The following is a 72,089-nucleotide window of genomic DNA, read 5'->3' on the forward strand; positions in this document are numbered from 1 at the left end:
TGGCTACGCGCCAAACTTAAGGGTTGGGGACCCTCATAATATCCCATACGGCTCCGCGCCATAGGCTGGGAATCCTCACAATTTCCCATACGGCTCCGCGCCATAGGCTGGGAATCCTCACAATTTCCCATACGGCTCCGCGCCATACTTAAAGGTTGGGAATCCTCAATTTCCCATACGGCTCCCCGCCATACTTGAAGGTTGGGAATCCTCATAAACCCGTCGGCCACGCGCCAGCTTTTATTATCATTACTTTCATTGCCCGTAAGACGCCCCGCGCGCAGGTTTCCATTATTATTACAGCCCGTAAGACGCCCCGCGCGCAGGTTTACATTATTATTACAGCCCGTAAGACGCTTCGCGCGCAGGCTACTATTATTATTAACAGCCCGTAAGACGCCCCGCGCGCAGGTTTACATTATTATTACAGCCGTAAGACGCTTCGCGCGCAGGCTACTGTTATTATTACAGCTTGTAAGTCGCCTCACGCGCCAGCTCAGTTATTACTACAGCTCGTAAGTCGCCTCACGCGCCAGCTCAGTTATTACTCTTAGCTCGTAAGACGCCTCTCGCGCGCAGGATTTATTATTTTCAGCTCGTAAGACGCCTCTCGCGCGCAGGCTTTATTATTTTCAGCTCGTAAGACGCCTCTCGCGCGCAGGCTTTATTATTTTCAGCTCGTAAGACGCCTCTCGCGCGCAGGCTTTATTATTTTTAGCTCGTAAGACGCCTCTCGCGCGCAGGCTTTATTATTCTCATCTCGTAAGACGCCTCTCGCGCGCAGGCTTCATTGCTCAGCTTGTAAGACGCCTCTCGCGCGCATGCTTCATTACCCAGCTTGTAAGACGCCTCTCGCGCGCAGGCTTTATTTCTCAGCTCGTAAGACGCCTCTCGCGCGCAAGCTTTATTATCCTTATAACTCGACACCACCATTATCTTAAGGATCACAACGCGTCACCATCATGGAGAAAATCTCCCAGACTCAAGACAATAAAGATAAGGCCGAATAAAAGGGAAAAAACCGCCCTAACACCTTATAAAGTCCAACGCTCCACCTAAGCGCTTGCGCGCCCAGGAGCAACGCTGGACTTGGGGGGGCTTGTAGGGGTATGGTATTAAACCCGGTTTACAATCCTAAATTTATTATATTTGGTTTGTTTTATTATATGGGCTAATACATTTGTTATTGGGCTGAGGAGGTTTGTGGAGGTAGCCCTAATTGGGCTAGGCCCATTAGGGTATCATGATGGTGGCCATGAGACTCTATATAAGGAGGTCTTCACCTCCTTATCATGGGGTCATGCTCAGTAGGTGCCACCACCAGTTTTTGTGTCTGTGAACAAGAGATCTTCAAGATCATCTTAGCGGTCACCTCCACACCCCCAAAACGCCACTGCAGATCGCGAGCAGCCGGAGGAGAGGATCAGCAGACCAGGATGCGGTTCATTCATCTCGAAATCCGTGGAAGCTCCGTCATGGGTCAGGTCAGATTCCATTTCGTGCTTCGACATAAGTCTTTCTTCTATATTTCAAACATGTTTAAACTTGATTTGATATATTTTAAATTGTTATACATAGCTACTATAGACGAGTAGAAAATACTATATAACAAGAAGGTTTTATTTAAAGCTAAAAAACAACACAATTTTGCAACTAAACTGAAACCAAAACCAAAACCAATTAAACTTAAACTGAAAAGAAACTACAACTGAACCAAAACAAAACCTAAAAAAACGGAACCGAACTGAAGCCAATAACCAAAACCGTACTAAAACTGAAAAAACTGAAACAAAACTATTGAACATGAACAATAAACGAACGGTTTTTTTCTATCTTTGTTTGTTCGTTAAGAGAATGATTATGTTCGTTTAACTTCATTCATTAAAAGTACAAATGAACAATTCACACCCGCATCAAACGTTGCCTCTTATTCAATTTACTTTGTTTTGTTAGGTAGCAGTATGGACTGCTCACTGCCTTTTGTTAGCAAGTTCCCTGTTTTCTTTTGTTGTATGCCTTCTTTATTAGTTAGAATTCTCTTTTTTTTGTTTTTCTTAGTACATGGGTAACATCTAGGTGTATAGAGGTATAATAAGGTTTTTTCCACCGTGCTTAATAGTTAGGTAGGTTAGTTACTTTTTTTTTTACTATAACCTATATTCATTTCAAAATGACTTTATTGTTATTATTTTACATAATCATGGCAAAGTATTATGGATGAGACAAAGTTATGCTACAAAAAGTTTGGAACTGCATATAATATTTTGGCATTTGCTCTTATATATTGCTACATATGTTAAGTGAATAGTTGTTTGTAGACCTACATTATTTATCCAGATTTTTAATATGAAATTTTAAGTTTATTTCTTATTTAATTGAATTTTTTTAATGCTTTGCTTGGGAGCTTGTGATGTTGATGGTAGAAGAAACAGGGTTGGTATGAAGATGACTTCAATATTTCTGTGAATCAAGCTGTAGAACGATCAAGAAACGCCTAAAGTAAGGTTTTCATAAGTTTCATAGATATGCTTTTTTCTCTCGTTTTTATGTCCATATAATATTTACTAATGTAATATTATTGCAGCAAGCTGTCTTATTGCAGTTAATGGGAAATGAGCGGTTGTAGGAGACAATGGTAAAAGTGACATTTTGTTTAGAAAATATGAAATTTTTGTAAACAATTAAGAGCTAAATCTTGCCGTCCTACTTTGGCATTTTTCTTCTTTTCAATAGTTACTCGAGTTATATGAATCGAAATCAAGTCGTAATTAAAAATTATGAAATCTTAGTGTTGCAGTTGGGTAGAATATTTTGTACATTTCTTGATGTTTATAGTTGCTTTGTAGCACATTAATAGTGAACAAAATTTAAATGTACACGTGAAAAACCCTGCCGCAACACGCGATTTTAAACATAAACGAGAATCGTGTTGTAACTTGTCGCCTCCGCCGCATCGCGCAGGTATTTACTAGTATGTGTGTGTGTGTGTGTATATATATATATAAGGAAATGATACTTTCAAAACTAGGTAAGTTTTAAGAACGTTGAGAACCAATTTACGACCACACATTTGTGCTCTGAGTCATTATGTTGATTCAGATTCAGGATCACTACAAAAGTTTTTCAAGGGGGTTATGTTGACATAGGTTTGCCTTTGGCCTAGATTAACTTAAGTGAAATGAAGTCTCTATTGTTCTACTTAAAAAACAAATATGAAACTTCATACACCTTAAAGTTCATAGGACGAAACTAGAATTTTTTAGGCCCTTGATTGATTTTGTGTGGTTGTAATTAAACAAGAATTTTAAATTGGAAGATGAGAGATAAAAAATGATATTTAATGACAAAAGAGTATTCAAGTAAAATGCTAGTTTCACCTTTTTCAAATTGCAATAAAACAAAATCATTTATCTCAAAATCATGTCTTTATTTATAAAAACTAAATTAATATTTTTATATGATAAAAATAAACATATTATTTTTATACATCTTTTTTTATTTTCTACAGGCATGTAGGAAATTACATTCACAAACCTACCAAAAACTACACAAATTACATAAGTTACTCAAATTACAAAACTATACAAATTACAGAATTTACCCCAAATACACAAATTACTACACATTACATAAATGATATAAATTACCCAAATTACATATTATCAATTACACAAATTACCCAAATTATATTAATTACCCAAACCACCAAAATACACTAAATTTTATAAATTACCAACACCACCATGTACATAAATTACACAACACAAAATACACATTTATATAAAATACACAAATTACCAAGTTTCATTAATTACACAAATTACTCACATTTACATAAAAAAAATACTCAAGTTTCATAAATTTCAACTTGTAATGCCATATTACTTTCAGAGATGAAGTAAGTATCAAGAATTACAACAACATTAATGGTAAATTCCTTTTATGCGGTAAGCATATATGAAGTTTGCAAATTATAATAGGCTATGAAAACTTCTCTATGGAGAAAAAATAAATTTATAAAAAAAATATTTTAAAGAAAATTAAATAAACAAAGAAAAAGTGTCGTTCAAAAGCAATAAAATATAAAGAAAAAGATAGATAAATATAAAACTTTGGATTATCAAATATAATGAGACATCGTATTATTTGCATTCCGTTCAAAAATATAAAAAGTAAAATAGTTCAAAAAAAAATCTTAAAAACAAAATGATATATGCATCCCTAAGCCAACATGTTTCTAGAAAATCCTAAATCACAGATATTTTAAAAAACTAAATTGTAACTTATGCTATAACTTTTCTATAAAATTAATTTTTTAACAAACTAGTGAGAATCTTACATCCGTCATCAGGCTGGTATTTCACATAAGAAAATATCAAACCATTGCCATTATCTTCATCAAATACGTTTTTCTCATATTGATGTGGTGTTTTCTTATAACTGGATTATGTTCTTAATTGAAATCATACACACACAAATATATATATATATATATATATATAAAACTTTTTTTATCTTCTCTAGTGACACACCACGTTGTCATAAAAACAACATCTCAACAACATCCCTCTTATTGCTTTGTGATTGTTTTCTGGAATGTTGTGAAGTTTGAAGATTTTCAAAAGGCGCGGGGGGGGGGGGGGGGGGGCTTGACTTGGAGTTGAAACAAATGATGAGTTCACGTAAAACTGATAGAAGAATAATCTTCAATTTTCCAAGATTTAAGTAAAAGTTTAAAAACGAAGGGTCCATGGTAGAAAATATGAAAACAAAATAGATTATAGATAAGAGAATCATGAGTGAATATCAATGTATATCAATATTATACTATGTAAGATGAGAGATATAGGTGTTGGGGTTTGTTTAAAGCATTAAAAAACATATGGAAGTGAGACACCACTTAAAACCTTTACATTGAGCCTCATTTTCGAGTGTTAAGGAACCAGACCTCATATTGTGTGACACTCATCAATTTCATGTTAACTCCGTTAATCCGAACTCTGTTAATTCAAAATTAAGATCACACGAACTGTAACGCATATCTCATTACATTTAAATTAGGGTTTTAATGACGCTTGACAATCACTACACAAGTAGTCTTTCGTAATTTCACCGAAACACACACGAGTTGACTCAAACCATTGGTGAACAAACGATAAATATTATAAACAAGTACTTGGTATAATTGCGTGTTACGTTTATATGTGTAAATTTGTGCTTGTATGTATAACATCATATTATGGATGTAATTGACTAGTTATGCTAGAATTAAACTAAACTAGAAGTTTAGGGTGCAATGTGTAACTTGTAATATAATTAATTAATATATAAACAAACTAATCAACAAACCCTAACCCTCCCTCTCCTCTCCCTCTCCCCTGCGACGGCAGCCCCTCCCTACCCTTGGATCGGCCGAAACTCACACACACACATACAATACTTCTACAAGCTTGTTTGAAAGGTTAAGGCATTAACTAGAGCACTAGTGAGGATTTTCTGTGATGCACACATCTCTTGGATCCTTTTTGTTATCTTCGCAAACAGTGAGTTTCACGGCCCCTTTTACTGTAACATCCCAAATATCATAACAAACAAAGTTGCGTCGAGTTGTCGTGAGATAAAAACTAATTAATATTAATAAAGAAAAGATCATGGACTTAGATTAATTAAGGTGGATTAAAGGGTAATGAGCCTTAGGTCCATGGGCTTTAAGGGATATAAATACCCCCTTAAACCATCCTAAAACCCTAACTCCTCATTCCATCTTTTCCATAAACTCTACACACTCAAAAACACACACACACCTCTTTGTTAATCATGGCCGAGAGAGGAAAGGGAGGAACGAGATCGTGCGAGCGTGAGTATTAATATATCTTCCATATACAATATATACGCAAGATCTAGAGTTCATAGCCGAACTAACATCGACCAAACGAATCCGACAAGGTATGTTTTTAAGCATAAAGTTTATGTTTTTATGAACGGTTAGCATCAAAACTTAAAGGTAGAGTAGATCGGGTAGGAATGAACCATAAATTTGTAAACTTGATGATAAAACGAACTTAATGGACCTGCAAACATGTGCGGCTCGTCTAAAATGAACCCTAGATCTAGTATTAAACGTTAGCCTTAAAGGTTCATACTTTATATTACAAACGGGTCAAGTTTGGGCTGCAATCGGACTAGGGAATGGCTGGGATTAAAGCCGAACTATAAACGATCGGATTAAGGGATGTAAACGCGTGTATTGGTTGATAAAACGAACCCGAACAGCAGCAACTCGCTGCAGCAAGCTTGTTGTACAAGTTCGCTGCCCTATAAGTTCGCTGTTAGTTAAGTTCGCTTAAGTTAAGTTCGCTTACACGTATGTTCGCTTACATTTATGACCGCTTGCGAATACAGGAGAGTTAAAATAATAATTTAAAATCCTAATGGAAAATACGTTAAGACAGTTAACGAAAATAAATTTTTTCCAAACTGACCTGGCAACTTAACCCCAGCCAGGGGCTCTGCCCCTTGGACCCCGCTAGGGGCTGCCGCCCCTAGAACCCCCGCTGCCAGGGGCGCTGGCCCCGGACCCCCGTTCGTTGTGGGTGATAAATGAACTAGGAAGACGATATGGGAAGTGACAGTTAATTGATACGTGTAATTGTTATACAGTTAGTCGTGCACAACTTAAGAAAGGGATTACCATAAACGGTGAACGTAACCGCATTCAGGTGAGTTTCTAGCCTCATTCCTTGTTATGTTTTTCGGGGCTGTGTGCATACTCGATGTGTTTGTTAATACATTTATCCTAAGTGATAAGTGTATGCCATATGTGATATATGTGATAGATATGAATGATTGCTTGTCGGTACGCGAACGATCTTCGGATATTGCGTGTACTGTTAGGTTATAAATAAAGGTATGAATATTATATATGGAAGACGTATGAACATTACAAATGAACACTTGTCGGTGCGTGAACGATCTTCGGATATTGCATATATCGACAAAAGGTATGGTTGTAAAGAATGATGTAAAGAACACCTAGAGTGTTCTTATGCTATAAATTGTATATGTGGAGTATGTGTGTGCAGGTACAGGAATGGTATGGGAGTTCTACGTCCGACGCAACAAGTTAGGATGACGAATCCCTCTAACTTCTGTTGGACAAAGACTTGGCAGGTGATGGCGTAGTTAAGGACTGTGGGCCTTATACGTGATATAAATGATAAATGTAAACGTAGATAGGGACAGTGGGCCTTATACGTGTTATAGGTATAGACGTTAACGTAGTTAAGGATTGTGGACCTTATATGTATTATAGATAGGCATCAGCATAGGAAAGGACTGCGGACCTTATACGTGCTGTAATTGTATTGTGGTAGCATAGGGGAGGACTGTGGACCTCGTACGTGCTATGAATTAGGTTGCAACATAGGGAAGGAATGTGGACCTTGTACGTGTTATTAATATAGGATGGTATAGGGAAGGACTGCGGACCTTGCACGTACCATAACTGGTGAACGTAGGTAAGGACTGCGGACCTTGTACGTGTTCACGACCTTGAGTACAGGTATAGACGGCGGACTATGAACGTACTCTCGGTAGACTGATTGTAGATATGTATGTATGGTAGTAGGGTAACGGATTAAGTATGGATATGTATCTTCGGATATGTATGTATGTATGATATACGTATGTATTATACGTCGCCTGATTAACTAGAACTCACTCATCGTAGCTGACTTTTAGTATGCACGCAGGTGATCAGGCTGAAGAGTTCGCATGACGATGGCATGTGGCATTGATTGAACGACTGGCATCTGAAGATGAAAGAAATGTTGTTTTAACTATATTGTTTTATATTATGGTTTTAAAGAAAAGATTAACGTTTTGTACCGAATGATTAAAGTTAACGTTTCTGCGAAAGTTTTGAATTAACTCTGATTTGAAAGAACTGTGTTTATGAGTAAACCCAACGTTAAAGTAGGGCTACCGGGTTCGGGGCCTTACATTTACTCTTTTTAAACGCTTTTATTAGGGGGAGATAACATACTCCACGCTTTAGATTTTGTTATTCTTTATATATCACTTGTAAGACTAAGTGGCAAAGAAACCAACCAAAGTCCTTCATAACATCGAACCGGTTAATATTTGGATAATAGCGAGTCACTGTTGAGTAGTGCTACTGGGTTTGACAAACCCCACCCAACTCTAAACTAGATTGTAGGTCGAGTGGGTGTAATCTTGGCTAACACATTACCATGGTCGTGGTTGACATGGTGGCAAGGCAATTGATTAACAGTCAGCTTCGGTATCGAACACTTAGTAATGCATGCTTGATAGGTTAGCTACCTATTGATATATAATTGATTTAACACTATCTGGAAACGCTAAAACGCAAACGCTTTATTTGTATAAACTTGTGAACTCACCAACCCTGTGTTGACACTTTTAGTATGTTATTCTCAGGTAGCTGAGGCGGGCGCGCGATATAGGACATGCATTCGCTAAACACCATTGCTTTAAAAACTTCTTTTATTTTTTATCTTGATAACTTGGGTTTTAAGTCGTCCTGTGTAGCGCAACTTTTTGGTTTATAATTTACGCTTCCGCATTTCATTTAAGACTTGATGTCTTGTTGGTTTTTGCAAACTTTAAACATGGTGTTTGATTATGACTAATGATTCCGATCCTGTTAGTTCACACCCTCTGACGGTAAAACTCCGTTAGTGGATTCTTGAGGGTGTGACATATTGAGCTTCATTTCGAGTTAATTCACAGTAAGCAAGATGAAAGTGATAAGTATACAATCGAAATTATTTAAGTTTTTTTTAAGGGTTTCATTGTTAATGAATTTGGATTATGCAGATGGATTTTCAAATGCCATAATGTGAAAGCGTCTATTCAAGATCTAAGCAAGGTGAATATAATTTCTTTCACTCTCACTTATAGGGTTACTCTTCTAACTTCTCAATGTATGCGAATTGCTTGTATCTAAGATTGAAATTTTTCAAAAGGGCTTAGGTCAAAAAGGTAAACAGAAAGATGATATACTTGTTAGCTTTTGAAGAAGGAGTATCACCTTAAAACCAAAACTCTTATGTTACATCAAATGAATTCTATCTCCTAGATTATAGTAATGATGATGTAGATTTACATGCTCAATAAATATTTGACAAGAACTCAAATAGAATCACCGAAAGCTAGAACATAGATAACATGAGGTTTAAATAAATGTAATCACAATTTTCATGACTTCTCATAACCATGACATAAGTAATGAAACGTCATCCAGTCACAAAACAAACAACCAACAAACATGAACTTTTTTCACCGACGCCGTCACAGTTGTAACTCTGATAACATAATAACTTTCTCCCCACTTACCATTTTGATACATATCTTTATCCGAATTTCATAATATACACCAGACTGATCATCACGAATACACTATTAATGTTCCAATTTCAAACACTTACCTACACTTATCTCCTTACATACATACCTAGCATATTTCACTCATAATCAAACACTTCCATCAAATATCATCACATAACAATGTTTTTTAGGAGATATAGTTACAAAATTTACCATGGTTAAAATGTGATAATGGTAGGTCGGTGAAATAGTTTTATATAAACAAATCAATCAATCAATCAATCAATCCTCTATGCTTCCTTTCTTTTCTTGTTTCTAAATAAATCGTTGGTTGTTCCTAAAACTACAATAACAATAGCTTGTTGCTTGAGTAATTCTCTTCGCTTTGCTTTGCTTTGCTTTGTTCTTCCCTCTTTTCTCTCAAAATAATAATCACCCAAACCCTAATTCCCAATCAATTCCGTAAAAACCCTTCCGAAAACCCTCGATTGGGGATTGATTATTTCAATCTCGATTCGATCCTCCGTCATTTCGATTAGACCTAGCCGCTAATCGTACGATCAACGATTCGATCAATGCTATTTGTCACCCTGATTTCAATATGAAGTTGCGTAGAAGGAGGCAAACAGAAGTGGTTAGTTACTTTTACTTATTTAATAACATATTATTATTATTATACTGTAGTTGTGTAATTGAGTGTGGAAAGTTAGGGTTTATTTGTTGATGAATTTGAGTGAGAGTTTGGTTTATTGATTGTTTGGATTGATTGTGATGTTGTTAGTGTGTTAATGGACAGTTAGTATTGGATGCATGAGGTTCTGATGATGGATTGTGATTGGTGTGTATAGTTGAAACTGCATGTTGATGATTTAGTTTGGATAGGAACTGATAAAGTGATGATCTACCTCTTTTGATATTTGAATAGGAAATTGTGTGAATTTTTTATAAAGTTAAGATATGTGTGTAGAGTATGTGTGTTTACACGTTGTTTTTCTGTTATGATATGATTTGGTATGCATGCGTAAAATTGCATGCTGACAATTGAGTTTGGATAGAAACTGAGGAAGTGATGATATCCCTTTTTGGATATTTGTTTATGAAATTGTGTAATTTTTTTAAGTTAAGTTATGTGTGTAGAGTCTGCGTGATTACGCGTTGTTTCAGTGTTATAATATGATTTGGTATACATACGTAAAATTGCATGTTGACGATTGAGTTTGGATAGAAACTGAAGAAGTAATGATCTACCTTTTTGGATATTTGTTTATTTAACCGTGTAAATTTTCTTAAAAGTTAAGTTATGTATGTAGAGTCTGCTGCATGATTAAGTATTGTTTCAGTGTTATGATATGATTCAATATACATACTTCAGATTGCGTGTTGACAATTTAGTTTGGGTAGAAACTGATGATTTAGGATCTAACTTTTTGGATATTTACGTTCATCCAAATGTGTAATTTTTTTTTAAAGTTAAGTTATGTAAAGTATGCATGATTACCTACTATTTCAATTGTCTATGTTATGATTTGCCTTATTTTATTGTGCATCATCCTCCCAAAATTAATGTTATGATTTGTTTTATTTATTGTGCATCAGCCTCCCAAAATTAAGTCTTTCATCAATGGTGTACTTGCTGTCCCACTTGAAAATATTGGAGAACCCTTGAAAAGCTTCATTTGGGACTATGAGAAGGTGAGTTTAGAAACCTATTTGATTGTTATGTAACTTTTGCTTATATCTTAGTTGATTGTAACTATTGACATTTATTTTTGTTAATACAGGGAGACTTCAATCATTGGGTTGATTTGTTTAACCAATTTGATGCCTTTTTTGAGAAATACATAAAACCGAGGAAAGATTTGCATGTTGAGGATGATTATTTGGAGTCCGACCCTCCTTTCCCAAAGGAGGCTGTTCTGCATATTTTGCGTGTTATAAGAACAATTTTGGACAACTGCACAAATAAGCACTTTTATGGCTCTTACGAGGTAAGTTCTGTTTATAACTTCTTGATTTATGTAGCTTGCGTGAAATATGTTAAGCGTGTTCTTATTGCGTATCAGTTGAGGTCTGTTGATTTGATTCTGAAGCGTTAATAATCTTCTTTAACGCTTTGATAATCAATAAATTGTTGTATCAAGTATCCAATCAAGCAGAAGAGATGAATCTACCTTTTTTAGACTTGTCTTCAATGATCATTTTTTTCTTGATTTGGAGGGAATTTAAACGATTAATGACCACTAATATTGCATGCTGATGTGCGTGCATGAACAAACAGCTAGAAATGAACTATATGACTAACATTGCATGAACGCTCAAGAGAGAATGAGAGATTTGTCTGCAATGCCTCATTTTCATTTTCAAGTAATCTTAACGTTATTCAAAGTTGTCTGATTGCCACTTTAATGCTTTACTTCATTATTTTAAGAGCAACTTAATAACTAAGGTTCTTAAGTGTCTCACTAAAGCCACTGAAGTTTTATTTTTGTATTATATATAACCTTTAATTTAAGTTAAATGAGACAAATGAACATATATGAATCTTGTTTTTGCTATTTCGTGATTATATTTTACCAATTTGACTTAAATTGAACAATTACAGAGCTAGATATTGTCTATTGCTTATTTATTTTATATATATATATTGTTTTTTACTTTCATCTTATAGTTCAAGTTAATTTGGGAAAAAAAAAATATTAAGTTAGTTTGAAAAAAATTATAACTAAACAGTGACCAAGATTCATATATGTTTCACTTGACTCAATTTTTGAAGTGTTTTGACATTTTATAAAAGGTTTTAACATTTATAAAAAATTATACAAGATTGGAACACCTGATAAAAGTTGAGTGATTTAGAGTAACAAGAATATCTTTAAGTTACTTTAGTAGAACACTTCGAAAATTTAGTTAGTTACCATGTTAAAAATTTTCCATTTTTTATGTGAATTTTGCGTCTTGGTTTTTTTCTCTCTATATGTATCTACGCTATATTTTGTATTTATTAACTCCAGTTTTATTTTTTTTTCTCCATCTGTATCTACATTATATTGTGTATTTATTTATTCAATTTTATGTGAATTTGTGCATCCTGTTATTTTCTCTCTATCTGTATCAACATTATATTGTATATTTTATTTGTTAATTTATTATTATTATTATTATTATTATTATTATTATCATGCAGCATCATCTGTCTTCTCTACTGGCTTCAACGGATGCAGATATTGTTGAATCCTGTCTGCGAACTCTGTCATCTTTCTTCAGGAAATCAATCGGGAAACACATAATAAGAGACACGTGTCTCAATTCAAAGCTGTTTGCTTTAGCTCAAGGTTGGGGCGGGAAAGATGAAGGTCTAGGATTGGTTGCATGTGCTCTAGAAAATGTAACCGACCCGGTAGCTCATGAGTTGGGTAGCACCCTCCATTTTGAGTTTTATCAAAACTCTGCTGCAGAAAAGTCAACCCAAGGGTTACAAATAATCCATTTGCCTAAAGTCGACACTTACGAGAAATCTAATCTTGAACTTTTTCACAAGTTAGTCGAGGAGTATAAAGTACCGAGTGGTTTAAGATTCTCACTTTTGACAAGATTGCGGTTTTCACGAGCTTTTAGCTCTTATAACTCCCGCCAACAGTATATGTGTATTCGGTTACATTCGTTTATAGTTCTTGTTCAAGCATCTGGTGATATTGATGATTTGGTTTCCTTTTTTAACACCGAGCCTGAGTTTATTAACGAACTGGTCACGCTTTTGAGTTTAGAAGATGCGATCCCTGAAAAGATTCGAATTTTAAGTCTGTTTGCATTGGCTGCTCTTAGTCAAGATCGTTCTCGCCAGCCGGCTGTCTTGACAGCTGTCACATCTGGTGGACACCGTGGCATTTTATCAAGTCTTATGCAGAAGGCTGTTGACACTGTGATTACTAAACCCACCAAACCATCTGTTCTGTTTGCTGAAGCTCTACTCTCGTTGATCACGGTTTTAGTTTCTTCTTCTTCGGGGTGTTCTGCTATGCGTGAAGCAGGGTTTATACCTACCCTTTTGCCTCTTTTGAAAGACACAGATCCTCATCATTTGCATCTAGTCAGCAGTGCTGTACATGTTTTAGAAGCTTTTATGGATTACAGTAATCCAGCTGCTGCTTTGTTTCGCGACCTCGGTGGGTTAGATGATACGATTTCTAGATTGAAGATAGAAGTTTCTCATGTTGAAAATAGCACTTCGGTTCAGATGGACAGTTGTTATACTCCTTCATCTGACCCTCATGCTTCTCCAGCTATGATGTCGTATCACAGGCGGTCGTTAATGAAAGCTTTGCTTCGTGCTATATCACTTGGAACGTACGCGCCCGGAACCACTGCTCGTGTTTACGGGTCTGAAGAAAGCTTGTTACCGCAATGTTTACTTGTGATTTTCAAAAAAGCTAAAGAATTTGGTGGCGGGATGTTTTCATTGTCGGCGGTTGTGATGAGTGATTTGATTCATAAAGACCCGACTTGTTATTCAATTTTGGAACAAGCTGGTCTTCCATCTGCATTTCTAGACACTATAATGGATGGCGTGATTTGCTCGGCTGAAGCTATAACGTGTATACCTCAGTGTTTGGATGCATTATGTTTGAGTAACAATGGGCTTCAGGCTGTTGAAGATCGTAATGCTTTAAGGTGCTTTGTAAAGATATTTACCTCGCGGAATTACCTTCGTGCTCTTGTGGGTGATACTCCAAGCTCATTGTCTAGTGGGCTTGATGAACTTATGAGACACGCGTCTTCATTACGTGTGTATGGTGTTGATATGCTGATTGAGATTTTGAAAGTCATTGAACAGCTCGGTTCTGGACCTAAAGCCCCTTCAACCACCTTCGAAGCTTCTTCTGTTCCAATGGAAACTGATGGTGAATCTAGCAAGAGTGAAAATTCTGAGAATGTTGAGTCTTTTCTACCTGAATTTGTTAATAATGCTGCTCGTTTGCTTGAAACAATTCTTCAAAATTCAGACACATGTCGGATATTTGTTGAGAAAAAGGGAATCGAAGCTGTTTTGCGATTATTTAACTTACCTTTAATGCCCGCCTCTGTTTCTATGGGACAAAGCACATCGACCGCATTTAAAAACTTTTCGCCACATCATTCTGCATCTCTTGCGCGAGCGTTATGTTTGTTTTTGAAAGATCATTTGAAATTGACAAACGAGTTACTGATTTCTCTTGGAGGCATGCAGCTTGCACAGGTGGAAGATTCCAAAAGAACAAAGGTATCTAGATGTCTTTCTAGTCTTGAAGGAATCTTGTCTCTTTCTAATTCTTTGTCAAAAGGGACGACTAATCTCGTGTCTGAACTCGGGACTTCTGATGCGGACGTGTTAAGAGATCTTGGAATCGCTTACAGGGAAATACTCTGGCAAGTTTCAATTGGCTTTGATTCTAAACCAGATGAAAAACCTAGTAATGAAACAGATACCGAACCTGTTAACGTTAATAATGCCGATACTGCAATTGTTGCAAGTGATGATGATACAATGCCCGTGGTGAGGTACATGAACCCGGTTTCGGTTCGTAACAGTTCACACCCGCATTGGGGTTTAGAACGTGACTTTGTTTCAGTGGTTCGGTCCGGTGAAGGGTTTAGTCGGCGCAGCCGACACGGCTTAGCCCGTATACGAGGAGGAAGAACTAGTAGACATCTAGAAGCTTTACACATTGATCCAGAAGCTTCCATGGGTAACATTGAGTCAAGTTCTTCACATGATATAAAGAAGAAAAGTCCCGAAGTTCTTGTTATCGAAAATCTTAACAAACTTGCTTCGACTATACGTTCTTTTTTCACCACCCTAGTAAAAGGGTTTCCGTCATCTAACCGTCGAAGGGCGGAAACGGGATCACTAAGTACTGCTTCAAAAAATATTGGGACTGCGTTAGCTAAGATTTATCTTGAGGCGCTTGGTTTTGCCGGGTACACGACGGGTTCGGGTCTTGATATGTTGTCGGTTAAGGGTTATTATCTTGGGAAAGTGGTGGATCACATGGTGGCGTTAACGTTTGATAGCAGGCGACGCATTTGTTATACGGTTATGATAAATAACTTCTATGTTCAAGGGACGTTTAAGGAGTTACTTAACACTTTTGAAGCTACAAGTCAATTGTTATGGGCGTTGCCTTTTTCTGCTTCAACATCGGGTAATGAAAATAATGATGGAAGTAAATTGTCACATAGTAAATGGTTACTTGATACGTTACAGAGTTACTGTCGGCTTTTAGGTTTTTTTGTTAACTCTAGTTTTCTATTGCCATTAAACTCTGCATCTCAAGCTCAGTTGCTTGTACAACCAGTGGCTGTCGGGTTATCAATCGGGTTATTTCCTGTTCCGAGAGATCCAGATGCTTTTGTTCGTATGTTGCAATCGCAGGTTCTTGATGTAATACTTCCTGTTTGGAATCATCCTATGTTTCCAAGTTGTAATCCCGGGTTCATCACAACAATAGTGACACTTGTCACTCATATATACAGCGGTGTCAGTGATGGAAAACAGACTACTGGCAATGGGTCTGGTGGCGGTAGCCAGCGGTTCTTGCCGCCACTTGACGAAGCTACTATTGCCACCATTGTGGAGATGGGTTTTACTAGGGCAAGAGCAGAGGATGCGTTAAGGCGGGTTCAAACGAATAGTGTTGAGATGGCAATGGAGTGGTTGTTTACTCATGCTGATGATCCTGTACAGGAGGATGATGAGCTGGCAAGAGCACTTGCTTTATCTTTAGGAAACTCATCTGAAGCTCCCAAAGCTGATTCCAACACAGAAAAGTCAACAGATGGTCAAACAGAAGTGACAGAAGCCAAGACACCAGCACCGTCTATTGATGACATACTTGCAGCGACTATGAAGTTGTTTCAAAGTAGTGAGTCTTTAGCTTTTCCCTTAACGGATTTGCTTGTCACGTTTTGTAATCGAAATAAAGGTGAAGATCGCCCGAAAGTGATGTCATATCTCATCCAACAGCTAAAACTTTGCCCACTGGAAACTGCGAAGGAAAACAGTACATTATGTATGATATCACACACGTTGGCATTATTTCTTGCTGAAGATGTAACCGCTAGAGAAATTGCTGTGAAAAGCGGTATTGTGTCTATATCGATAGATATTTTATCAAAGTTTTTAGCAGAAACCGAGTCACATAATGAGCTTATGGTACCGAAATGCATCAGTGCTCTTCTTCTGATATTAGATAATTTATTGCAGTCCAAACCCAAAATATCATCTGAAAAGTCAACTGATGGTCAAACAGAAGATGAAGAGAAATCGACTCCTGTTGATGTTTACGAGGAAAAAGTCAATAAGTTTGAGAAGATATTTGGGAAATCTACTGGTTATCTTACTGTTGAAGAGGGTAGTAAAGTGGTTAATGTTGCGTGTGACTTAATCAAAAGACATGCGCCTGCTATTGTAATGCAAGCTGTTTTATTATTATGTGCGCGTTTGACAAAGACTCACACTCTGGCTTTACAGTTTCTTGAAAAAGGAGGTATGATTGATCTGTTTAATATACCAAAGACGTGCTTTTTCCCTGGATATGATACAGTGGCATCTGCTATCATCCGTCACCTAATCGAAGATCCTCAAACATTACAAACCGCAATGGAGTTGGAGGTAAGACAGGCCTTGAGTGGCAGCCGTCATGGTGGTCGTGTACCGCCACTCGCGTTTTTAACATCTATGGCACCTCTTATTTCCCGAGACCCTGAGGTCTTTATGAAAGCAACGACAGCTGTATGTCAGCTGGACACGACAGGTGGCAGAACTGTAGTAGTATTATCCAAAGAAAAAGAGAAAGAGAAGGATAAACCAAAATCTCAAGGTGTTGAAATCAGCCCTGAAAATAAATCTCAAGATGGGCCTGTAAAATGTGGCAAAGCCCAGAAAAAGATTCCCGCTAATCTTACACAGGTTGTTGATCACCTGCTTGAAATTGTAATGAAATACCCTTCACTCGAGGAAGAGTGTGGTAGATCTGATAATCCCATGGAGGTAGATGGTAATGCTGTAAATAAGGGCAAAATGAAGGTTGATGATACGCCGAAAGAAGTCGATAACCCGTCTGAAAAAACAGCTGACGGGTTAGCTAAGGTGACTTTTGTTTTGAAGCTGTTGAGTGATATTCTGCTTATGTATGTACACGCGGTTGGAATAATATTAAAACGTGATCTGGAAATGCACGGTGGGATTGTGCATCATGTTATGCATCAAGTTTTACATCCATTAGATAAGTCATCAGGATCCGATGAGTGGAGAGGGAAGTTATCTGAAAAGGCTTCATGGTTTTTGGTGGTTTTGTGTGGTTGGTCTGGTGAAGGGCGTAGGCGTGTCATAAATGTACTCGTTAAAGCTTTGTCTTCATTTGCCACGTCAGCAAGCAGCTCATCTAAAAACAGTTTGGCGCCTGATAAACGAGTGCTTGCTTTTGTTGATTTGGTTCATTCTATTTTGTCAAAGAATTCTTCTTCTAGTAATGTAGTGGGGTCCGGGTGTTCACCTGATATAGCTAAAGGAATGATTGATGGAGGAATGATTCTGTGTTTATCAAGTATTCTTCAGGTGCTGGATTTAGATCATCCCGATGCACCAAAGGTTGTGAATATTATTCTTAAAGCTTTAGAAGGGTTAACGCGTGCCGCCAATGCGGTGGAGCAACTTGCATTATCCGACTTGGTTAAGAAAAAGTCTGTTAGTTTGGGTACCGAGTCTGATAGTCAAACAGTCAATCCTTCAGTCAATCAGGTGCAAGAAGGTGGTCAAAGTAATAGTCAACATGAGATTACTGCTACTGATGATGCTGAACAACATAATGAAGAAACAAATCAAGATGATGATCATGAACCAAATTTAAACCAGCCTGCAGAAATGGATGAGATGGAAGATGGTGTTTTAAGGGAATCCGATCAAATTGAGATGACTTTTCATGTCGAGGGTCAGGGTGGAGGCGATAATACCGGAGATGAAGATGATGAGATGGGGGATGAGGATGGTGATGACGAGGATGATGATGAGGACGAAGATATAGCCGAGGATGGTGCTGCTATGATGACATTGGCTGACACGGATGCTGAAGATCATGATGAAACAGGATTAGGAGACGAGTATAATGATGAAATGGTTGATGACGAGGATGATGATTACCATGAAAACCGTGTGATTGAGGTGAGGTGGCGAGAGGCTCTTGATGGTGTTCTTGGTCAACCAATGGCTGACAGTGGACTCATTGACATTGCTGCAGAGCCGTTTGAAGGAGTCAATGTTGATGACCTTTTTGGTCTTCGAAGACCTATCGGGTTTGACCGTCGCCGCCAGCAAAGCAGAACCTCGTTTGACCGAACTGGTACAGATGGGAATAATGGGAATAACAGTCTGCAACATCCTCTTTTATTAAGACCGTCATCACAGTCTGGTGAGTTAGGTCAAATGTGGTCAACAGGTGGAGGGAATTCTTCTCGGGATCTGGAATCTTTATCTGGTGGGGGCTTTGATGTTTCCCATTTCTATATGTTTGATGCTCCGGTTCTTCCTTTCGATCATGTACGGTCTACTGTGTTTGGGGACAGATCTGGTGGTGGAGCACCGCCACTGGCTGACTTTTCTGTCGGTTTGGAGTCTTTACATGCAACTACGCGACGAGGGCCAGGTGATGGCCGGTGGACTGATGATGGTCAGCCACAGGCAGGCGGTCAAGCTGCTGCTATTGCACAAGCTGTAGAAGAGCATTTCATGTCTCAGTTAAACACAATTACTTCATTAGCCAATGATAATCAGCCCGTAGCAGAACCTGCGAATAATGATGCTCAGCAGACTGAAGTCCCACATGGTGATAATGATCAAAATGTTAATCAGGTGGCTGAGAATGTTGAACAAGCACCAGAAGCACAAACAAGTGGGCCTGGATCTGATGTTGCTAACGACGTCCCAGATAACCATGATAACATGGAAATTGGGGAAGGAAATGTAAGTGTGAACGAGCAGCAGGTATGGTTTGATTATCATTACCTTTCTAACATTTGTATAATTGTTCATACTGGAGTTTTTCTAATGATGATGTGTCATTTCAGGAATTGCCAGCACCCGATGATGAGGCAAGCAATAATATGCACAATGTTGATGACTTCAATGCTGATGTTGATATGAACGCTACTGGAGGGGATGTGTTACCTTCAGTAGGTGTAATTGAGGAGTCATTATCTGAACAGAACACTCAAAATGATGATGGTCAAACCGGTCATGCAGATGAAACTGGTGCAACTAACATAGGCCAAAGTACAAATGGCATAGATCCAACTTTCTTAGAGGCACTACCTGCAGAACTTAGGGCAGAAGTTTTAGCCTCACAACAAGCGCAATCGGCTCCACCTCCAGTTCCCGCGCCCGCACCTACCCCCGCTACTGCTGAAGAAATTGATCCTGAGTTTTTAGCTGCTCTTCCTCCAGATATCCAAGCAGAAGTTTTAGCCCAACAGCGTGCACAAAGGGTTGCACATCAAGCCGAAGGCCAGCCTGTTGATATGGATAATGCTTCAATTATAGCCACTTTTCCAGCTGATTTGCGAGAGGAGGTTAACTTGAAACTTTAAAAAGTTTAAACGTGCTCATTTAACAATTGTGCTTAGTATTTGTTTTTCTTTGTGGGTTGTAGGTGCTATTGACTTCTTCAGAGGCAGTTCTGTCAGCGTTGCCATCTCCATTACTTGCAGAAGCCCAAATGCTTAGAGATAGAGCTATGAGTCACTATCAGGCTCGTAGTTTGTTTGGAAACAACCATAGACTTAATAATAGAAGGAACGGGTTGGGATTTGATAGACAGACAGGTATCGATCGGGGAGTTGGTGTTACGATAGGACGAAGGGCGTCTTCTGCTCTTCTGGAAAGCTTGAAAGTTAAGGAAGTTGAGGGGGACCCACTTTTGGATCATGATGCTTTGAAAGCATTGATCAGGCTTCTTCGACTTGCACAGGTGATAATTATTAGTTAATTACACATTAGTTATGAAGTATGTCTTTTTTTTTTATTTAGTGTTTGACCGGTTTGACTTCTTGCTGTCAGCCTCTTGGGAAAGGTCTCCTGCAGAGACTCTTCTTGAACTTGTGCGCACATAGTTATACACGCGCGGTTCTTGTTTTTCTTTTACTGGGCATGATTAAGATGGAAATTGAAGGGCCCACAACTGGTTTGACAACAGTAAATTCTCAGAGGCTTTATGGGTGTCAGTCTAATGTTGTTTATGGTCGATCACAGCTTTTAGACGGTATGGCTTTTTATTTAAAAAAGATTAGATTTGATTTTTCATTTACCATTTCATGTTATATATTTGTTGATATTGATGCTAGTATGATTCTTTTACAGGTCTCCCACCACTTGTACTGCGTCGGGTGCTAGAGATTTTGACGTATTTGGCTACAAATCATTCATCTGTAGCTAGTTTGTTGTTTCACTTTGATTCTTCACTTGTTCCCGAGTCTATAAATCTCATACATCATGATAAAAAAGCCGATAAGGGAAAAGAGAAGATTGTTGAAGGGGAAAAATCTCATGTTGTTGGATCTGAGAGTGATATTCCTATATTATTATTTATAAAGCTCTTGAATCAACCTCTATTCCTTCACAGTATTGCCCATCTAGAACAGGTTTTGTTTCTATTAGAAGTGGCATTATTGACCAACATTTGGGCTCCAGTGTTGTTAGGCTTGACCTTTAATGTAATTTATATATGTGGTGCAGGTTATGGGTCTACTTCAAGTGGTTGTATACAATGCGGCTTCAAAGCTAGAAAGCCAAACTCACACCGAACAAGCAGCCGCCAGTTCTCAAGGTCCACCTGGTAATGAATCTGCAAGTAACCCACAAGGAGATTCTTCCTCAGCAGGAGCAGAACTGAATCAAAATGATACACCTGTCAGTGAAGGACTGTCCACGTCAGATGACCAGAAAACTGTCAACATGTTTGACATCTTCATGAAGCTTCCACATTCTGATCTTCAAAATCTATGCAGCCTTCTTGGCCACGAAGGGTAATATAAACATTAGCTTGCAAGTTTTTATTTTTTGGTGTTGCACTTGTTGAAAGCTTAATGCTTGCTTAAATTATTCATGTTTGTTAGGTTGTCTGATAAAATCTACCTGCTTGCGGGTGAAATTCTGAAGAAATTAGCCTTGGTTGCTCCATCACATAGAAAATTCTTTATTACTGAGCTTTCAGATTTAGCTCATAGTTTGAGTGGGTCCGCCATTCAGGAACTCGTCACACTAAGAAACACACACATGTTGGGACTGAGTCCGGGGGCCATGGCTGGGGCTGCTGTTTTAAGAATCTTGCAAACACTTAGCTCACTCACTTTATCCGATACTGATAATAATTCCAATAATGATGACAACAACAATGATGACAATCAAGAGCACATTACTATGTGGAAATTAAATCATTCACTTGAGCCTTTATGGCAAGAATTGAGTGAGTGTATAAGTGTGACAGAAACACAGCTGGCACAGGGCTCATTCTCTTCAGTTATATCAGATTCAAATGCAAATGAACATGTTCCTGGTGCGGGTGCTTCATCTTTACCTTCGCTGCCACCTGGCACTCAGAGGCTCTTACCTTTTATTGAGTCGTTTTTAGTCTTATGTGAAAAGATTCAAGCAAACAATTCTAATCTACAACAAGATGATGCATGCGCAACAGCACGTGAAGTTAAGGAGTTTTCTGGAAGTTCATCACCAAGTGGGACCGGGATTGATGGTACAGTGACATTTGCTAGGTTTGCTGAGAAGCATCGACGATTGTTAAATGCCTTTGTGAGACAAAACCCTGGGTTGTTGGAGAAGTCGCTTTCCATGATGTTGAAAGCACCGAGGTTAATCGACTTTGACAACAAACGGTTGTATTTTCGTTCTAGAATCAGGCAGCAGCATGATCAACACTTAACGGGCCCTTTAAGGATAAGTGTTCGACGGGCATATGTTCTAGAAGATTCTTATAATCAGCTGCGGATGCGGCCCACTCAAGACTTGAAGGGGCGTTTAAATGTTCATTTTCAAGGTGAAGAAGGTATTGATGCTGGTGGTTTGACTAGAGAATGGTATCAATTGTTGTCAAGGGTCATATTTGACAAAGGGGCTTTACTTTTCACAACCGGAGGAAACAATGCTACGTTCCAACCGAATCCTAATTCCGTTTATCAAACTGAGCATCTTTCTTACTTCAAGTTCGTGGGCCGTGTGGTAAATTTTATATAATCTTCCTTTTTTTCTTAATAAAAATTTAGGGTAAATTACAGTTTTTTGTCATTTATGTATGGGTAATAAGCACAAAAGACGTCTCTGAAGTTCATATGTTTACAAAGAAAGAAAAGTGTGGCAACATATAAACTTCAGGGATGTTTTTGTACTTATTGAAGATAAGGATCACCAACTGGTGTTGACCTTTTTGTTGGTTTTTAAAAAAATGATCATTTTGCTTTTAATGAGGGTTTAAAAAACTATCAGTTAAAGTTAACACAGTTAGTGGAAAGGATGAAAAGTGTGATTGCATATGAACTTCAGGGACATTTTTGGTACTTTTGAAGTTAAAGGACACGATATGCAAGCTTCCCCCGTCCCTGTACATGAAGGATTGCCTGTAATTTATCCTAAAACTTATGATTTCAATTGTTAAATAACGGGGTTTTGCGTTCTTGTTATAGGTTGCTAAAGCTTTATTTGACGGACAACTTTTGGATGTTTACTTCACTCGGTCCTTCTATAAGCATATTCTAGGTGTGAAGGTAACATATCATGATATCGAGGCTGTCGATCCCGACTATTACAAAAACTTAAAGTGGTTGCTTGAGGTTAGTACTTTTAAACACACGCTTATACTCTATACAATATTTACTTTATATTAATAATTTGGTTTAACTATTTCTTGCATCAGAATGATGTCAGCGACATACTCGACCTGACGTTTAGCATGGATGCTGATGAAGAAAAACACATCCTCTATGAGAAGACAGAGGTGTGTATCTAGACTTGTACACGATTTTAATCGAAATAAGAAAATTGAATATTATTTTATTTTTGATATGGAAAAGGTTACTGATTACGAGCTGAAACCTGGAGGAAGGAATATAAGGGTAACAGAAGAAACGAAGCATGAATATGTGGATCTTGTTGCAGAACATATACTAACAAATGCAATACGCCCTCAAATTAACTCATTTCTAGATGGTTTTAATGAATTGATACCGCGTGATCTCATTTCTATATTTAATGACAAAGAGCTTGAGCTGCTGATTAGTGGACTTCCAGAAATCGATTGTGAGTTATCCTATTGGTTTTATAAAAACAATTCATAATTTGTATTTCAAGATCCTTAAATTAAATCTAACTTCTTATTATTGCAGTGGATGATTTGAAGGCCAATACAGAGTATACAGGATACACTATAGGGTCAAATGTAGTTATATGGTTTTGGGAGGTGGTTAATGCATTTAATAAGGAAGATAGGGCTAGATTGCTTCAATTTGTGACGGGTACATCAAAGGTATCGTAAAGATTGATAATAATTATATTAAAAGTAGAACACGCATGCATGCATGCATATTCATTTCAGAACCAATAATTTGTTAAGAACTGCGAGAACCGCATTAACTTTATTCATATTACCAATTGACTAAAATGCATGCACATATCAAAATTGTAAGATTTATTTCAAAACGAAATATAAAATTGATAATATATTATCTGAATGCATATATTGCTATACACTGTCTATATGCACATAGAAAATGATATAAATGTAACTTCTAATGTTTCTCACTCTGAAATTGAAATAAATCGATACATTAGTTTTTGACTTTTTCGTTTATGTATGTACAACATCCTCACGTGTAGTTTATATTACCTATACATGTGTAGGCTGGTTAAAGGGAATGAACAAATCAGTTTGATGGTTTTTTATATACATACTACTTCATACACGTGTATTATATATAGATCTAATAAATATATATTTTGCTCAGGTCCCATTGGAAGGTTTTAAAGCATTGCAAGGTATATCGGGCCCACAGAGATTTCAGATTCACAAAGCTTATGGAGCTCCAGAGAGGCTGCCATCCGCTCATACTTGGTTTGTTCTATTTTTTATATTTATTTATTGCTTTTGCTTTTGCTTTTGGGTGAGGTTTTTTGTTTTCTAACTCATGATTTGTTATTATTTTTTTTGTGCAGCTTCAACCAGCTAGATCTTCCTGAATACACAACAAAAGAACAGCTTAAGGAGCGGCTACTACTGGCGATCCATGAAGCCAGTGAAGGTTTTGGATTTGGTTAATGATGTCCAGGTTGATGTTATGATGTCGGGACCAGTAGCATCCGAGTCAGCCATTGCTTTTATGTAGATGTTAGTTTCACCCCTTCACTTTTCTTTTATAACGTTTTCATTTATATAAAGAAGATGGGTTAAAGGAATGAAGAATTTGGGGTGTTTTATTTTTGCAGATAAAGAATGAACATTGAAGAAGGCGAGTTTATGTGAAGAGCAGGAAGAAGATAATAAGATGATGTCCCGAGCGAGCAATTTGTAGGATGAGAATGTGGGTTGCTTTTCGACTAGAATAAAATGATGTAAATCTTAGTCTTTTTTGGTTGGTTGGTTGGTAGCTATTGGTAAATTTGGTTGTGATTCGTGGTACCTTTTATTTGAAGCTTTGTGAAACCGGCTCTGTTTTTTTTTTTTTTATTTCTTTTTCAAAAAGTTTAAATCATTCTTTGCAGATAGTAACACATTTTCTTTTAATAAATTTATGAATAATTAGTTATGTTTTTCACCCATTATGTATGCTCTCTGATTTTGTATGATCCATCCCTACTGAATGAATCTGACAAAACAAATATAGCCTATACAGACTTGGTAAGTTTTCAAATTTTCTGTCAAACATTGTTTCATAAATTCTTCTTCCTTTTAAGTTTAAGTTAACATACATAATTTGTGACAAACACAAATATACATGTACCTCAGTTAGACGTGCACAAAAAAACCGGTTCCGGAACCTAACCGGTGGAACCGAACCGGAACCTGTTCCAGTTCCAACCCGGTTGGAACAATACCCGGTTTGGGTATTTTTGTACCCGAAAATCGTACCCGGTTCTAATATTTATATGTCAGTACCGGTTCCAAACCGGTTCCTACCCGGTTCTTAATTGGAACCGGTTTGGTTCGTACCCGGAATAACCGGTTTCGACGGGTTTTTTTGAAGGGTCAAACAAAAGTCAAACTAGCCGTTGGAACCGGTTCCAATGGTAATATAGCCGTTGGAACCGGTTTTTTTAGACACCAATTAGCCGTTGGAACCGGTTCCAACGGTAATATAGCCGTTGGAACCGGTTTTTAAGACAATAGATCCGTTGGAACCGGTTCCAACGGTAATATAGCCGTTGGAACCGGTTTTTGGGCCAAACCTATATATAAGTTGTTTCCATTACTTGTTTCACCACCAAACTCAAAAACAAACTACAATACTACTCCTTTAGCAAACCCGTTCCTTTACCCGACCATCCAACTAAATATTATTATGGCACCCATCAAAAAAACTAACAACAAGGCTAAGAAGAGTGTTTTTGTTGCCCCCGTTCCTGTTACGGAGGACCCAAGGGTTGTTACGGTAGTCAACCATAACCGCAACCAAGACGTATGGAAGAATTGGGATTTGATTGTGGATGACGAAGGTTATCAAAAGGCTCGTTGCAAACTATGTGGTTCAATATTAAAGCACGATTCCAACTCTACTTTGAGAAAGCACATCGAGAAGCCATATTGCAAGGCGTTGAAAGGGATTGGCGCGACCGATCAAATTGACTTGGGTAAAGATGGTACACTATTTCGTTACAACACGACTCAAGTTCAAGATAGAATGGCAAAGTTCGTTATTCAACGAGGTTTGCCGTTTAACCACTTTGATGACCCGGAGTTGACGTCGTTGATTCGCGAAACTCTACAACCGAGATACACACATGTAAGTCGTACTAACTTAAGACGTCATTGTATCAGGTTGTGGGAGTGTGCTAAAAAAGAGTTAATCGAGTCTTTTCATTCTTTAGAAGCCATGGTTAGTTTAACTACCGATGTTTGGTCGGCACCACACGGGTTGCCCGAATCATACATATGTGTCACCGCTCATTGGGTTGATCCGGTGACATGGCAATTGATGAAACGCACCATCGCTTTTGAAAACTTCCCGTTCCCACATACCGCCGAAAAATTGTTTGAATTACTTGATGAAGTTATAACGACTTACAACTTGAGAAATAAAATATTTTCGATTTCGTTTGACAACGCTTCAAACAATACTAAGGCGGCTGAAAAATTTATCATTAAATATTCACCACCTTGTTTCGGGGATTTTTTTCATGTCCGATGTGTTGCACATATCATCAACTTGGTTGTCCAAATAGGTCTTGACAATGAACACATTTGTGATGATTTAAAATACTTTAGATTTATGTTACAAGATGTCTTCAAAAGTGGTAAAAGAAGACATCTTGAATATAAGAACTATTGCAAGTCGGTTGAAAGAAAGTATTTGGGGCCGAATTGGGACGTTCCAACCCGTTGGAACTCAACTTGTCATATGTTAAAGTGTGCTTTTGCCCAACGCCAAACTTTACAAGCTTTTCATAACAATCTTGTTGAAGAACGCGAGGCCGATATGTTTCCGGAAAGTGTTTGGGTCCAAGTCGGTTATTTGTTGGAGTATCTTGATGTGTTCAAAAAGTCAACAACAAAATTATCGGGAGTCTATTACCCTACTAGTTGTTGGGTTTTGCAAGAATTGTACTATATATGTCTTGTGTTTTTAAAAGCTTTGCGGAGAAGAACAAACTCTTCGAAAATATTGTTGCGGTGATGAAAGAAAAGTTCATAAAATATTTTGAAATCATACCGCCGGTCTTCACTTGTGCCGCCGCATTAAACCCCTATTGGAATGTTAATGGGGTTGAAACAACGATTGAGGAAATATTCGACAACTTAGGTATGCACGAGATTGACCCGAAGTTGTCGACGGAAGCGAAGGACAAGTTCAACAAAAACCTTCAAGACCTTTATGACCATTATTTTCAAATGTATGGTCCAAGCACGAGATCGTCTTTTGTGAAAAAAACAACTGGTAGGCCGTGCAATGACCCACTTATAAACTTGATGAATGGGATTCGTGAATCGGCATCTAAGAGGCAAAGAGGAAACACACCAAGTAGCGAACTTGGTCGATATAGTGGAGCAAACTATGTTGAGGGCGCAACGGTCGACGAAATTCGCAATATTGATTTGTTGGCTTGGTGGAAAGGTAAACAAAACGAATTTCCCATTCTATCCGCCATGGCTCGTGATTTGCTTGCCGTACAAGCCTCAACGGTTGCTTCCGAATCGGTTTTTTCTCTTAGTGGGAGGGTGTTATCTATGCGAAGAACAAAACTAACTCCCGAGTCTCTAGAGGTTTGCATTTGCCTAAAGGACCATTTGGATGCGGTGGATCGTGTACAACACAAGGCGAACTTTGAAGACGAAATACCAATAGAGCGTCATATTCATGATGAGGAGGCGGAGGACGGGGTTTCTTCCGATAACGAAGACGAGGGTGAAGACGAGAATGAAGACGAAGAATAGTTGTAATTATTTGTTTTGGTAAACTTATTTGTAACTTGTTCAACTAATATTTAGTTTTGATTTGTTTTATTATAATTACTTTTGTTACTCATGATTAATTGTTTGTTACTTTTTTAATAACGACGAACATTTTATTCATCTAAAAAATAACTATTACAAACATTATTAAAACATACACGATACTAAACATAACAACTAAAACATAAAAAACAAAGTCCGTCGTTTTAACCCGGGAATACTTATTTTTGGGTTGTAGAGCCGGACGACTCTCCCACTTCCGTTTTTTTAGCTTCCATTCTTCTTTTCTCTCGACAATACTTATTCGTATGTTTTCGTAATGTCGAGTTGGACGCTGCTTTAAGAAACTTCGAGCAATATTTGCAACGTGCCAACTCATGTGAGTCGGTCATGAGACACAAATCGTAATGAACCCAAACATCGGGGCATCTTGTTGTTTCGATCACCATAACAACGTCATCATTGGTTGCCATTTGTTGTCGGTTTAAGGTTATTTGTGGTTTGGAGTGTGTTTTATAGTTTTGGGAGTGGTTTAACAAGTACACAAACAAACCTTGCTATTTATAGAAAGAAGATAACCTATTTATAGTTAAAAAACCGGTTCCAACGGTCAAAAACGGCTATATAGCCGTTGGAACCGGTTCCTAACGGCTATAATGTTTAAATTTCAAAAAAAACCGGTGTAACCGGTTTTTACGTAAAAACCGGTTCCGGTTCCAACCTACCCGGTTCCTAAAAGTTTGCATTTCCGGGCATCGGTTCGGGTCGGGAACCGAACCGGTTCCTGACTGGAACCGGTTTCATTTTCTACCCGGTGTGAAAAAAACCGGTTCGGGTTTTCAAGGTGAACCCGATTTGTGCACCTCTAACCTCAGTTAAATATAAATTTTGTTCAAAGTTAGTGAAGAATAGACTCCTACACTTGGTGTATGGTGATTATTTCACAATATTTCCAACAGTGTTGGTGGTGTGCGTACTAGCTGGGGTATGGTTTTTAGTACCATTTAGGTCGTCATTTACTGCCCTTGTCGGATTGAAAATGACAAAAACGAAGGCATACTTGATTTGAAAAGATCTTGACCGCCCCAACATTTTGACAGAATTTAGCATAACCCATGTTTGCAGTATTGCTGTAATTACTAAAACCGAAGAGAATTAGAGGACATGTCAAAGAAAACGTGCATGTCTTTGTCGTGCACTGTCAAACGTGTTAGTAGCTGATAGAAAAGTATTACAAGTTATCTGTTGAGTAAACCCTTATGAGAACGGATTTTAGATACGTTTAGAATATAACAGGTGCATACATGTTAAAGTAACGACATTAAAGTTTGTTACATCAAAAAGTTAATTTAAAAGTTATTTACATGTTCAATATGGAAGATTGAACAAACTTACTACTAGCAGTCAATTCATGCCATAACACCTACTCGGTTTTGATCTCCTTGGGTTCATTCAAAACAAATTCTACATACAAATCCTTAATCGCGATGACAACCGTCGTTATCAAGGGCCCCATTATTGCACCCTGCACCATTCATATATCATTCCAAAATAGGCGTTAGATATCAATTGTCATAAATTTAATATTTGGACAAATTGCATATGAAAGTAATCTAGTCTAGTATTGTTTTGAAAGGTAAAAGAATTTTTGGTATGTTGTATTTAGGGGTTTCAATTCTGAGATGACACGAAATAATCAAAAGTACTCGTTTACGTAAAAAAGTACCTATATATGAATATGAACTGTCACATACAGTTGTTATATGACACAGAAATCAGATTACTTTTTATGCAATTTGGCCAATATATCATACAAACTGTAACAATATTCATCATTTACCTCGAGTGCAGACGGGAAAATCGCAGCTCCGCCGATGATACTAAGCCCGGTAAGATACGGGTTATGACCCGGTATATGCTCTTGAATCTCAGTATCCCCATAATCAATAAGCACTGCATGAATAATGGGCAAACATACAGCCACTATATACCTACCTTCCATCACCAACTGCAAAATCGCAGGAATCGTTGCGAAAACATACGGCAGCAGTGGGAAAAACGGGCTAAAAACCGCAAGCAACGTCGACACATACAAAAAATGAATATTGAACAACCTAAGCAACAAACATGTCAAACACCCCTGAAAGAATGCAATCTCAGCTGTGGCTAAAAGTATGCCCGAAATCGCCTTATCAAGCACTTCAACACACCGGGTTCTAACATATTTCGAAATAGGTAGCATGCACATCACTTGTTCTGTTACTCCACTCGAATCCGACGTTATCAACGCGTATAAAACCCATATGAAAACCATTGACTGTGACAGAAAACTGAATAATCCAGCTGCACCCGTGACAATCGACTCGATGATCACAAACAGTAACCGAGTACTCCCGCCCAATATCGACTGGCCACTCGCTAGCACGCGTTGGATCACATCTTTTCCTTGAAATGCAATTGCTTTCGCCTTTTCGATTATATCTTCTCTGCTTATTAACACTTCTTTAAAGAGCGCGCTAACCTCAGGATAAAGCTCGGCCCATTCGCCATTCTTGACCCGTTTTCTTAAACTCAGGATCTTTTCTGTAAACGGGCTTGTTTTGGTTAACGCGGTCGATGGTGCAGACGAGTTAGTTGATCTCGGTGCCATAATATGCTTCATTTCTTCTACAATCTCAGTCATATTATACTGCACTGCTAAATTATCTATTTGATCAAAAACAGTCCCATAAAACTGTGTGGTGTATTTAGCCACCAATGCTCTCACATTATCTTCAGACATCCATTCCGCAGCATAATTACTCTCTTCCACACGCGATTTAATCGAGTAAACCGCGTCTTTGCCTTCGACGCCAATCTTGTAAGAGAAAAAGGCAGTGGCAAACAGACTGCCAAAAATCATGGCCATTATTAATCCAATGGCCACGATCGTCTCCAGCCTTTTTAACACCCCGCGTGTTAAAAAGGCTGTGTGGGGGGTCCGCTTCAGACTGTAACTCTTGAAAGAGGAAATCGTACCCCCCACATTTCGAGACGTGATCATAAACCCTAAGCCTAATAACGTAAAAGCCCCAAGCCCCCCAAACTGCTCGTACGCCATGACGAAAACCCACAAGGACACCAGTCTTCTTAATATCACCGAGAATCCACTTTTCCGTCGTCTTGGCTGGTTGTAGTTTTTCATTCTGTGACCAATGATCTTGCAGATGAGGTCTTTTATCTCGACAATGGTGCCGATGAAAGCCCGGAACATGGAGGTGGGGACGGCGAGTAGCGTGTCGGTGAGGCCGGACTTCAAGGGTTCGGACCAAAAGGAGACAAGGGTGTGATGGATGCCTCTGAGGGGAATGGAGCATATGACGGCCCAGAGGAGCGGGCGGAGATAATAGTCGAGCAACCTGCTGACGCCGTAGAGGACGAAGATGGCGAATGCTACGCCCGCATGGGCCATGGCGATGTAGAGGGCGAGGCGGACCTGCGGGTCGTCGGTGAGGGAGGAGCCAGGCTCCATGTCTTCGGTTCGAGGGTTGCGGGGTGGTTTTCCGGGGATGACTCCGGTTTCAGGCTGGTGGCTGGTCGGAATATCGGATCCAAATGTGGAAATGAATGAATTAATTAAGGTGGGATCGAGGAGATCGATGATAATATTATTATTAATGGAGGATGAATTCAGCTGAGAGAATTTGGGGAAACCCAAGGTGGTGGTGACATGCAGCCATATATAGCCATAGCCATGCATGCGTCAAGAATTATATTTGAATTATTATTATGTTTTTTATATAACAAAACAACTAAACTCATTATACAAACTTAACAAATAAGCACATCTCAGATTAAACTCATTAACAATTTAATGAAAATACCCAATAACTATTTTAAATACTTAAGCTCAAATATCATTTAGTGTCCCACATAAGACAATTAAAAAACTAACCTAATGAGCGACATTTTTTTTATTAACCGTCTTCCCACACAAGTCTACTTTTCAAACTAAAACGCTTAGGGTATGTTTGGTAAAACTAGCTGGAAGCTGTTAGCTGGTATCTGAAAACTAGCTGGTAACTGTTAGCTGTAGTTTTTTAGATATATTTATATGTTTGACAGAGTAGCTGGAGCTTTTAATAAAAAGTATAAAATTACTAAAATGGGCATAACTCAAAGCAATAATAGTAAATGTATTTATTTTGGAAGGTTATTTAAGTAAATTAACATACTAAAAGCTTGTAGCTTTTTCTAAACGCTACTAGTAGAAGCTTTAAGCTTTTTCTCCTAACCTAAAAACTTCAAGCACCTTGAACCAAACAAAGTTTTTAATTGAGTAGGAGTTTTTTCTTAAAAACTTTAAGCTTGAAGCTCCTAAAAGCTCCTAAAAGATTCTTGCCAAATATACCCTTAGGGTATGTTTGGCAAAAGTAGCTGGTAGTTGAAGGCTGGAAGCTGAAAACTTGAAGCTGGTAGCTAGCTGTAGCTTTTTAAATATATATAGGTGTTTGGCAGAGTAGCAGAAGCTTTTAATAAAACTAGATGGGTGCCCGCGTGGTGCGGAGGAATGAGCGTACAACCTAACATCAACCATATAATCAGTGTCGGTACACGATTCACCTGATGACAGTGCGTACGTAACCTGCATGTAGACGTGTAATTCATGGAAAAGCAGTAAGCGTGTAATTGATGGAGAAAATCAAGAAACAAAGCTGAAACATATAGTAATTTCAAATAGATAATTTTTTAAACCAACCTATTTTGATATGAAACTCTTTCTAAACATGCACTGTTCTAATCTGAAACATGTTCTGACCTGACCTCTTTCGACTCAAAAGCGTACCAACACGAATCGAACTAATTTAACCCTTTTTGTATCGACTCGTTCTGACCCTAATTTGGTCTTACACATGACTCAAGTTTATTTGACTCGACTCCTAATTTGGTCTTACACATGACTCGAGCTCACCTGACTAAACTTGTTATCGATCCTAACCGATAATCACGTAGCATGTTAATTTTTTAAAGTTAAAGAAGTATAACAATATCATACTCAAATTAAAGTGAATAAAATGCCCATTTTTATGATGTAATTTGTTTTAAAAATTATTAACGTGTGAAAAAGTTATGACTCCTTAAAAAGTCATGGGGGTAGTTAGTTATGAATAAGGGTTGATTGTGTAACTATTATATAAATTAATAAAAGTTGATATAAGTTCAAGTACTAAACTTGTAAATTCAAATGTAAAAGCTTATAGCTAGCTTTTTCTCAAACAATACAGTTGACCTTTACATCAAGACATCTATTGTTAATGAGTGTCTAAAATAGGTTTCATCAAGTATTTTAGTTTATTTTTACAAGTTGTAAGCTATTTCAACCAAAAACCTCAAAATTATTTAATTTATATTAGAATATTTAAGGATAGAAAAAATTAGCTTATCTTTTTGTTATGTGACCTGACTGTAAATGTCCATGCAGAAAAATTAATCATTTACCATTAGACAACGAAACTCAAATTATAAAAAATTTATTTGGTCTGTCACTTGATATGTTGTAAAACATACTTGTTTTTCGCACAATTTATTATCATTTTAATCGCTTAGTTATCTAAAATAATAATAATTTAAACTTGTTTTGACATGATCTTACAAAGTTACATATCTTTCGTAGGTTGTGGGTTTTAAAGAGAAAAAGAATCGGGTTTTTGCAAGACATAAAGACCTTTTATGCTCAATTTTTTAAAAACCAAGTTAAAGCCCAACCCGAGTCCATTTATGTGAAGCCTTGCATGCATATTATATAATTAGCACCAAAAGAAAAAAAACCCTGAGGGACCTCTAATTCAGTCCGATCGGCAGCTAGGACCTCTAATTCAGTCCGATCGGCAGCTAGGGCAGCAAGTGACAAAAGAAGAAAAAATATATAAAACCTAGCAGCCCCCTTGTAATTCTGATCGGCAGCAACAAGTAAAAAAAATAAAATAAAAAAGAATATAAGTTGGTGGCCAGAAGTAGCAATCAGCATCAGCAAGTAGAAAAGAAAAAAAATAACATACGTGTAGGGGTGTGCAAAGTGACTTACCCGACCCGAAAGTTTAAAAGCCCGACCCGACCCGATGCTCGAATTCTACAGAAACAGGACCCGAAGACCGGACCTGTTGTTGAGGGTCGGGTTTCGGTCCTTTAGGATTTCGGTCCGTCGGCCCTTTGCAATAAACCGAGACCGGATAATGCTACAACATCAAAGTCTTAGACAAGGAGTTGTTGAAGTGATGAAGATGGAGAGAATCGATGAAGGAAGAGAAGGCACGAGAGTGTTAAGAAAAAAACAATTTTATATTGATATAAAGTGATTGAAGCCTTAAACTAACGTCCTATCCACCATCTAGAGTTCTAGACCAACAGCCCCTTTTAACCTAGATGTATTCTTATATTAGGTTAGATTTATTTATATTATTAGTGTAAACTTATATTTGTTAGTAATGAATTTTGTTTTCTATTTACATAGTTTATTTAATTTAAAACAAAACAAAATTATTTTATTACATATTATATTAGTCTCTGTTTTTTAAATTAAATATATGAAATATTTTAAAAACAAAATTAAAATATAACTATTTAATAAAGTAACATATCAATAATGTCGAAAAAAATTTAATTTTAAAAATATTGACTTTTCAAACTTTGTTAATAGTGAAAAATGTAACATGTGTCAGATCATGGCATCAATGTATTGTCTTATCATATTATTTATTTTGTTTAATAAAACAAGAATAAACCCTAGACTTCGGGTATGTTTGGCAAAATTAGCTGGTGGTTGTTAGCTGTAAGCTGGAAGCTGAAGGCTGGAAGCTGGTAGCTGAAGGCTGGAAGCTGGTAGCTGGTAGCTGTTAGCTGTAGCCTTTTAAATTTATTTAGGTGTTTGGCAGAGTAGCAGAAGCTTTTAATAAAACTAGCTGGATGCCCACGTGGTACGGCCGAATGTGCGCACAACCTAACATCAACCACATAATCAGTGTCGGTACATGATTCACCTGATGACAGTGCATACATAACCTGAATGTAGACGTGTAATTCATGGAAATGCAGTAAGCGTGTAACTTATGGCGAAAATCAAGAAACAAAGCTGAAATATACAGTATAGTTACACATTCAACCCTTATTCAAAACTAACTACCCCCACGACTTTTTTAGGGGCCATAACGTTTTCACACGTTAATAATTTTTTAAACAAATTACATCATAAAAACGAGCATTTTATTCTCTTTAATATGAGTATGATATTGTTATACTTCTTTAACTTTAAAAAAGTAACATAGTACGTGATTTTCGGTTATGATCGGTAACAAGTCGAGTCAGGTGAGCTCGAGTCATGTGTAAGACCAAATTAGGAGTCGAGTCAGATGAACAGTCATGTGTAAGACCAAATTAGGGCCAGAACGAGTCGATACAAAAAGGGTTAAATTAGTTCGGTTCGTGTCGGTACGCTTTGGAGTCGAAAGGGGTCAGGTCAGAACATGTTTCAGATTAGAACAGTGTCTGTTCAGAGAGGGATTCATATCAAAATAGGCTGGTTTAAAATTTATCTATTTGAAATTGGCGTTAGCGAAGATTGTGAAGGACTTGCAAGTGAGGAGGACATGATACTGTTTAGTGCCCCGTAGGTTTCCAATAGGAGGCGGTTGATTTTGTGAGTAATCCGAACCGAAATCAAAATTCTTTCAATTCTTATAATTCGATGTGGAGAGGCGATCAAAATTCCAGCTGGAGGAACAATAATCATTCCAGCTTCCAGCAACGTCAGAGTCTATTCCAGGATTCCAGTGAGGGAGCGAGTAGCGGGGAGAAGAAGCCCACTTTAGAGGAGATGATGACACAGCAGACACATATGTTGTCACAACTCATGACTCGAGAGGACTCCTGTCACAAAGAGACCCAAGAGAAATTTCGGGAGCACGGGTCATTCATGTGAAATCAGGTTGCGTCAATTCAGAATATCGAGCGGTAGATGGGAGAGATAGCGAGTCTATTAAATGAGAGGCCGCCAAGTAATACCTAGCATAATCCGAGGTGATTCGCGAAGGATGTGACGACGAGGAGCGGTGCAGGGTCACGCAATGAGCCCGCGATTCAGGAGGCGACTAGTGGAGGAGTAGTTGAGGAGCATGCGGTCGATGGAGAGGAGCATGTGGATGAGGAGATTCAGATGGAGTCTCCACCGGCCAAGGTGCATCAGAGGCGCAATCCAGGAAGTACAACACATGCCGAGAACCAGCAGTTACCCAGCACACCAAAGCTGGAGTACGGTAGGGGCAGAGGGAATTTCCGGTGGAGCGGTGAAATGCATAGAGATCGGAAAGAACACCAACGGCGAAAGCACTCTGCTGGGCCGACACTGACACTGAGAGACGAAAGCTAGGGGAGCGAATGGGATTAGATACCCCAGTAGTCCTAGCCGTAAACGATGGATACTAGGCGCTGTGCGTATCGACCCGTGCAGTGCTGTAGCTAACGCGTTAAGTATCCCGCCTGGGGAGTACGTTCGCAAGAATGAAACTCAAAGGAATTGACGGGGGCCCGCACAAGCGGTGGAGCATGTGGTTTAATTCGATGCAAAGCGAAGAACCTTACCAGGGCTTGACATGCCGCGAATCCTCTTGAAAGAGAGGGGTGCCTTCAGGAACGCGGACACAGGTGGTGCATGGCTGTCGTCAGCTCGTGCCGTAAGGTGGAGAGTTTATAAACCTAGAGTTCCATACCCCGGGAGACTCCGCAAGGATAGAGATGAGGAGCAGGACTCCAAATTTCTTGATCTTTTGAAGCAGCTTCATCTTAATATTTCGTTCATTGAGACACTCACTCAAATGCTGAAACATGCAAAATTCCTTAAGGATATTCTTTCGAATACGAAGAAGTTATCTGAGGTCTCTTCCATCCCATTGAGTACTAGTTGCTTGCAGTCTTGCAGAGAATGTTACCAGAGAAGATGTCTGATCCTAAGAGTTTCACGATTCCTTGCATTTTGAGTGATGATACGGTGATTTATGCGCTGGCGGATCTTGGTTCTAGTATTAATCTCATGACGTATTTTGTGTATCGCAAGTTGGGTTTAGGCGAGCAGAGGCCTACCAGGATGAGTATCCAGCTTGCTGATCATAATGTGAAATACCCTCAAGGGTTGGTCGAGAACATGCTCGTTTGTGTCGATACGTTCATCTTCCAGGTGGACTTTGTCATCTTGGACATGAACGATGATGATAGTGTCCCACTTATCTTAGGCCGACCATTCCTTGCCATTGCACATGCGTTAATCGAGGTATGCGAGGGTAAATTGATTTAGGGAGTTGGGGATGAGAACGTCACCTTTGACATTCGACAGTCACTGAAACACCCCGAGTTTGTTGATGACTCCTTATACTTCATCGATACCATAATGAAACATGTTGGGGAGTTTTTCAGCGAGATCTGTGGCGGATCTGCCTCCGACACCCAAATTACTAATAGGGAGATTCCGGAGATTGATATGGTTGCCATGGCGGATAAGTCCTTGGATGACGACAACGAGTCACATGGCCCTGAATCCGGTGTGTCTGCTGGGATCGTACGAGACCTTCAGATGGACCGACATTCCGTCGAGATTCCTCCTTCTTCTTTAGAGCTTAAGGATTTTCCTGCCCATCTGGAGTATGCGTTTTTAGATGAACAGTGGAAATTTTCGGTTATTATTGCATCTGCTTTGACGAAGGTCGAGAAGAGGAAGTTGTTGAGGGGGCTACGTGAGCACAAAGAGGCGATTGCATGGAATATTATCGACATTAAGGGTATCAACCCTTTATTACTCATAAAATCCTCATAGAAGATAATTTAAAAACTGTCATTCAGCCGCAAAGGCGGCTTAATCCGAAGATGCATGAGGTTGTGAAGAAGGACATCATTAAACTCCTTGATGCAGGGATGATTTTCCCCATTTTTTATAGTTATTGGGTGAGTCGAGTTCAAGTGGTTCCTAAAAAGGGTGGCATGACTGTCGTCACCAATGAGAGGAACGAGCTCATTCCTACTTGGACTGTGACTGGATGAAGAGTCTGCATCGACTACCGCAGACTGAATGATGCCACCAGGAAAGACCACTTTCCTTTACCCTTCATTGATCAGATGTTGTAGCGCTTGGCAGGTCAGCAGTACTACTGCTTCTTAGATGGTTTCTCAGGGTATTTTCAGGCTCCGATAGCTCCCGATGACCAGGAGAAAACCACTTTTACATGTCCTTACGGAACGTTTGCCTATAGACGTATGCCTATAGACGTATGTCGTTCGGATTATGTAACATACATCCATATTTCAGAGATGCATGGTGGCTATTTTCCACGACATGATCGAGGACTACATGGAGGTGTTCATGGACAATTTTTCTATATTTGAGAGTTCCTTTGATCATTGCCTTTCAAATCTTGAGAGGATGATGGTCCACTGTGTTGACACCAACCTAGTCCTTAACTGAGAGAAATGTCATTTCATGGTACGCGAGGGCATTTTTTTGGGGCATCGGATTTTGAGTGCGGTGATAGAGGTTGACCGAGCGAATGTCGAGACCATTTCTAATATTCCCCTGCCCACTTTTGTGAGATCCACCCGGAGTTTTCTAGGTCATGCCGGGTTCAACCGCCGCTTCATCAAACATTTTTCTAAGATCGCGAGACCAATGACCAAACTTCTGGAGAATAATACTCCATTCGTTTTTCTGAGAAATGTATCGAGGCGTTTGATCTTTCGAAAGACAACTCGTTAACGCCCCGATCATGATTTCTCCGGACTGGTGGTCGTTACCATTCGAGTTGATATGTGATGCAAGCAACTTTGCAGTCGGAGTGGTTCTTGGACAGCGGGAGGATAAACACTTCCATCCGATTTACTACGCTAGCTGGACCTTAAATGGTGCACATGAGAGTTATACCACCACCGGGAAAGAACTTTTAGCTGTGGTGTTTGCATTCGATAATTTTAGCTCCTAGTTAGTTCTGTCCAGGATGATTGTGTACACGGACCATGCTGCTATTCGAGATCTCTTCAGCAAGCAGTTTGCAAAGCCTCGTCTTATCTGACGGATCTTGTTGCTTCAAGAGTTTGATATTGAGATCCCGTTAAAAAGTGGACCGAGAATGTGGTGGTAGATCATCTTTCGCGTCTAGAGGGAGCGGAGTTAGGAGATTTGGGGGTCAGGTTCGATGACCGTTTCTCGATAGAGAGTCTCATGTTTTTTACAACACAGAAGGATGGTTTTACATGGTTCGCTGACTTCGCGAACTATCTTGAGGACGAGTTCCTCCTGAAGATGCCTTACCAGCAAAAGAAGAAATTCTTTGTCGATGTTAAGTTCTACCTATGGGACGACCCGTATCTTTTCCGTATTGGTGATGATCAGCTGATTAAGAGGTATGTATATGCTAAGGAGGGATGGCAGATTCTGAGCCATTGTCATGTACGACCTACTGGAGGTCACCACGGTGCGAGTTTGACTGCGAAGAAGGGGTATGATTCTGGTTTTTATTGGCCTTCGATTTTTAAGGATGCGTATGAGTTTGTGAGGAGTTGTGATCGTTGCCAGCATGTCGGCAACATCTCGTCGTGAAATGCAATTCCCCAAAATGCTATTCAGGTTTGTGAGGTTTTCTATGTGTGGGACATTGATTTCATGAGACCGTTTCTGTAACATCTGCCCCGATCCGACCCGACCCAGGTACCCGTTTCTCTTACCCGATCTCTTTCTTTTATGATTTAGTATTTATTTATACTTATATTTTACTTTTAATAATAATAATATACTTTTCCTTCCCGCCTCTTTCTCTCTCTTTCTTTCCGCCGTCCCATCCCTCTCCTTCTCTCTTTCCGCCTTCTTTTCCCTCTTGTCGCCGTCCCGCCCTTAAGCCTTGTTTCCCTCTTTTTCTTCTAACTCTTTGCTTGTCCTTTGTTCCTTCCCGCCTAAGGTTGTCTGCGCAGCTCCACGCGCCAGACTCCCTTACAAGGAATCCTGCGTGAAGACCACCTGTTTCAGCGATACGCGAGACGAACTCTTCTCGCAGCGCGCTAAGAATTGTAATTCTTCTCGCAGCGCGCTAAGAACGGTAGTTCTTCCCGCGACGCGCTAAGGATTTGTAGTTCTTCTCGCAGCGCGCTAAGAATCGTAGTTCATCCCTCGACGCGCGAAGAATTATAGTTCTTCCCGCGGCGCGCTAGGAATTTTAGTTCCTCCCGCGGCGCGCTAAGAAATGTGATTCTTCCCGCGGCGCGCTTAGAAATGTAGTTCTTTCCGCGACGCGTTAAGGTTGGTTCTGTCTGCCTTCGCGCTCGCGCTCTCTTGACCTTTTGTGTCAGCCTTCTCGCGCTAAACCCTTTGAGTTTTCTTCTGTTTAATCTAGCCGTTTGCTTTTGTGTTGTCTTATCTTTTGTGCTGTTGACCTAATCTGCTTTATGTCTGAAATGTTACTTTCGGCGCAGCATGCGCGCCAACCCCATTGGTTGGCAGATAAAGTGACTGACATTATCTTTGGAGATCTGCTTTTTCCTTGCTTGACCTGTACCTTTATCTGAACCGCCCATGCTTTTTTTTTTACTGTTCCCTGACAGCTTTATCTTGCCTCTGCAGCTGCCATATCTTTCCATATCTTTTGCTTTTGGATTCTTATGCTTTTTGATATCTTTTGCTTGATCCTGTTAAAGATCTTTTCCCCTTTTCTAGGGATTGTGTCTCCTAGGGTTTTCCTATAAATAATAATAATGTTTTAACACTACACACACAAAACACTTAATCTCTCCTGTTCTCTTGCTCCTTGCTCTCTCTGCCGTCTTCCTCTCTGCCTCCGTCTTCCTCCCTGTTCTGCCCTGCTTTTCCGGTAATATATATATATTATATATAATAATTTACTTATTAATTATGCTAACTTATAATCAAGACTTAAAACAAATCATTAAAACAATCATCTTATTTATAGGTTAACTTGTGCTTGTTTAAAGTTGGTTCTTGCTTTATCTTACACCGCATCGTTTATCAAGTGAGTAATCTCGTACCTAATCCCTTTTTGCTTTTAATGTTTTGGGATGTTCATGTGTTCATACAAACTTAAGAGTCTTAAACTGTTTATGAACTTTAGTCGCGCAGTATCCCATGTGTTGAGGACGTAGACTTGGCTGTTTATTTGTATGTGTGGATCATTAACCGTCTTGTCGGTCTATTCCGCAGTTTTCATGGTACCATTAGATGAACACGGGAGAACTATTGTTTATGATTTTCTCTTTTGTTTGCACATGCACAGTTTGTCTTGTTTGTGAGCTCAATTGTGAGCACTGGCAGTCTTATGAATCTTAGAGTTGGTCCCGATCAGATTACACCCTTGTTGAAAACCAGACATACACATGTTGCGCGCAGATTTATGGTTATCTATGTATTGTATTAAACTTGATTTCTCACCAACACGCAAGTGTTTGACGTTTATTTTAACACATGTTCAGGGTTGCAGTAGCTGTTTTGGAGCTTGTGGACACATAGGAAGTTTTCTTTATTTTGGACCTAGATTAAAATGTATCAAGACAAGCTATTGCTGTTCGAATATTTTGATTTATAATATATTGATTTATGATGATTTATGTTATCTTGTGTTTACCTTGCGCGTGCGCGAATGAATGTATTTATTAAATATTGACACCCAATAGTGTCACGAGTAATGAAACAATATGTGGCGCCCCGATGTATAATCCGCCTTTGGTCGGGGTGTTACAGATTGGTATCAGAGCTCGTTGACTTTAGGATAGGTGGTTAGACGTAACGGCCTAGAATACCTAAGAGTCCCTTCTCGCGCATGAGAGAAATCTCATGTTTGCGCGCTTATTGTTAATTACTCGTTATTTATGAATATGCTCGCGCTTGCGCAGTGTATGATTTTATGTTCTACTCCGCGATATTTCGATTTTTGTTGAATTTCGATTTTTATTGATTTTACTTACATATTCGTTTGTTGGATTTGAAAATCCGAAAAGTCATGGTGATACATGAATAGTTGATTTTCAATTTCCATTTACGATTATGTTCTGAGGTTGGAGACTTGAAAAGTCATGGTGATACATGAATTGTCAACCTCCAATACTCATTTTCTTGTATATTTTATATTGAGGATTGAAAAGTCATGGTGATACATGAATCGTCAATCTCCAATGCTTGTTTGCTCGTATATTTTAAATTGGGAATTCGGAAAGTCATGGTGATACATGAATTGTCGATTCTTGATTCGGAATTTGTTACCTTTATTAAGTCTGCATTTAGGGTCATTTAATCTACTTTAACTTTTGAGAGTATCTAACTCTGCGAAACCAAGCTTTATAAAGTTATACTTTGCGATAAAACCAAGATATTAACTAAAAATTAAAATTTTTATAGAATGCCTCCGCTATCTCGCCGATTTCAGAGAAGAGAAGCCTCGCGCATGCGTAGACAGCAACGTTCCCAGGAAATGGCCGCCGCAATAGCCCAAGCTTTGAGCCAAAACAATACCAACACCTCTGGTTACAACATTAAGTCCTTTAACGCGGGTAACCCTCCAAAGTTCACAGGTCTTGAAGGAGCCACCGTGATGCTCCAGTGGCTTGAGAAAATAGAAAACGCTTTCCTCCACACCCAATGCCCCTCAGACAGACGAACCCTATATGCTTCCAGTGTCCTGGAATCTAGAGCGCTTAAATGGTGGAATGGAGTAGCTCATGCGCGTGGCGCAGAAGCTGCTTCCAGCATGCTCTGGGAGGAATTTAAGGAAATTCTGACGCGAGAATTCTGCCCTCCCAACGAAGTTAAGCGCCTGGAGGAAGAATTCTGGAACTTGAAGCAATACAGCGGTGAAGCGCGCGAGTACGCGACGCGCTTCCACGAGCTAAGCTTACTGGTCCCTCACCTTGTTACCCCTTCACGCCGAGCAATCGAGAAATTCCTTGGGGGTCTCCCCATGGAAATTCAAGATTCTGTATGGGCCAGAAACCCAGTAACCCTCTCTGACGCCATCGAGTTGGCCGCTGTGCTCAGCGACAACCATGTCAGAGTAGGAACCCTGTTCCTGCGGGGAACAGAAAAGACCAAACTCACCAAGACTGCCCCTGAACCAATAGAAACCAAACCCGAACCCTCAAACCGTAACAACCTCAAGCGCAGGCGCAAGGCCTATGCGCTTACCAACCCGCCCATTGTCCAGCAACCCATCTACCAACCCCCAGTTTACGCGCCTAACCCTCTGTCAGCTTACCCAACACCTCCTGTAGCCCACAACTATGCCTTAACCAATCCAGCACTCCCTGCCCCGCCAACTAAGAAACCTTACACAGGAAACCATCCCTTTTGCCCAACCTGTAGACTCCACCACCCACCTCAAGTCCCATGTCGACTTTGTACCCGATGTGGCCGCGCTGGTCACCTTACAGAAAACTGTAGAGTCCTTCTCGCCAATCCAATTGCGCCAACACCACCAGTCTACCCGCAGAACCCACAACTAACCTACCAAAACCCAGGACCCAGATCGTGCTTTAACTGCGGTGATCCCAGTCATTTCCGGAACGCGTGCCCAAGGCTACAAGTTCAGATTACGCAAGCGAATCCGGTGAACCAGATTTCAAACCAAGGAACGCGTGGACGAGCTTTTAACATAACCGCGCACCAAGCGCAAGCGAATAATGACGTAGTTAATGGTACATTTTTGCTTAACGGATTTTATGCTTCTGTACTTTTTGATACTGGCGCCGATCGAAGTTTTATCTCTCGCGCCTTCGAGCAGAAGCTTGCGCGACCGCGCAACGATTTAAAAGAAGATTTTTCAGTTGAATTGGCTAATGGCGAAACTGTTTTAATTAACTCTGTGATCAAGGATTGTACGCTTAACCTTAACGAAAACGATTTTCTGATCGACCTCATCCCCATGCCTCTTGGGAGCTTTGATGTTATCATTGGTATGGACTGGCTCTCGAATAATCGCGCCGAAGTTATTTGCGCCAAGAAGATGATTCGCATACCTCGAGAAAATGGTGATCTTCATATTTACGGCGAGAAACCCTCCCGCGGTCTTAAACTTATGTCTTGCGCCGAAGCCCAAAGACTCATGCGGAAAAGGTGTATTGCATTTTTAGCCCATGTGGTTAAACCCGATGAAGGAAAGAAGAAGCTTCGCGATATCCCTGTTGTGCGTGATTTCCCTGAAGTTTTTCCTGATGATCTTCCTGGTATCCCTCCCGCTCGTGAAGTCGAGTTTCGTGTTGATCTTGTCCCTGGTGCTTCCCCCGTAGCTAAATCTCCTTACCGTCTTGCGCCCGCTGAGATGCAAGAATTGGCAAGCCAACTTCAAGAGTTGACTGCTAAAGGATTCATTCGCCCTAGCTCTTCGCCCTGGGGTGCTCCGGTGTTGTTCGTTAAAAAGAAAGATGGATCGTTTCGCATGTGTATTGATTACCGCGAATTGAACAAACTCACCATTAAAAACCGGTATCCCTTACCGCGTATTGACGACCTCTTTGATCAACTCCAAGGTGCCTCTTGTTTTTCCAAGATTGATCTCCGCTCTGGCTATCACCAGTTGCGCATCCGCGATGAAGATGTTCCGAAGACTGCTTTTCGAACTCGTTATGGCCATTTTGAATTCTTGGTCATGTCCTTCGGTTTAACCAACGCACCCGCCGTTTTCATGGATCTAATGAATCGGGTGTGTAGACCTTTCTTGGATAGATTCGTGATTGTGTTTATCGATGACGTTCTGATTTATTCTAAGACCAAGGCCGAGCATGAGCAACATCTTCGGTTGGTGTTGCAAAAGCTTCGAACCGAGCAGCTCTATGCTAAGCTTTCCAAGTGTGAATTTTGGTCGGATGAAGTACAGTTTCTTGGTCATGTTGTAAACAAGATGGGTATCCATGTCGACCCATCCAAAATTGAAGCAATCAAGAACTGGATTACGCCATCCACTCCTACCGAAATCCGTTCCTTTCTGGGCTTAGCTGGTTATTACCGGCGCTTCATTTCGAACTTCTCGAAAATCGCTTTGCCTTTAACAGCTCTAACGCACAAAGGTAAACCATATATTTGGGGCTCGAAGCAAGAAGAAGCCTTTCTATCGCTCAAGCGTTTGTTGTGTGAAGCTCCTGTTACTACGTTACCTGAGGGTAATGATGATTTTGTCGTGTATTGCGATGCATCCAACCAGGGTCTCGGTTGTGTTCTTATGCAACGAGGCAAGGTTATCGCTTACGCATCAAGGCAACTCAAGGTTCATGAAAAGAATTATACAACTCACGACCTCGAACTTGGTGCAGTTGTTTTTGCCTTGAAGATCTGGAGACACTACCTTTATGGTACTAAGTGTATCCTCTACACTGACCATAAAAGCCTTCAGCATATCTTTGATCAAAAGGAACTTAACATGAGGCAACGCCGATGGAACGAACTCATCAGCGATTACGATTGTGAGATCCGGTATCATCCTGGTAAGGCTAATGTGGTAGCCGATGCGCTCAGCCGAAAACCCTGCCAACTTAACTGTATCTTGCCGCGCACCCAGCTTCACTTCGCGCCGATTCAAAACAACCTTGAATCGCGTATTCGTGACGCGCAGCGCGCATCCATCAGTAATGGTAACCTTCGCGCCGAGTTAGCGTGTGGCGCGGAAGCGCACTTTGTCCCTAATCTGAGTGGAATTCTCTGTTATCTTAATCGCATCTGGATTCCCTTTGATGAGAATCTTCGCGCTGATATCCTGAGTGAAGCGCATAAATCTCGATATTCTATTCATCCCGGCGCTGATAAGATGTACAAGGATTTGCGCATAACTTATTGGTGGCCCGGTATGAAGAAGGATATTGCTGTGTTCGTAGCTAAATGTCTGACTTGTTCTAAAGTAAAAGCTGAACACCAACGCCCATCTGGTTTGCTCGAACAACCAGAAATTCCTACGTGGAAATGGGAATGTGTAGCAATGGACTTTATTACCAAGTTACCTTTGACAGCAAGCAAACATGATAGCATTTGGGTAATAGTGGATCGTTTGACTAAGTCTGCTCACTTCCTGCCCATTCGTGAAAACTACCGTGTTGAGCAACTCGCGCAGCTTTATGTCAAGGAAATTGTCTGCCGCCATGGCACTCCTTTGAGCATCATATCCGATCGCGATGGCCGTTTTATATCTCGCTTTTGGAAATCTCTCCAATCTGCGCTAGGAACTCGCTTGGACATGAGTACGGCATATCATCCTCAGACTGACGGACAGTCTGAGCGAACTATTCAAACTCTTGAGGATATGCTCCGATCTTGTGTTCTTGATTTTGGAGGTAATTGGGATTCGCACCTGCCTTTGATTGAGTTCTCTTATAATAACAGCTATCATTCCAGTATCGGTATGGCCCCATTTGAAGCACTTTACGGTCGTAAGTGCCGCTCCCCGATTTGTTGGAACGAAGTGGGAGAAGCTCAAATCACAGGACCCGAACTTGTTCAAGAGACAACCGATAAAATCGCCAAGATCCGTGATCATCTGCTGACTGCTAGAAGCCGACAGAAGAGTTACGCAGATCGCAGACGAAAGCCTCTCGAATTTCAAGTTGGTGATCTTGTTCTCCTCAAAGTGTCGCCTTGGAAGGGTGTTGTCCGCTTTGGGAAGAAAGGTAAGCTTGCTCCTCGTTATGTTGGACCATTTAAGATTCTCGCGCGTGTGGGAAAAGTTGCCTACAGACTTGACCTGCCGCCCGCGCTCAGTAATGTGCATCCAACGTTCCATGTATCCAATCTCAAGAAGTGTTTAGCCGACGAGAACCTTCACATTCCACTTGATGAAGTTCAAGTTGATGAAACTATGCATTTCGTTGAGAAGCCTGTTGAGATTATGGATCGCGAGGTAAAGCAAACCAAGCGCAGTCGTATCCCTATCGTGAAAGTTCGCTGGGAGTCCAAGCGCGGAGCCGAGTTTACATGGGAAAGGGAAGATCAAATGAAGATCAAGTACCCGCACCTGTTCTCTGCGCAACCTACTTCGAGATAAATTTCGGGACGAAATTTCTTAAAGTAGGGGAGACTGTAACATCTGCCCCGATCCGACCCGACCCAGGTATCCGTTTCTCTTACCCGATCTCTTTCTTTTATGATTTAGTATTTATTTATACTTATATTTTACTTTTAATAATAATAATATACTTTTCCTTCCCGCCTCTTTCTCTCTCTTTCTTTCCGCCGTCCCGTCCCTCTCCTTCTCTCTTTCCGCCTTCTTTTCCCTCTTGTCGCCGTCCCGCCCTTAAGCCTTGTTTCCCTCTTTTTCTTCTAACTCTTTGCTTGTCCTTTGTTCCTTCCCGCCTAAGGTTGTCTGCGCAGCTCCACGCGCCAGACTCCCTTACAAGGAATCCTGCGTGAAGACCACCTGTTTCAGCGATACGCGAGACGAACTCTTCTCGCAGCGCGCTAAGAATTGTAATTCTTCTCGCAGCGCGCTAAGAACGGTAGTTCTTCCCGCGACGCGCTAAGGATTTGTAGTTCTTCTCGCAGCGCGCTAAGAATCGTAGTTCATCCCTCGACGCGCGAAGAATTATAGTTCTTCCCGCGGCGCGCTAGGAATTTTAGTTCCTCCCGCGGCGCGCTAAGAAATGTGATTCTTCCCGCGGCGCGCTTAGAAATGTAGTTCTTTCCGCGACGCGTTAAGGTTGGTTCTGTCTGCCTTCGCGCTCGCGCTCTCTTGACCTTTTGTGTCAGCCTTCTCGCGCTAAACCCTTTGAGTTTTCTTCTGTTTAATCTAGCCGTTTGCTTTTGTGTTGTCTTATCTTTTGTGCTGTTGACCTAATCTGCTTTATGTCTGAAATGTTACTTTCGGCGCAGCATGCGCGCCAACCCCATTGGTTGGCAGATAAAGTGACTGACATTATCTTTGGAGATCTGCTTTTTCCTTGCTTGACCTGTACCTTTATCTGAACCGCCCATGCTTTTTTTTTTACTGTTCCCTGACAGCTTTATCTTGCCTCTGCAGCTGCCATATCTTTCCATATCTTTTGCTTTTGGATTCTTATGCTTTTTGATATCTTTTGCTTGATCCTGTTAAAGATCTTTTCCCCTTTTCTAGGGATTGTGTCTCCTAGGGTTTTCCTATAAATAATAATAATGTTTTAACACTACACACACAAAACACTTAATCTCTCCTGTTCTCTTGCTCCTTGCTCTCTCTGCCGTCTTCCTCTCTGCCTTCGTCTTCCTCCCTGTTCTGCCCTGCTTTTCCGGTAATATATATATATTATATATAATAATTTACTTATTAATTATGCTAACTTATAATCAAGACTTAAAACAAATCATTAAAACAATCATCTTATTTATAGGTTAACTTGTGCTTGTTTAAAGTTGGTTCTTGCTTTATCTTACACCGCATCGTTTATCAAGTGAGTAATCTCGTACCTAATCCCTTTTTGCTTTTAATGTTTTGGGATGTTCATGTGTTCATACAAACTTAAGAGTCTTAAACTGTTTATGAACTTTAGTCGCGCAGTATCCCATGTGTTGAGGACGTAGACTTGGCTGTTTATTTGTATGTGTGGATCATTAACCGTCTTGTCGGTCTATTCCGCAGTTTTCATGGTACCATTAGATGAACACGGGAGAACTATTGTTTATGATTTTCTCTTTTGTTTGCACATGCACAGTTTGTCTTGTTTGTGAGCTCAATTGTGAGCACTGGCAGTCTTATGAATCTTAGAGTTGGTCCCGATCAGATTACACCCTTGTTGAAAACCAGACATACACATGTTGCGCGCAGATTTATGGTTATCTATGTATTGTATTAAACTTGATTTCTCACCAACACGCAAGTGTTTGACGTTTATTTTAACACATGTTCAGGGTTGCAGTAGCTGTTTTGGAGCTTGTGGACACATAGGAAGTTTTCTTTATTTTGGACCTAGATTAAAATGTATCAAGACAAGCTATTGCTGTTCGAATATTTTGATTTATAATATATTGATTTATGATGATTTATGTTATCTTGTGTTTACCTTGCGCGTGCGCGAATGAATGTATTTATTAAATATTGACACCCAATAGTGTCACGAGTAATGAAACAATATGTGGCGCCCCGATGTATAATCCGCCTTTGGTCGGGGTGTTACAGTTTCCATCTTCGCGTGATAACAAGTATATACTTGTGGCTGTTGATTATGTTTCAAAGTGGGTTGAAGCCAAGACTATAATATCCAATAATAATAATAATAATAATAATAATAATAATAATAATAATAATAATAATAATGATAACTAACGAACTAAAAGTCTACACACACACACACATATACTAGCTGCGTGCCCGCGCGATGCGGCGGTGTATGCACGTTAACATGTCATTGGATGCGTAACCGGTGTTACCATTATCGTATGTGCATGACCTAACAATAGTATGCGCGTAACCCGAAGATATTATTCTCATATTGCGGCATTGGAATCTTAACCGGTGTTAGTAAGCACGTCACACAACGACCGTACACGTACAAAACCATGCACTGACAAACACTACATTGAACTCGTCTTGAACCGCAACACGTTCCGTTTGACACTGTTTTAACCTGAAACACGTTATGACTTGGCCCCTTTTAACCCAAACCAAATTAACCGTTTTTGTGTCGACCCATTCCAACCTAACCTTTTAGACCCCCGCGGGTACATATGTGTTAGAATTTATATGTGTCGGAATTGCGCCGGAAAACAATGTACATATGTGTCAGAAATGCGTCGGAAGTCGACGTACATATCTGTCAGAAATGCGTCAGAAAACATTTTAAATACGCGTCGGAACTGCGTCGCCAAGCCTAAATTTAATACCGTATTTATACATATACGATATATTATTAATATGATAAATACAATAACTAAAATTATTAAAAGCTGTTAAAATGACTAGGAAGAGTGTCGGAATTTTGCGACGTAATAATGCGTCGGAAATGTATCATAATTTGCGTCTAGATGGCGTCGGAAACAAATTTCCGATGAGGGTTTTTATAAAGCGCGCATTGCGTCGTAAATGCGTCGGAATTGGTCATTTCTAATGCTTTTCCGACGCAATCTGGCGTCACAACCCTATCAGTTTTCTAGTAGTGCTGTACGACCGAACCCGCCCGATTTGTTTGCCGATCTTTAATAGTAATCACGTAACACGTTAAGTTTAAAAATGAAAAAATATGACAATACAATACTCAAATTAAAGAGAATAAAATACTCGTTTTTATAGTATAATACTTTGAAAAAATATTAGTGTGTGAAAAAGTTATAAACGTTTAAACGTCGTCGGGGTAGTTGATTTATAATAAGGGGTAAATATGTAACTATTATATAAATTAACAAAATGTGATTAAAGTTAAAGGACCAAACATGTAATTATTTTTTTGATAAATCAAAAATCAACCGTAACATGGTTTTGCTTTTGCTAAAAGACAAAATTGCCCTTAAAATGTTTTAATATTATGCATTATAGTTTGTACTAAAAGCAACAAGTTTGGTACCTATTAAAAATTAAGAGGTCCCTCACTCATGCTTTATATATAGTATATATATATATATATATATATATATATATATATATCTTCTTTCACATGAAAGTGACTCCTAGATTCTATTATATATTTTAATAGAGGTATATCTATTTAATAATGGAATACTGTGATGGATTAAAAGATATATCTCAAAAAGGCTTTGAATAATAAATAACAACGAATATGATCATGAGTCCAGACAAACAATATTTACATGTAAGCATAGTGGGTTCTGACCTCTGATAGAATAAACATAAAATCCTACTTATCAATTAGATTTTGAAGACCACAAACAAAGACTCTACCATATAAAGTAAAAGACAAATAATAATAATAATATAAAAGGGAAAAAACAAAAGCATGCACATGCATGTACAATTGAGCACACTCATCTGCTCCATTAAGCTTCTTTCTGGCACATCATAACTCTGCCATGTTTCAAGACTCTCAACCTCCCCAGGATGAACTTTCACCATCTCTCCCTCTTCACTTCAATTATAAAACCAGGAGTTATTCACCTACTTCATTCCAAACACTTCAAAAACCCACTGCTACAAACAATTCCTTCTTTATTAAAAGTTCAGTGTAAGAAGTTTGAAGTCTTTGTCATCTCCATCCTTCTAAGTAAGCAATTTTTTTACGTAAAGGTTTCAAAGAATCAATAATATAGAGTAGCTCACTAAAATAAAACGTTTGGAAATTCGTTTGAACCTCTGTTCATTTTGAACAACCAAAATATAAAGAAGATCTTTTTAACTTGGTCACCTATTTCTCTTAAAATATTTCCTTTAATAAAGAAGAACAGGTGTATGACCTAACTTTTCAACAATATTTTATAAATCCATTTTGTACAAGAGGTCTTTTCTATTATTAAAATAATTTGATTAATAATTTTTTTACTTAAAGATATTATTTATATACTTTCATATAACATTGGTCTACACCTTCATCAAGAAGATTTTTCATACAAGACAACCAAATTTATATTATTATAATAAATTATAAAGTGGTGGTTATAAAACTTTTATGAACCTTTTTATCCATTGCAAACACACTTATCAACATGTTACAATATCTATATAACTACGAAAGTTTATACTATATACATATTTTGTCTCGACAAACAAACATAGAAATTTACCATAATCCCTATAATAACTATTTATTACGTTGCATGCAGATTGACTAGTAGATGCTAGAGTTTTCTTTTAGAAAATACAATTATCAACCGAGGTGAGTTTTCATGATAAATCCCCCTTTTAAATTATTTCTTTTTGGGGTGGATACATGCTATAAATGTTTATCAAGTTTGAATATTTTTGAAGTGTATCTTGTTGAAAGTAAACAAGTGCTAATTATTAAGTTTCTTAAATCGGGGCATATATACGTATAGTCATCGGTACCGTTACTATATTTAAATGGCATTCTTGCGTGGAATGCGGTGTAGAAGGAGGTGTGGTATGTTCATGGATGTTGTGAACTAAAAAGTATATATGTTAGCAAATATTCTTGCAGGAATAAGAATTGATTTATCGGCATGTTATGTTTGTACTTTATAAGTTGATACACTTAAACTGATTATTGTTTTCTACTCTCATGAACTCACCAATTTTGTGTTAACACAAATCTATTTGGGCATGTATTTAAGGAATTAGAAATCAAGAGGATAGAAAAAGCTAATTGAAGGAATATTATGTATAAATAAATGTTGCATAGAGTCACAATGTTGGTTAAAATCTTATGCTTGTATTGGAAGTTTCCTTTTAAAAACAGTCATCTATCAAAGAATGTTTGTAAGATAAATAAATTTGCTGTTTCCGCTGTTTAGTCGATATCAATCGGTCACGATTTTTAGCCTCCGTCTGGGCGGGGCTTGACAAAGGCTTTACCCACAAACAATGCCCGGGTTGTAGTTCGGTTTCTTAAGAGCCCTTTTGCTCGTTTTGGTGTCCCAAAAGCCTAGATCAGTGATCGAGGTACTCATTTCTGAAACATGCAGATGGAGAAGGCGTTGCGATGCTATGTGTGACAACTGCCGAAAATTAGACTAATCTGGTAATTATATTAACCGTAATCGCGTATTAATTAGTGACATAAATATATAGGAATAATATTTTTACCTAAAGTCTTTGATTTTAGTTGAGTTTTAAAATATGGAACCCGAAAAGTTAAATTTTGTCGTGTAGCAAGCACGATACAGATTGACACTGGGTAACGACTCGAAACGGATAAATTCATAAACGTGTGAAGATGACCTCAAAAAATAAATTTTATATTAGGATATTAGAGATAGTATATAAACTTAATTTTAGAAGGTTCGAATCGCAAAAATTAGAAAATAAGTAACTGAAAACCAGTAGAGGACATCGTAAGGACCCGGCATCAAGTTTTTCAGAAAATTATGTTTTTAAGCAGGCATTGACTGTAATCTAATTTCGCTCAAAGTCTGATAAAAATTATTTGAAACGGATGTCGTTTGGCTAGATAAATTACGAGATACGTTAAATCTTAAAACCTAGATAATACCATAAGCCTTAATATTTACCCAACCCTTCCACTCCCCCACCCCCCTCTCGGCCGCCACTCTCACACAAACCCAACCCACCTCCCAACCCCCCCCCCCCCCACTTGCATTATTACTTACACACCCTCAATGATTACCTAGGTTAAGCTTCATAAACATCCATATAAACCTATACTATACCAACTCATCACTCTAAAACTCTCTTTCTCTCTTATTATAACCGGCCACCCCACCCCTCCCTTACCATCCCGCCATTTCAAATTGTTATACATACATTACTGAAGATTAGGATGTCTTTGGTGAAAGTTTAAGCAAATAACAAGAAGTAGGAAGCCAAGGAAAGGATTATAGCTAATACAAGATCACATTATCTTTCCCTTAGGCACCAAATCCAAAAATCCAAGGTAACCCAGTTCAATATTGGGTATATTAGTTGTTATATGATGTATAAAGTTTGATTTTAGTATGCTTGATAATGTGCATGCAAGTATAATATGGATGTATGCATGCATGTGTGTGACCCTTGAGTTTGTGTGTGAATGTATAAGATGAGTTTTGTTGATTTTAGGACTTGTTATAGTTGCATATTAGCTTGTTTAGATTGTCCATATTGAACTTACTTGAGTTTGTTTAACAAACGGGTTAACTATTGTTATAATAATGAAAATGGTCAAAAGATTAAAGATAGATTATAGGTAAAAACACCCACATTGGCCGTGGGTTTTGGTTTGGGTAATGATATGGAGTTGTTAGCTTGTTAAATGTTAAAATGGTTAAAAATAATTGATAATTTTGAAAACCCATTTGGTTGATTTACCAAAGATTACTTGAAAAGTTGTAAGTAATAATAATAATGGGTTTTGAAAAGGTGAACAAGATCTTGGAAAAAGGGTTGAAAAAAGTGGTGTAGAGATTTGATGATTGATTAATTTGAAAAGTTTACTTACACATGCAAGTAATACAAAATTTTATTTTGATCATAAAGTTCATGCTTGTCTCATATTGATTTTGATATGGATTGAAAATGACAAAGTAAGTGATTGAATGGGATATATGGAAAGGAATAAAATCAACTAGAAGTACTAGGATGCATGAAACTTGGTAACTTAAACAAACAAGAATTAGTGTAAGACTTACTAATAAAAGAAACTTTTTAAATTGTACAAGATGTTTTGTTAGATTGGTTTGATAAGTGAACATAATCTTGTATAAGTAATTAAAGACTTGTGGTTTGGATTACTTTAGTAAACTCTATTGTGAATTTTTTTTTGGGATAATAACAAGATTGGTAAAAATGCTACTTACTAGTAATAGTACCTTTGTTAATGGGTAAATGAAAAATCTAGGAACAAGTGTTTAATAAATTGTTAAAAGTTTTCTATCAAACTAGTTGAATGAGATAGATATAAGTTACACCTAATTGCATTCGAAATCTTGAATTGAATGAAGGTAGTTAAAATAACCGATTTGCTAAATATAGAAACTTTGTTATTAAAGAACCAAGAATGTTTTTGTTTAAAGGATGATAATGGGATGGATTAAGACTATATTATGGGTTATTAAGATCTGAAAATTTTGATACATAAACACCTATTAGAAATTATAGAAATAGCATGTTCATTGTGTTGTTGGAAGCTTAAGCTAAGGCTTAAGCATGTGTGGGAAAGATTTGTTTTGTGCGCATACTTGGTTCTAGATGATCAAACATGAATGTGATGATATATTACTTGTTATTATATGTATATTTGCTGTACCAAATGGTTTAGTTTTGACATTGTGACTTAAATAGCTTGTCGGTAACATTAACGGTCGGAAAGTTTGACTTTTAACGTGAACCGACATAAATTTTTGGAACTGATTTAGAACAGCTCTAAAGTCATAATATTCTTATATTTAACATAAGTTAAAGTATAAGAAAAGTCAAATATAGCAAAACTTAAACCAACCCGGTTCGTGTCGCGAAAACCGACACGAAAACGTTAAAATGAGTATCTTTATGAAATCGGTAACAAAAATGAAAACCATATCATTGTTATTGAAAAACTAATGAAATATGATTAAAAATATATATAAAAAGTGTTTTTGATAATTTAAAACTAAAAGTTTTCACAAAATGACAATCGGTTCGTTTTTAAGTTCAAAACCGACGAAACCGATAAAACCGACAAAACCGGCTAAAATAGAATAAAAATTTGAAATAAAATAAAAACTTAAAATTTCCAAAATACTCCAGCAACTAAAAGAAATAATTTTTATATTTAATTTAAATTCTTAAATAAAACAGTTATTGGTTGATTATTACTTGTTTATATTTTAAGTGTGTATTTATATAATTATAAGTTATTAACTTTATGTGTTGTGTACTTGTGTGAACTTTTAGATTAAGGTTATACGAACTTAAAATTAACGAACGTGTACTAATATAGGACACGAGCAATTGGATGCTTACCAAAACCGAAAGTGAGTTCTTCCTCTGAAAAGCATATTGTATATCTATATTCGTGTATATATATATATATATATATATATATATATATATATGTTTTGAAAACACATTATACTTTACAAATTGTCGTTATTGTGGGATGAATCAATTTTCTTAAATAACTGTTAACCGAATTGAGGGTACAGACATGTTGGTAGATCTATCAGGGTGACGCCCCTCCACTTCCATTCGCGTTGGGTTAAAAGTGAGAATATTTCGAGTATGGTACATTTCGAGTATGGTACGTTTTGGGTTAAAATTCATACACACGTTGTACCCTTAGCTAGTTTACAACTAACGCTTTTTGTGCTTAAAGGTAAAATGCGGGTTTCGTTATTGTGTTGTACTATGTACAGATCGGTACTGTTTGGAGTATAATAGCCGTACACTATTATACATTTGTTGTTTATATACAAATTGTCTAAATTTATATGATAAGTTTTTCTCGGGAATAACTCACCAACATTCGTGTTGACCCAAATATTATTTAAAAATGTTTTACAGGAAAATGAAGTTTTCGTGATGAGGCGTGGAGCGAGGCGTAGGTGTTTGAATAAAGAAATGTATGGGACCGTAAAGTAGTTTTTATAATAAAAACTATGTAAACTCTGATATTTAAAATAATATGTTTAATACTATATATTAAACATTGTGTTATTATGATTAGCTATCGGTTAACAACAACTGTCACCGCCCGAAAATTTGTTTAGTTGTAAAGACTTCCGCTGAAATTATTATTATGAGGTTTTCAGGGTGTGACACTATGGGCTCACTCATCGGCTTGAGACCACCTACCACCCACATATTAGTGGGCAGGTGGAAGTGAGTAATCGGGGAATCAAACGTATTCGTGCGAAAACGGTTGGTTCGAATCGTCGGGATTGGTCCGAAAAATTCGATGACGCTTTGTGGGCCTTCCGAACAGCCTTCAAAACATTGACTGGTTCCACACCGTTTCGGATGATTTATGAGAAGGCCTGTCATCTTCTTGTTGAGTTGGAGCATCGTGCTTCATGGCCACTCCAGAGGGTTAATCTTGATTTTTCCGCTGCGGAAGGCACTCGGTTCCTCTAGTTGCACGAGTTAGAGGAGCTGAGGGAGCACGCTTACGCGCAACCGTTTAGGTATAAGGAGCAGACGAATGAACCGCATGATAGAAAGTTGAAGGGTAATAAGCAGTTCAAGTGTGGGGATCTGGTTTTATTGTATAATTCCTGGTTGAGGTTATTCCAGGAAAAGTTGAAATCCCGATTTTCGGGACCGTTCAAAGTCACTAAGGTATTCCCGTGTGCCACTATTGAGATACAAGATAAGAGTGAGAAATTTAAAGTGAACGGTCACAGGTTGAAGCACTACATAGGTGAGATCCCACTCACCGAGGCATAGATGTGATTGGATGCATCACTCAGGAGATAGCCCGAGTTGTAGAGTGTGTATTTTTATTTTGCTATCTGTTTTATTTATTTTGTCTTTGTCAGGATTTTCCAACTTTAAACCGCTCGTATTCAATATCTATTCAAGTTGGTTGATTGTAGGGGTATTATATATATATATATATATATATATATAAATTAATATATATATATATATATATATATATATAAATTAATAAAAAACAAAAAAATATGTTTACTTCTTATGTTTTGTTTTCTGTGTTATACGCCGCTACAAGTGAGTGAGTTTGAGTTATTGCAGGTATTATTATGCACATGATAGCTTTGATGGCGTTTTGGAACTGTTTCTCATGAGGTTGCGGGCGCGAATGAAATGCTCTACGGTCGCTCGATTGATACACATCTAGTGAAGATTCTGCATATAAACCAAGTGAGTAACCCGTTCTTTGTTTTATTCTTGTAAATTTCAAGTTCTATTTTTATTTTTATTTTCGTTCTTTTCCTTGTTCTCGTCGAGGAAGATTTTGTTCTAAGTGTGGGAATGGGATCTATTTTACTTCGTTGTAGAAAAAAAATTAAAAATGAAAAAAGATTGTCCCTTGAAATTTTTTTCTTTCTACATTAAGCATGAAATAATATTATTACTGAGTATTTGTACAATCTCTTAATGCTTTATATATATATATATACATATATATATTTTAAATAAGAACAGTACCCACATGTAAGGTATTGTAGTTGAAAGGTTTAGACTCGGTGTTCGATATGTCGGTAGGCTCAGCCTTTGATAATGAAAGGGCGGTTTGGTTGTTGACTTAATTGAACCCTTTTAAATTGATTGACTTTAGTGGGAAACATCTTAGGGTTTTGTTTGTTTAACCAAACCCGTAACAGGACTGGAATAAAAGGTCGGGTCATACTCAAGCGTCGTGTCACATGATCACCAATTATATAAAAACATATTCTTTGTATACGTACTTATATGTATAATCTTATGTATACGTATCTATTCCTGCAAAGCTCCGTACCTTGTTGCGCGGTGGCGCAAACTTGAATGTTGATGACAGCAAAAGACAGTTTTGCTTAACCCTCTATTGTGCGGTGGCGCAGACCTGAGCCTAGATGCATTTCTGTAATATCCTCCAACATGGTGGAATTTTAAATTACAAAAAAAAAAGAATTTAAATTTCAAATCAAAACCACCATGAAGGAAACTATTGTCGGTCAGTCTTGATATCCTAGTAAATGCGTGCACTTGAAAGAGAGGAATCACCACTACAAGGGGACTCAAGGACCTAATTAGAGTTTATAGGTTGTATATGAGTCGAAAATATTTTGATCATGTGACAATAGGTTTAATTCAAATTGGGGTGATTCGGTTCGTGATATGTTGCAAAACGCATAGAGTTTTATCCTGTTTTGTGCTGTTTTATGCATAAACCGTTAACGAATATAACTTTTTCTTGCATGAAATTAAATTTTGTGTATATAATAGGTACCATGTTGAAGAGAGCGAAAAAACAAGTTTAATGAATAAAGAATCAGCTCAAACGGGATTCGGATGAAGCCGGTATGCGCGTTTGAAGATAAACGAGTCAGAAAACGAAGAAACGAGCACCCAGGACCTGGCCGCGCTACGCGACCAGGATAGGCATCGATGCCTGTGCTATGCAACATCCCACATGTCCCAAAGGCTGCCAAGAATGCTCAGGAATCAGCTACCCATTTATTTTGTCTTCTAGTGGGCCTTGTGGGCTTGTTTTAACCTATTTATATAAGGAAAGAGATGTTTAAACACATATATAAAAGGTTTATACCCTATGAACGATTTGGACATCATATTTACAGCCATCACACTTTCTCTAGAGGAGAAACCAAGGAGGTCAAGCTTACGGTTCTATCATTTATCCTTCGGTTGTCGGTTTTGACTATTTTAACGTTTGTGAGTTTGTTTTTTGGTTTTTAATCATTCAAACCCTTTGTAATCAGATTTATATGAACATGTTTATCATTTATATCAATATTATCTACTTTTCGTTGATTATGATTGGCTAAACTTCTTAGTTCTACCTAGGTTTGATGAATATTGTTAGGTTTTAGTAAGTAATATGGATTGTTGATCATCATGAATTGAATTTTTGATGAAAGTTTGGTTTAATATTGAATTAGGTTGTGTTTAGTGGCTGTGATTTAATTAATTATACTCATATACCTCTTGCTTTGATTGATTGAATCGGTTTTGATTGATTTTAGCTTGTTTGAACTCTTTACTTTGTGTTTAGAGATTGTTTGCGGGGTGATCAACCGTAGGGTTTTAGTGGGTATGTTAATTAGTTAAAATAAGCGGGTAGGCACCTTCTTAGAGACTCAGAGGTGATAGGAAGTAAAGTTGTCTCATAGCTTTTACTTGTTAGGATTAGGATTGCGCGAGAGCGGGTTCGGTTCTTGTCGGGTTTGGGTTTGTGAGCGATTAGTTGATCTAGTTTATGTTAAAATAAATTGTTCCTCTATCCTTGGTTGCATAGTATTCGTCTCCATTAGGGTAGTATGTCGGTGAGTCCAAGAGGAGAGTCGGCATTAGAACACTTTAACAATTCATTTCCCGGTCATGTTCTTCACATCAACTAAGTGTAAGTTAGGGTTTGTTAGTGAGACCGAGAGGTGATCTAGCTTTCTTGAGTGAACCTTAGTTGTGTCATCCTTAGGAACCAGTGTCGTGATATTCTTCAATCCATTATCTTATTATACCTTCAATTGGATTCTTACCTAGGTAGACGTTTTCTCCATTGATAAGTCTCATTCTCAAAGTTTCGTCTAGTCTTGTTAGGTTAAGTCTTTTAAGTTAGTTAAAGTAAGTTAGGTCAAGTAGTTAATTATTAATAATCATTTATATATTCTTAGGTGAGTCTTTTCTAGGGTTAGTGATCATAGATGTTTTCACGTGTCCTTGTGTTCGGTACTCGGACTTCCTTAGGTCTATACTACTTTAGATCGGTACACTTGCCGGTTGTGTTTGGAATCGTTAGGAGTTTCGTTTTATAAATATAAAGCTTAGTTGTGAGTTCCAAAGAAAGAGCATCATTAGACACACATCAAGTTTTTGCGCCGTTACTGGGGAGACGGTTTGAGGCGTATTGAGAACGACTTGAGTTAGGACCTACCTTGTTTGCTACTTTTTTTTCATTTGCTTTGTTTATATAGTTTAGCTTAAATTAGTTAATCTAAGTAGTTTAATTTAGTTTTATTTTATAATTATTTTATTATTTTTTTTCTGGTACTCGTGATCCATTTCTTTTGAGTGTTATTTATAGGAAAAATGTTCAGATTACAAGTTGGAGAACCATGGTGCAAACTTTGTGGTGGAAATCACTGGGTGCATGATGCTTATGAGAGGAGAAAGATAGAAATCAAGGCACGAAAAGCTCCATGGGAATCACTTTTTGCAAAGCCTCCTCCATACAGATTTGCATATGATCAAATGGGGAACTTCTTAGGGTATAAAGATTTTTTAGGGAATATATTATAGCCCACAACGGAATTAGAAGAAATAATGGATGATGTATTGTTTGCTATTAGAAATGATTTGGAATATATTCCACCTCTGAATCCACCTTTCTTTGAAACCCCGAGTGAGATTGAAGATACCGGAATGGAGGAGCCGAGAGTAGAGGAATATATTCCCTATTGGGAGGAAGAATTTAAGGATGATGGTGAAGAGTTGATGGACTTTATCCATTACAGATGAAGGCGAGTTTGACCCACCTGGTGATCTAAAGCTGCTTGAAGATTTAATATATAACGTGCAAAGTGTGAGGATCGAGAAGGAGCTTTGTAAGGAGAGCCATGAAGTAGTTAGTGATTCGGTCCTTCCGACACTTCACCTCGATTGTGAAAAACCAAAACACGAACCGTACTCAATCTCCATTTGGGACGTGTTAAGGTTTAAAAATTTGGCAAAAAGAGTTAGAAGGAGGAATTCTGGTCGAAGAAATCATAGCGTGATAAAGAGATTGACTTCCCCGTTTCACTTCATTGAACCATTTTTGGGGGAATTCAAGTGTTGGTGGGCCGAGTTTAATTCATATGGTCGGGCCCATGAGAGTTGTGCAATTGGTTTCTTCCCAACCAATTGTAAGAGAGTATTGAGGAGCATCGATGGGAAGAGGATAAAGGAGAAGCCTCCTGATAGAGGTTTCGGGAGCGAGTCCGGCTGAAGATTTAAAGGTAACCCGGTAATATCTTTCCTTTTTATTTTATCTTCATTTTTATTTTTATTTCCGAGTTTTGTCGTGTTGTTTTTTCTCTTATTTGCAGGTTATTCTTTGGTTGGTTGATGACGGTTGATGATCTGGGGTTTTAAACAAGTGTGGGGATGCAGTTTGCTTAAGGATTGCCTCTTTCGTTTGTTAGTTATAGCTTGATAGAGAGAACTGGAGTTTTAAGCTTGTGCTCGAATAGGAGGGCAAGGAACATGATTCACCGCACACTTGTATGATCACATATACCAGGGTACTCTGTTCCATTTTATTTTTCTTTATGTTTAGTATTGTCTTTTCCTTTTCTCAAATTGAGGACAATGTGAAATTTAAGTGTGGGGATGGGAAATTGATGTTTTCGGCAAAAATAAAAAAAAAGGATTGAAAACTTAAAAGAAAAATGTCCCAAAAAATTTATTGAATTTTTTTGCAAATAATGGAAGATGATAGTAAAATAGGAAATTGGTTTTTCGAACTACTAATAATATGAGATAATATAAAAGAAAACGTACTTAACTTGGGATGTGTGGGTAGGCTCAGCCTTGAGAATGAAAGGGCAATTTGATAAAATGGTAAACAGAAATCTTTTGTGGGTAAAGCGTTTTGTCCGTGGAAGATAATCAATGAAAGGTCGGGCCATACTCAAGCCTTAATTTTTGGTATGAAATGTGAATGTTAAAAATATTATGAATTTTAAAGTTGAATACGTTATCATATGATGCTTGGGTAGGTTTAACGTTAGTTTATGCCATGTAGCCGGTGATATAAATCTTAAAGTACTTAGTTTTAGTGTTTTACACTTCATTGGCGTATGGTTTTATAACCTTAAATCTTGTATTGATGGGATGCTTCGGGTCCGGAGACCATGGGTCTGTATGCAGTCTATTCATCTGGGTATTTCCACTTCCTAAGTGGGAATGTGAATATTTAATATAAAGCTAAAAAAGAGCAAACCCGCAGTTTTCTGCCACATAAGTCAATAAACATGATCACTACGTAAAAAAAGTACAAATACACTACTGACTTGATCATCCACGCTATTATCCATGTGGGGTCCCCTTGCTCGCGTCTCATTACCATTAAGAAACGGACCACAAGGGACACGCTACATGTAAACCCTAAAGATGAAATTTTGCATGCTCACCTATGGTGATGGTTCGGGGTATTGCTTGATAACGGGGGTACGCCATGTTGTGGGGAATACTAGCTAATTAATTAATTATACCTTAATCATATCTAATGGCTGCTTGGTAGACCTTGATGCTTAAGCTTAGGTAGATAAACAATACCCTTGATCGTCTTAACTGTTGATGAAAAAAAAGACCAACATAAATTTTAAATCTGCTGATTTTGAGGATTAAGTCAAGTTGGGGTGGTCTGGTCCGGTAAAAGCTGAAAATAAGCGGGTCTTAATTGTGTAAACCACAAAGTAATATAAATTGTTGGATCTTATTTGTCCCGGTAAAGATCAAGGCATGGGTTTAAGTGGACAATAATATCGGCAATTGCGGTTTTGCGTTTCTCTTAACTTTAAAATAATCTATATGTTTTTAAGATCAATTTTCCAATTATGATTCCATTGCATAAATCTTTTTCAGGGACGAAAAAGGTTCAAGTGTGGGGATATTTGATGTGTTGCAAAACGCATAGAGTTTTATCCTGTTTTGTGTTGTTTTGTGCATAAACCTTTAACGAATATAACTTTTTCTTGCATGAAAATAAATGTTTGTGTATATAATAGGTCCCATGTTGAAGAGAGCGAAAAACCGAGTTCAATGAAGAAAGAATCAGCTCAAACGGGATTCGGATGAAGCCGGTATGCGCGTTTGAAGATAAATGAGTCTGAAAACGAAGAAATGAGCACCCAGGACTTTGCCGCGCTACGCGACCAGGATAGGCATCCATGCCCGTGCTATGCGACATCCCACATGTCCCAAAGGCTGCCAAGAATGCTCAGGAATTAGCTACCCATTTATTTTGTCTTCTAGTGGGCCTTGTGGGCTTGTTTTAATCTATTTATATAAGGAAAGAGATGTTTTAACACATATATAAAGGGTTTATACCCTATGAACGATTTGGACATCATATTTACAGCCACCACGCCTTCTCTAGAAGAGAAACCAAGGAGGACAAGCTTACGGTTCTATCATTTATCCTTCGGTCGTCGGTTTTGACTATTTTAATGTTTGTGAGTTTGTTTTTTGGTTTTTAATCATTCAAACCTTTTGTAATCAGATTTATATGAACATGTTTATCATTTATATCTATTTTATCTACTGTTCGTTGATTATGATTGGCTAAACTTGTTAGTTCTATCTAGGTTTGATGAATATTGATAGGTTTTAATAAGTAATATGGATTGTTGATCATCATGAATTGAATTTTTGATGAAAGTTTTGTTTAATATTGAATTAGGTTGTGTTTAGTGGCTGTGATTTGATTAATTATACTCATATACCTCTTGCTTTGATTGATTGAATCGGTTTTGATTGATTTTAGCTTGTTTAAACTCTTTACTTTGTGTTTAGAGATTGTTTGCGGGGTGATCAACCGTAGGGTTTTAGTGGGTATGTTAATTAGTTAAAATCAGCGGGTAGGCACCTTCTTAGACCGAGAGGTGATAGGAAGTAAAGTTTTCTCATAGCTTTTACTTGTTAGGATTTGGATTGCGCGAGAGCGGGTTCGGTTCTTGTCGGGTTTGGGTTTGTGAGAGATTAGTTGATCTAGTTTATGTTAAACTAAATTGTTCCTATATCCTTGGTTGCGTAGTATTCGTCTCCATTAGGGTAGTATGTCGGTGAGTCCAAGAGGAGAGTCGGCATTAGAACACTTTAACAATTCGTTTCCCTGTCATGTTCTTAACATCAACTAAGTGTAAGTTAGGGTTTGTTAGTGAGACCGAGAGGTGATCTAGCTTTCTTGAGTGAACCTTAGTTGTGTCATCCTTAGGAACCGGTGTCGTGAGATTCTTCAATCCATTAGCTTATTGTACCTTCAATTGGATTCTTACCTAGGTAGACGTTTTCTCCATTGATAAGTCTCATTCTCAAAGTTTCGTCTTGTCTTGTTAGGTTAAGTCTTTTAAGTTAGTTAAAGTAAGTTAGGTCAAGTAGTTAATTATTAAAAATCATTTATATATTCTTAGGTGAGTCTTTTCTAGGGTTAGTGATCATAGAAGTTTTCACGTGTCCTTGTGTTCGATACTCAGACTTCCTTAGGTCTATACTACTTTTGATCGGTACACTTGCCGGTTGTGTGTGGAATCGTTAGGAGTTTCGTTTTATAATTTTAAAGCTTAGTTGTGAGTTCCAAAGAAAGAGCATCATTAGACACACATCAAGTTTTTGCACCGTTGCTGGGGACACAGTTTGAGGCGTATTGAGAACGAATTGAGTTAGGACCTACCTTGTTTGCTACTTTTTTTTTTCTTTTTCTTTGTTTAAATAGTCTAGCTTAAATTAGTTAATCTAAGTAGTTTAATTTAGTTTTATTTTATACTTATTTTATTTTTTTTTTTCTGGTACCCGTGATCCGTTTCTTTTGAGTGTTATTTACAGGAAAAATGTTCAGATTACAAGTTGGTGAACCATGGTGCAAACTTTGTGGTGGAAATCACTGGGTGCATGATGCTTATGAGAGGAGAAAGATAGAAGTCAAGGCACGAAAAGCTCCATGGGAATCACTTTTTGCAAAGCCTCCTCCATACCGATTTGAATATGATCAAATGGGGAACTTCTTAGGGTATAAAAATTTTTCAGGGAATATATTAGAGCCCACCACAGAATTGGAAGCAATAATGGATGATGTATTGTTTGCTATTAGAAATGATTTGGAATATATTCCACCTTTGAATCCACCTTTCTTTGAAACCCTGAGTGAGGTTGAAGATACCGGAATGGAGGAGCCGAGAATAGAGAAATATGTTCCCTCTTGGGAGGAAGAATTTAAGGATGAGTTTGGTGAAGAGTTGATGGACTTTGCGATTACAGATGAAGGCGAGTTGATCAAAAGCTGCTTGAAGATTTAATATATAACGTGCCAAGTGTGAGGATCGAGAAGGAGCTTTGTAAGGAGAGCCATGAAGTAGTTAGTGATTCGGTCCTTCCGACACTTCACCTCGATTGTGAAAAACCAAAACACGAACCGTACTCAATCTCCATTTGGGACTTGTTAAGGTTTAAAAATTTGGCTAAAAGAATTAAAAGGAGGAATTCTGGGCGAAGAAATCATAGCGTGATAAAGAGATTGACTTCCCCGTTTCACTTCATTGAACCATTTTTTGGGGGAATTCAAGTGTTGGTGGGCCGAGTTTAATTCATATGGTCGGGCCCATGAGAGTTTTGCAGTTGGTTTTTCCCAACCAATTGTAAGAGGAGAGTATTGAGGAGCATCGATGGGAAGAGGATAAAGGAGAAGCCTCTTGATTGAGGTTTCGGGAGCGAGTCCGGCTGAAGACTATTTAATAAACTTATCGCTTCCCGGGAGGTAACCCGGTAATATGTTTCCTTTTTATTTTATCTTCATTTTTATTTCCGATTTTTGTCGGGTTGTTTTTTCTCTTACTTGTAGGTTATTCCTTGGTTGGTTGATGACGGTTGATGATCTGGGGTTTTAAACAAGTGTGGGGATGCATTTTGCTTAAGGATTGCCCCTTTCGTTTGTTAATGATAGCTTGATAGAGAGAACTGGAGTTTTAAGCTTGCGCTCGAATAGGAGGGCAAGGAACATGATTCACCGCACACTTGCATGATCACATATACCAGGGTAGTCTGTTCCATTTTATTTTTCTTTATGTTTAGTATTGTCTTTTCCTTTTCTCACATTGAGGACAATGTGAAATTTAAGTGTGGGGATGGGAAATTGATGTTTTCGTAAAAAATAAAAAAAATTGATTGAAAAAATAAATTGATTGAAAACTTAAAAGAAAAATGTCCCAAAAAATTTAATGAATATTTTTGCAAATAATGGAAGATGATAGTAAAATCAGAAATTGGTTTTTCGAACTACTAGTAATATGAGATAATATAAAAGAAAACGCACTTAACTTGGGATGTGTGGGTAGGCTCATCCTTGAGAATGAAAGGGCAATTTGATAAAATGGTAAACAGAAATATTTTATGGGTAAAGCGTTTTGTCTGTGGAAGATAAGCAATGAAAGGTCGGGCCATACTCAAGCCTCGATTTTTTGGTATGAAATGTGAATGTTAAAAATATTATGAATTTTAAAGTTGAATACGTTATCATATGATGCTTGGGTAGGTTTAACGTCAGAGTTTGCCATGTAGCCGGTGATATAAATCTTAAAGTGCTTAGTATTAGTGTTTTACACTTCATTGGCGTATGGTTTTATAACCTTAAATCTTGTATTGATGGGATGCTTCGGGTCCGGAGACCATGGGTCTGTATGCAGTCTATTCATCTGGGTATTTCCACTTCCTAAGTGGGAATGTGAATATTTAAGATAAAGCTAAAAAAGAGCAAACCCGCAGTTTTCTGCCACATAAGTCAATAAACATGATCACTACGTACAAAAAGTACAAATACACTACTGACTTGATCATCCACACTATTAGCCATGTGGGGTCCCCTTGCTCGCGTCTCATTACCATTAAGAAACGGGCCACAAGGGACACGCTACATGTAAACCCTAAAGATGAAATTTTGCATGCTCACCTATGGTGATGGTTCGGGGTATTGCTTGATAACGGGGGTACGCCATGTTGTGGGGAATACTAGCTAATTAATTAATTATACCTTAATCATATCTAATGGCTGCTTGGTAGACCTTGATGCTTAAGCTTAGGTGGATAAACAATACCCTTGATCGTCTTAACTGTTGATGAAAAAAAAAGACCAACATAAATTTTAAATCTGCTGATTTTGAGGATTAAGTCAAGTTGGGGTGGTCTGGTCCGGTAAAAGCTGAAAATAAGCGGGTCTTAATTGTGTAAACCACAAAGTAATATAAATTGTTGGATCTTATTTGTCCCGGTAAAGATCAAGGCATGGGTTTAAGTGGACAATAATATCGGCAATTGCGGTTTTGCGTTTCTCTTAACTTTAAAATAATCTATATGTTTTTAAGATAAATTTTCCAATTATGATTCCATTGCATAAATCTTTTTCAGGGACGAAAAAGGTTCAAGTGTGGGGATATTTGATGTGTTGCAAAGCGCATAGAGTTTTATCCTGTTTTGTGTTGTTTTGTGCATAAACCATTAACGAATATAACTTTTTCTTGCATGAAAATAAATGTTTGTGTATATAATAGGTCCCATGTTGAAGAGAGCAAAAAACCGAGTTTAATGAAGAAAGAATCAGCTCAAACGGGATTCGGATGAAGACGGTATGCGCGTTTGAAGATAAACGACTCTGAAAACGAAGAAATGAGCACCCAGGACTTTGCCGCGCTACGCGACCAGGATAGGCATCCATGCCCGTGCTATGCGACATCCCACATGTCCCAAAGGCTGCCAAGAATGCTCAGGAATCAGCTGTCCATTTATTTTGTCTTCTAGTGGGCTTTGTGGGCTTGTTTTAACCTATTTATATAAGGAAAGAGATGTTTAAACACATATATAAAGGGTTTATACCCTATGAACGATTTGGACATCATATTTACAGCCACCACACCTTCTCTAGAGGAGAAACCAATGAGGACAAGCTTACGGTTCTATCATTTATCCTTCGGTTGTCGGTTTTGACTATTTTAACATTTGTGAGTTTGTTTTTTGCTTTTTAATCATTCAAACCTTTTGTAATCAGATTTATATGAACATGTTTATCATTTATATCTATATTATCTACTTTCGTTGATTATGATTGGCTAAACTTGTTAGTTCTACCTAGGTTTGATGAATATTGTTAGGTTTTAGTAAGTAATATGGATTGTTGATCATCATGAATTGAATTTTTGATGAAAGTTTGGTTTAATATTGAATTAGGTTGTGTTTAGTGGCTGTGATTTGATTAATTATACTCATATACCTCTTGCTTTGATTGATTGAATCGGTTTTGATTGATTTTAGCTTGTTTGAACTCTTTACTTTGTGTTTAGAGATTGTTTGTGGGGTGATCAACCGTAGGGTTTTAGTGGGTATGTTAATTAGTTAAAATCAGCGGGTAGGCACCTTCTTAGAGACTCAGAGGTGATAGGAAGTAAAGTTTTCTCATAGCTTTTACTTGTTAGGATTAGGATTGCGCGAGAGCGGGTTCGGTTCTTGTCGGGTTTGGGTTTGTGAGCGATTAGTTGATCTAGTCTAAGTTAAACTAAATTGTTCCTCTATCCTTGGTTGCGTAGTATTCGTCTCCATTAGGGTAGTGTGTCGGTGAGTCCAAGAGGAGAGTCGGCATTAGAACACTTTAACAATTCGTTTCCCGGTCATGTTCTTAAAATCAACTATGTGTAAGTTCGGGTTTGTTAGTGAGACCGAGAGGTGATCTAGCTTTCTTGAGTGAACCTTAGTTGTGTCATCCTTAGGAACCGGTGTCGTGAGATTCTTCAATCCATTAGCTTATTATACCTTATATTGGATTCTTACCTAGGTAGACGTTTTCTCCATTGATAAGTCTCATTCTCAAAGTTTCGTCTAGTCTTGTTAGGTTAAGTCTTTTAAGTTAGTTAAAGTAAGTTAGGTCAAGTAGTTAATTATTAAAAATCATTTAAATATTCTTAGGTGAGTATTTTCTAGGGTTAGTGATCATATACGTTTTCACGTGTCCTTGTGTTCGATACTCGGACTTCCTTAGGTCTATACTACTTTTGATCGGTACACTTTCCGGTTGTGTGCGGATTCGTTACGAGTTTCGTTTTATAAATTTAAAGCTTAGTTGTGAGTTCCATAGAAAGAGCATCATTAGACACACATCAGTTCGGTAAATCCATAATGGTGCATGGTGAGGTGGCAACAGGGCTTTGAAGTGTGGGTTACACTTAGTCATACAAACTAATATAAATGTCACACCTTATTTTTCTCGATAAGTATTAAGGTCATGGGTTTAAGTGGATCGCAGACCTGATCTAGCCTATTCAGTGAAAATTGAAAAGTTGACATAAATATCTGGGTAAAAGGGTTACTTGTTCTACTATTTTAATAATAGTAACAAATAAAAATCCTAGAGTCGTCAGTAAAACTTGTTTATGATCCTGTGTAGAATTCTTTTACGGGGACGAAAAGTTTTAAGTGCGGGATGTTTGATGTGTTGTAAAACACACTTGTTTTCCGCACCATTTGTCATCATTATAATCGCTTAGTTTATCTAAAAAATAATAATTTTAACTTGTTTTGACATGATCTTACAAAGTTAAACATGTTTCGTAGGTTGCGGGTTTTTAAGAGAAATAGAACCGGGTTTTTGCACGACATAAAGGCCTCTTATGCTCAATTCTTGAAGAACCAATTAAAGCCCAGACCGAGTCCATTTATGTGAAGCCTTGCATGCATATTATATAATTAACACCAAAAGAAAAAAACCCTAAGGGACCTCTAATTCAGTCCGATCGACAGCTAGGGCAGCAAGTGGCAAAAGAAGGAAAAAAGATATATAAAACCTAGCAGCCCCTCGTATATCCGATCGGCAACAGCAAGTAAAAAAGAATAAAAAAGAAAAGTGGGTGGCCAGAAGTAGCAATCAGCAGCAACAAGTAGAAAAGAAAAAAAATAATAATATACGTGTGGCTGGTCTTGGACTTCCGATCGTAGGCCAACATCAAAAGAAAAGAAGAAAAAATATATAAAACTCAAGCCTTGGAAGTGGTCCGATTGTAGCAGCAGCAAGGATGATTTAAGATAGCAGCTCGGGATTGTTTTTTGTCACATATTTCAGCCACAATTGATAGTATAACATTCATATACTTTGGTTTATTGTTTATTGTTCATAACTATCTTGTTCTTAATCATTTGGCCAAGTCTTTTGCAATTGAGTTTATGATTGTATTGCTATTGACTATATTTGATTGTAGATTTGAATTGGATGAATATTATGATGGTTATATTGATGGTTTGCTGCAATCCAAATAACATGTCCGGCTAAAATTGTTAGTTCTACATAGGTTTGATAATTATTGTTCGATTTTGATGAGTTGTGTGGATTGTTTGATCAAATGACGTGAATTACTATTGTAAAGTTTGGTTTAATATTGAATTAGGTTGTGTTTACTTGCTGGAAATTTATTAATAATATCTTAATGACTTATGCTTTGATTGGTTGAATTTGTCTTGATTAATTGTTGCTTGTTTGATTCTTTACTTGGTGTTTAGAATTTGTTTGCGGTAGATACAACCGTAGGATTTTGTTGAGTGCGTTTTGGTAAAAAATAGCGGGTAACATCTTCTTAGAGACCGAGAGGTGATAAGATGTAAGGTCGTCTCATAGCCTTTGCATGCTAGGATTAGAATTGCGCGAGAGCGAGTTCGGTTCCTTTTGGGTTTGGGTTTGTGAGCTATTAGTTGGTCTAATTTGTGTTAAACTAAATTATTCCTCTATACTTGGTTGTGTAGTATTCATTTCTAATAGTGTTGAGTGTCGGTGAGTCCGAGAGGAGAGTCAGCATTAGAACGCCTTAACAATTGTTTTCCGGTTTGTTTTTAAAATCAATTAATTGTAAGTTAGGGTTTGTTAGTGAGACCGAGAGGTGATGTAGCTAGCTTGAGCGAACCTTAGTTGTGTCATCTTTAGATACCGGTGTCGTAAGATCATTCAATCCATTTGCTCATTAGACCGTCAATTTAAGTCTTACCTAGGTAGACGTTTTCTCCATTGTCAATCACAGTCAGTTAAGTCTCTAATTTAGGAAAGTTTTGTTTATCAGTTCAGTTAGTCCAGTTAATTAATTTAGTCAAAGTAATTTAGGTCAAGTAGTTTTAATTAATAAAAATCAAATTAAAATTATTATTTTTAGGGAGGTCTTGTCTAGGATTAGTAATAATAGGCGTTTTCACGTGTCCTTGTGTTCGATACTCGAACTTCTTAGGTCTATGCTACTTACGATCGGTACACTTGCCGGTTATGTGTGGTGTTATCAGGAATTTCCATTTTAATAATAAAGCTTAGTTGTGAGTCCTATAGGAAGAGACATCCATTAGACACACATGAAGTTTTGGCGCCATTGCCGGGGACACGGTTTGAGGCGTATTGAGAATGACTCGAGGTAGGACCAACTTGTTTGATACTTGTATTTTTTACTTTGCTTAGTAGTTAAAATAGTATAGGTAATTTTAGTTTTTTTTTTTATTTTAATAGTTGTATGCAACACACTCAATCTCTAGGACCACCTGAATCTGAAGGATTTTCTGAACCAGAGAGAGTTGCGTGAGAGACGTTGTACCAGTCCACCGATCAGTTCTTCTTCTGTTGCGGGTAATATATCTTCTCCTCCTCTTTCTGAATTTCACGTGTCCTTGTGTTCGATACTCGGACTTCTTAGGTCTATGCTACTTACGATCGGTACACTTGTCGATTGTGTGTGGTGTTATTAGGAATTTCCATTTTAATAATAAAGCTTAGTTGTGAGTCCTGTAGAAAGAGACATCCATTAGACACACATCATCACTGCATCGCTAACTAAGTTTTTAATTCTATTTTTTATAGTTTTGGGCCATGTAAGATAATAAAAAAATAAAGCCTATTTTTTTTCCTTCAACTTTTATTTTGAAAAATCATTCCCTCACTTACGTATTTACTAAAATTACAAATTTAAACTCAACTCAGCCTACAAGTTTAAAAAATAATGTGTTCAAAGTATCGAGATAATAATTGTCTTTTTAAAAATATTAAAGTCATATTTCACAAAGACCGAATTTTTTGTTTTGGTTAAATTCG

At 38.1% G+C, this 72,089-nt stretch overlaps 2 protein-coding genes and 1 pseudogene across 2 annotated transcripts; 2 read left to right on the top strand and 1 right to left on the bottom strand.

The window, feature by feature from the left end:
- Positions 1-9,795: 9,795 nt before the first annotated feature.
- On the top strand, positions 9,796-25,094 carry LOC143540554 (E3 ubiquitin-protein ligase UPL1-like). Its single transcript, XM_077033581.1, has 17 exons — positions 9,796-10,003; positions 10,966-11,061; positions 11,151-11,357; positions 12,554-19,384; positions 19,468-19,968; positions 20,049-20,366; positions 20,456-20,657; positions 20,756-21,036; positions 21,131-21,420; positions 21,511-22,627; positions 23,089-23,235; positions 23,319-23,399; positions 23,476-23,701; positions 23,788-23,927; positions 24,406-24,512; positions 24,614-24,785; positions 24,884-25,094. Exons 1-16 carry the CDS (start codon positions 9,971-9,973, stop codon positions 24,714-24,716), a joined length of 10,680 nt encoding a protein of 3,559 aa, XP_076889696.1. The 5' UTR covers positions 9,796-9,970; the 3' UTR covers positions 24,717-24,785; positions 24,884-25,094.
- Positions 25,095-29,487: 4,393 nt separating this feature from the next.
- On the bottom strand, positions 29,488-31,634 carry LOC143540552 (uncharacterized). Its single transcript, XM_077033580.1, has 2 exons — positions 29,905-31,634; positions 29,488-29,589 (listed from the first exon to the last, which is right to left on the bottom strand). Exons 1-2 carry the CDS (start codon positions 31,573-31,575, stop codon positions 29,488-29,490), a joined length of 1,773 nt encoding a protein of 590 aa, XP_076889695.1. The 5' UTR covers positions 31,576-31,634.
- Positions 31,635-36,270: 4,636 nt separating this feature from the next.
- Positions 36,271-36,577, top strand: LOC143540560 (18S ribosomal RNA; annotated as a pseudogene).
- The last annotated feature ends 35,512 nt before the right edge of the window (positions 36,578-72,089 follow it).

This window comes from Bidens hawaiensis, unplaced genomic scaffold (assembly GCF_021521415.1).
Source record: "Bidens hawaiensis isolate Kalapana, Puna unplaced genomic scaffold, B.hawaiensis_p1.1 tig00012278_1, whole genome shotgun sequence".
Lineage (NCBI taxonomy): Eukaryota > Viridiplantae > Streptophyta > Magnoliopsida > Asterales > Asteraceae > Bidens > Bidens hawaiensis.

What these genes read in the sequence shown, in the direction of transcription:
- LOC143540554 (XM_077033581.1), top strand. Translation starts at nt 9,971, where the DNA reads ATGAAGTTGCGTAGAAGGAGGCAAACAGAAGTG. An exon ending in TAAGTGTGAACGAGCAGCAG is followed by an intron (nt 19,385 to 19,467) that starts GTATGGTTTGAT and finishes GTGTCATTTCAG; the next exon opens with GAATTGCCAGCACCCGATGA. An exon ending in TGGACTTCCAGAAATCGATT is followed by an intron (nt 23,702 to 23,787) that starts GTGAGTTATCCT and finishes TTATTATTGCAG; the next exon opens with TGGATGATTTGAAGGCCAAT.
- LOC143540552 (XM_077033580.1), bottom strand. Translation starts at nt 31,575, where the DNA reads ATGGAGCCTGGCTCCTCCCTCACCGACGACCCGCAGGTCCGCCTCGCC. An exon ending in TTTTCCCGTCTGCACTCGAG is followed by an intron (nt 29,590 to 29,904) that starts GTAAATGATGAA and finishes TGAATGGTGCAG; the next exon opens with GGTGCAATAATGGGGCCCTT.